Source organism: Vigna unguiculata, chromosome 7, assembly GCF_037176805.1.
Source record: "Vigna unguiculata cultivar grain cowpea cultivar isolate G323 ecotype 2 chromosome 7, ASM3717680v1, whole genome shotgun sequence".
Lineage (NCBI taxonomy): Eukaryota > Viridiplantae > Streptophyta > Magnoliopsida > Fabales > Fabaceae > Vigna > Vigna unguiculata.
The window spans coordinates 12,454,332-12,526,420 of NC_140798.1; the positions used below are offsets into that span (position 1 = coordinate 12,454,332).

Genomic DNA, 72,089 nt, shown 5'->3' on the forward strand with positions numbered 1-72,089 from the left:
GGAAAGGGATGATTAGTGAGTGGGGTTTGTTTTTGAACTTTCAAATACCGAAATGCTGACACAGGATCCTCACCCTCTGCGCGGGCAAGAGGGGGGCGTCGAGAAGCGTGTGAGGGTAGACTCCACCTTCACTCACACGTGCCAACACATTGGATACCACTCCCTCCCTCCCTCTTCCCCTCTTACTACACTGCAAATGCAACTATTACATGTAATAAGTAACTGTTTCTGATGAATCAAAACATTTATTATTCATAAATTATATATAAACTTTACAATATTATATTTATAATTTTTTCAAATTCTCTTTTCCAAGAAATTAACAAACTCAATTATGTTTCTTGCATCTATGAAATTCAAATCTTAAATAATCTTACTTTCTCCGGCGTTACTTTTGTGTTGAGTATTTTAATAATACATTCTGTAACATTTATGGATTTAAATGAAAATAATACATTTTGTGAAGATGTTATATTTATTAAACCTAATAGATATTATGAGTAATAATAATGTAATTAATGTATTACAATAAATAATTTTGTAATTAATAGATTAATAAAAACACTAATTAATACACAGTCAACTTTTTATTTTAAATATTTTACTATATTTATAGAATTTGTTGTCTACTTCACTTTCAACTTCAACTGTTCATATAATTTTTAATGAACTGCACATTGTTCTATTTCAATTTTTTTTTATTTAAAGAGGTACTTTCTTTAAATTTAAATATAAAAAATAGTTAATATTACACTATAGTTAAGAATTCAATAAATATAATTCAATTTGCTAATTGTAATTAAAAAATATTTTTTTCTAAAGTATCACTAGTTAAAACGGAATATAATAACTAAAAATTAAATTAAATAAAAAATACTTTTAAAATAATATTAATAAAAAATAAATAATTAAGTAGATGTGTTTGTATTCAAGCGTAGTATAAATTAATTATACATGGATTTATAAAGAAAGTCGTGTTTTTAGTAAACATCTTTTTTAAACATAACAAATATTTATATATTGTTTTATAAAACATTGAGTCCCTGACATACTTAATTTCATTAAAATGATATGTATATATAATCTTTGATACTTATTATTTGAGGTTGTGTTTTTAAGAACGAGGATTCTAGATTAAGAGCTTAACTTATTAACATAATCACCTATGTCATTGAATTTACGTATAACATGTAGGTAATAGCCATAAAAAAATATATGATGATATTTTTGTAATTAAATAGTAAATATTTATGTTTGACTTATAAGCATCAAATGTAAAAAATGATTTTTATGTCTGACCTATTAGCGTGAGACATAAAAACTTTTTTTTATGATGCTTATAGGCCAGATGTAAATAAGTTTAAAAAAAAAACCTATAAATCAATTTCTCTTCACTTTCTCCCTTGTATGAAGTTCCCTCTCCACGATGCTATTGCTTTGTACAAGTTAGAGCTTCTATTGGCTGCAGCTATTTTTTCAATTTTGTCCTAGTTTTAGAACCGAGGCATATTAAGGTGAGGCAAGGGGCAGCTTTTTGGCCTCGGGTCCCAACCGGAGCAGAAACTCCACATTTTTCCTTGGTTTTGCAGAGACCCAAAGCCATATGGTCAAGAATTAAACATTTAATTTTGAAATACAATCGACTTTTGGCTTCGATTCATGAATAATCGAAGCCATATGTACTAACTTTTTGGCCTCGGTTGTGGTGTGACAAGGCCATATGTGAGTTTCTACTTCAGAAGCTGTAGCAAGGCCATATGCACTATTTTTTAAAAATAAATTTTCTATTTTTGTTGATTCCCACATTTTTTTAACCTGCATATTTTTAGCAAACTAGACCAGAACAAAAAATAGACAATACATTTTATGAAACTCAACATCATCCACAATCCAAATACATCTAAAAGTCTTTTGTAAAAATTAAATAATCTAATTAATACTATTGTATATTTGAATTATAAATTTGACACATGTTATCCTACTAAACTTTATGGACTTCACGAGAATTGGTGTAATACTCTTGAGTGTCTGCAAAATAAGACATTAACTTCAATTAGTATATAGAAAGACAGATGCAAAATATTTGTTTCAATTAAAATATATATTATCATTTCCCAAATAGTTGTAAGAGCACGCACAATTTCTTCAAAAGCAAAATTCGGAGAGAATACATAACAAATGGTAGCTGCATAGGATGAAGGAGCAGCACGAGGGACGAACTAGTGGTTGCCATGGAACCCAAATAAACATGGTGGCGTGGAAGAAGGCTCGACGGTGGCGGCATGGACATAGGCATAATAGCAGACAAAGAAGCGTGTTGTTGTGGAAGACAAAAAATAGTGCATTCGCGATTTTTTAATCCGAATTAGTTATATGGTCTCGGTTCAATTTTTAACCGAGGCAAAAAATGGCTTTTGTCACCGGTTCATCAGGCACCTGAAGCCAAATGCCACTCTCCTAGTGGCATTTTTAAAATATCAACGAACTTTTTATGCTTCGGGTCAGCAAAATTGAAACCCATAAGGCTTTATGATAGCAGGTATTTTATAATAGAAGCAAAAAATCATATTCTCCTTCGAGTATTTGGCGAACCGAGGCAAAAAAAGTTGGCAAGAATTGCGAAAATGCTACCGCACTATTATATGCTTTGGTTTCAAGATAATTGAAGCATATAACGCGAGGCAAAATCACAAAACAACACTAGTTAAATAAAATCTAGAAAATGAATAATAAGAAAAAGACAAAAATTTTACATATGTTAAATGCAGCAGACATAAATTTACATTTGTTATTAAGCCAATAAACATAAATTTATGTCTCCCATACATTTATTTATATATTTGCATTGAGATAAATGGTCATATTTTTCATAATACAGTTTGTAGTGGTTATGAATGAAAAATCAACAACATTGCTCTTTATTTGAAGTCAAACATATCAATTAAGAAGAAGAAATGCAGATCTAAAAAAAAGACAAAATTTTTACATATGTTATAAATGTAATAGACGTAAATTTACGTCCGTGTTTAAGCCACAAACGTAAATTTTGGTCTCTCGGACATTTCTATATTTGCAACGAGATAAATGGTCATATTTTTCATAATATAGTTATGAATTCTTGGATAAGTCTTGTTTGTAGTGGTTATGAGTGAAAATTAACAACATTACTCTCTATTTCAAGTCAAACATATTAGTTAAGAAGAAGAAGTGCATATCTAAGAAGAAGAAAAAAGACAAAATCTTTTCATATGTTATAAATGCAAGATACGTAAATTTACGTCTATTATTAAGCCAATAAATGTAATTTTACATCTCCCACACATTTCTATATTTTCAATGAGATAAGTGGTCATATTTTTCATAATACAATTATGGGTCATTGGATAAATCTTGTTTGTAGTGGTTATGAGTGAAAAATCAACAACATTGCTCTTTATTTGAAGTCAAACATATCAGTTATGAAGTAATGTCTCCTTTCTATTAATGTGATAGTACATAATCTCTCATGCTTGAACCCAATAACTAAACTAATTACAACTTATTAATATGAAATCTCTAAACATTTTCTTTAACTTCTCTATAGATTTTATTTTCATCTATTTCTCAATCAAAGAGTATCCATGAGTTATGACAAATTTTAACTAATTCAAATTTTAATCAAAGTAATTGTTTTTCATCTCTTAAACCTTCGGTTTCTTTTTTATTTCAGTGTTATTAATGTATGTGAGGTAGCCAAATATTTGAATATCAAGTAAACTACAATTAGAACTTCTCTAATGTTTCTAAATTTTTGGAGCATCTTAGTATACAAGAATTGAGACAAAGAAATTTATTTGAATCAAATATAATTCATAGGTGAGTTGGAAGTTTGAATTTCGATATTGATTTGTTGAAGTAATGATGAATATTAAGTTGTTGTTCATTTAAAATATGATATTGGTTAAATTAATATAACTCAAGTTTATGGTATATGTAGTTTACAAATTTTATATTAGATCTACTAAGATTATCCTTTCAAAAGTTTGAAGAGAATTGATCGCTTATTATGCTTTGAACCCGATATTGGATCCTTGATGCTTGACGTGAGTTGAAATTATTAGAACATGTTAGTTATGCAATAATTAGTTGTAAATGTACATTTTAAACTTGTTGGAACATTGACAAATGTTTGATTTAATTTTGGAATTACATAATTGGTTATTAAATTTGTTTTCACTCGACAAAAATCAACCCAAGAGTTAGAATTAGTTTTAGACTTGATTTGCCCATTGAACATGAAATTGTGCAATGAATTTTGATAATTATCCAATGATTATAAATTAACTTAGTAAAACTCAAATCAAAATTTAAGATCAATGTCAACTACAAGTGCACTTGAATTAGATACATTTGTCAAGCAAATTTAAAACAAATTTAAAATCACTCAAAAAATTTAAGCCTAAAAAATTACAACAATTTCTCAATTCAATTAGTGCAAATGAGGTATAACCAAATAGTATCTTTGATTGAATTGTATGAATGGTAAATAATTTAAAAGTATATAATATGGATATGTATAGAGATCTTCTAATTTAATTGTATTGATGATAGTATGATAAATTTGATTTCACATTCTTAAGTTAATATAATGACTCAATATGTCTATTGTATGTATTAAGTGCATCTACATATATTTAACAAAAATATTATAGCTTTATTAAGTATATAATAATATATATTAAGATCTGATGTAGTTAAAAATTAGATGAGAGTTTATTACACATATGTAATGTATGTTGTATATTGAATGTCTTAAACCACTAATGAAAAATGAGTCAATTACGTTATATGATTTACATTTAACTATAAATAATTATATGTGAAAAAAAGTATGGTAACAATTTTGTAAATAAGACCAACATTTTTATGTTTTACCCTTTGTGGTTAGACGTAAAAAGTATCGTTTACGTCGACAACCCTAGATGTTGTAAAGGCTCCATTGGTGACCAAAATAACTCCTTTTTTATCTTTTACGGGCGGTTTCTCATAGGGAAATGTTCTGCTTGATTCCATTTGTGTTATGCATTGAGGTTAGTTGTCTAAACATCTACTTTGCTCACATTGAAATTATGATTATTTTTGGAAAACTCAATATTGTCTTCCTTTGTTGCTGATAGGTTTTTCACGGTTGTTGTGGATGTTTCATGGTGGTTGCTTCAATCAATGGGGGAAGATAGCTTTGATAAGGGGAGACACGACTCCCCCAACGATTTTTTTTTTTACTTTATTTACTATATATTTAAAAAATAATATTTATATATTATTACTTTATTTTTATTAATCTCAATGATTTTTATTTTATTTTATTTTCTATATATTTTAAAAAAAATATTTATATATTATTACCTTATTTATATTAATTTAGTTTGAAAAAAAAATTTAAATTTAAAAATCACATTTTTTCTCTCTATTATAATTTCTTATACTTTTTTATTTGGTTTCTCTCTTTTTCGTGCCTTCGTCTCTTTCTCTCGTCTTATTTCCATCTCAATTTTCACTATCAATTCCTTATTATTTTCAAAACCAAATTGCACTACGGTAAAATTGAGGAGTTAAAGAACATTTTGAACCGAACAATTTCTTCTTTTGAGTAAGTTCATTTTTTCCCTTTTTTTTCGAAGCAATATGTTTCCCTCTTGTATGTGGCTTTTCTACGCTCTGGGATATAGTTAATGTTATGCGTCTAGTTTGTTCTACAAAAGGACTTATTCAGAACTTGAGAGAAAATGGTTGGGATAATTATTAAAAAAATGTGACTTCTTTTTGTGAAAAACATGACATTAAGGTGCCTAATTTTGGGGCTTCTTATGTAGTAAGCAAGGACGCTCTCATCACCAAAAAGATCATATTACAGTAGAGCATTATTTCAGAGTTGAAATATTCTTTGTTACCATTGATAAGCAATTACAAGAGTTAAATTGTAGATTTAATGATCAAGCAGTAGAGTTATTAATTCTAAGCTCTGCTTTGGATCCTAAGGATGCTTATAAAGCTTTTAATATTGATAAGATTTGCACTCATGTGGACAAATATTATCCCATGGATTTCAATGAGCAAGAGAAGATTAATTTGACTTTTCAACTTCAACATTTCATTATTGATGCTCGTCAAGATTCAAATTTGAAGAATTTATCAACAATGCAAGAGTTATGTACATGTTTGGCAACAACAAAAAAGTCTGAAGTTTACTACTTGATTGATAGATTACTTCGTCTTATCATGACTCTTCTAGTTTCTACATCTACAACTAAAAGATCTTTTTCTGTAATAAAAATAATTAAGAACAAGTTGAGAAATAAGATGGAGGCTGAATTTTTGGCAAGCACTATGATAATCTATATTGAAAGGGATATTGCAACTAGCTTAGTTCTGATTCAATTATTAAAGATTTTAAGTCATTGAATGAGTGTAGAGGAGCACTCTGACTAAAGATAACTTTTGTTCCTTTTTAATATATTATAATTGATGATAAACTTTATGTTAATCTTTCATATATATTATTGTCATATTATTTGGGTTCTATTGTCATGAGTGCTTGTTTTGAATATAAAAAATGATGTAAAGAAATGATTTTTTTATTAAAAAAATAATTTATATATAACAAATATAATTTGGCCACCCTAAAATTTTTGTTTAAGTTCCGTTACTGACTTCAATTGTATTGAAATTTTTGTGGGTCAAATGCATCATTGAGATATGTGATCTATATCTATAAGCCACTTATCATAATAAGTTGATCGGTCGCATTTTTGTAATAAAAGTAACAGTTATTATGACTGGTAATAAGGATCTATCATAATAAGTGAAAAGGGAAAATTTCCAATAAGATTCTTTCTCATTTTGCATTAGTTTCCTTTGTGTTTCATGTGTGCCAAAAAAATTGCAATTAATATTTTTCTATATTTCATGTTATGTTTTTAAGCCAAAATAAATTATTTTATTTAAAAAAACACAAAATTTATATTAGTTATTATAAAGTCTAACATAAATTTACATTAAAAATTTTGTCCGACATAAATTATCCACATAAACTTCAAATTATTAGCAAACATAAAAAAAAAAAATTAAAAATATCAAACATAAAAAAGCTTCTTCTATTATAGTGTACTATTTGTCTCAACAGAAAAATTCATACCTCAAATACTTAAAAATGTATATGATGTTTATCTTTAAATAGGTATTTTAATATAAATTTTCAAAATGCATAAATTAATATTTCTTATTATAAACTTACTTGATATTTACATGTACGTGTTAATTTATAATTAAAGATAATATATTAGTTATTAGATTGTGATTTTTATTCATGTCATATACTAGGATACTTTACCATTTCTGTTGTATTTGGAGCTCGTTGTAATTATACTTTATAGATAAGTACATAGGGTTTTATAGATAAGTACATACGGTTGTTGATCTAGAGCTTATCTATTTGAATACATAATATCAAATACAGTTTTTTAATATATTTTTCCCCTTCTCACCGCTATATGATTTTATTGTGTAAATCCGCTCTTCTTAACTAATATTACAATATATTAATATATTATGTTACTTATGTTATAGTTGGATAATGGGTTAAATACTAATATATACATTAAATTTTTTAATAATTAATACTAATGTACTGATATATTTAATATATATGTTACATTTATTAGTTTAATAAATATTAATGTTGCTATATGATAAATTTAATTGTATATTTATTATTTATTATTTATCGGGAGAAACATAAAAACGTTATATATATATATATATATATATATATATATAAAATTAAATAATGTTATACACGTTATGCTTCATTCATATTATCTCAACTGCAGGAAAATTAAATTATTTATATAAAAAGAAGTGGAAATAATTTAAACGCGACATATTGTTAATAGATTTTGCCTCATTATTAGCATAAATTATAATATGTTTGTTAATAGTTTTAATTTTCATGAACTTAGCTTGTATAGAAATTTTTATTCTGTCAATAATTAGAAAAAAAATTATTATTTTTTGTTAAAATAATCATTACACGAATTAGCTATTATTATCTTTTTTTGTCAAAAGAAAATGAATTTTTTATAAATTTAACAAAGTTTCTATAAATAGGATTAAAGTAGAATAATTTTTTATTTTTAATGAAAATAAAGTAATAAAAATAGTATTTTTTTATTTTATTTAGTAGTTTGTCAAATTTTGTTAAAAAATACTTTATTAATATATATATATATATATATATATATATTTTTTTTTTTTTTTTGTGAAACCATATGTTCAATGGCATGATGATCCCATATTTGTGAATGGAAGGACAAATTCCTAAAAAAACATATTGCAATTTTAAGTATCGTTATCAGGGTATTTAAGTTTCTTAAACAAAGTTATATCAAACACTGCCATGGAAAATCTTCTAGCCATGGTAAATCTTTTGCACATTACATCCTTATATTTGAAGAATAATACAAATCCAACACACCAGAAATCACTCACAATTGATTAACATTTCTCTGGGGTTTGAAAAAAATCTGACCAACACATTTTCAAAGAATGGTTTAGCGTAATCCAAAATAAATAACTTAGCAGAGATTTTAATTATGACTAATATAAAAATAATTATTTTTAATATTGGAAATTTTACATCAATTAAAAATAAAAAACAGATTTATAATATATAAATAATTTTAAATTTTATCTTATAAATCGATTTTATAAAATTAAATTAAATTTAAAATTCATTTCTTAACATTATATTAAACTGAATTAAAATCTATCCTATGTTACCGTTTTTCTTGTAAGTGCCGTATACAAATGAACACATACAGCTTGCAATTTAACCTTACAAATGTTTTCCACGTAGATATGTTGCATAGGAAAATATTCCGTGTCACTATATATGCTCTTATATGTTGTTAAATTACAATAAGATCAATTTTAATGTGTTTCCAAATCCATATTGATGCTACTGTGAGAATCGGACATCATGTGTTGTTTTAAGCATGAAGCATGCAGCATGCTCCCTTTTATTAATAAATAAACGAGTGATGGAAGGTGGCTACAATACAAAACCTAAGTGGCCAAAAGAATCTTATAATTTTGAATGCATGCAGCTTCCTAAACACAACAACACATCATTGTCATGTGTGGCCAAAATCTTATGTTTTGTTTTGTTTTGTTTTGCGATGATTTATGAGTTCACGCGCTCATGTGTTTTGGGTTCTGGGGACAGACATGTTTGTTTTTCTTCACAAGGATTTGTGTAGCAGAGGTTAATTGTTAAACATTTCATTTCAGGTATATAAATGAAGTTTTCATTTTTTTTTTCTTAGTTTAAAATTCATATATAGAATTAGCATCGTTAGTGATTAAAAAAAATTTAGTTGATATAATTTTCATTCACTATATATGTATAACTGCAGTTTATAACTGTCTCAATAACTAATAAAAATATTAAAAAACCATGCCTTTGCAAATTTTCTGTCATTCTTATTGGCTAGTTCACTGTCACTGTTGCTCCCCCCTTCGCACCTTCATGTGTTTGTTTAATGTTTGTGTTTTCTGCACCTGTTTTTTTCCAGAGAAGAAAAATGATCAGAGGCATGAGTTTCATGATTTGTGTTTTTATGCTTAAGTAGTCACTGCTTTTTGGAATTTGTGTTTTGTTATCATTGCATGGATTTTTCTGTGTATTATTGTGTTCATCATTGATATTTTTTTCTTTTTTTCAGTTATCCATTTTTTTTTTTAAATTGACGTGTTACTATGTGAGCATCACCGTGGAAACGCGTGTTGTCAATAAAACGATGGATTTTTCAGTTGTTGAAAGAGTGTGTAAGCTTGAGAGAATTTAAGTAAAGAAAAAAACCGAAGGTAAACTAATTGAAAACGATATTTGTTTATTAAAAGGTTTATGATTCTAAAACAAATTTTAAAGTCCGGATTTTCTATTGTTTTTACATTGTCTTTTTACATTACTAAATTATAATATTTTTAATATGTTTTAAAATATCAAAATTAATATAAGTTCTGGCAATATTGGAGACATGATAAAAAATTAATACAGAATTCAATTTCGACTTTTATTTTTTATGAGAGTTAGCTTATTTCGTTTTAAGTTCGTGTTTGTAAATATAAAATTATTATTTTTTGCGAAATTTAATTATATTTAATTTTAATTTTTTTAAATGAAATATTGTTATTGTATCTAATTACAAAAATATTAAATAAAAAATTACGCAAAATCAACAATAACTAAATAATAATAATAATATTAATTGAAAAAATCAACAAAAAATAATTACTTGAGAAATCGAAGAAAAAATATTATTAACATTTATTAAAAAATAGTTTTATCAACAATTATTGATAAATCATTTTAAAAAATAAGGTTAAAAATTTGTATTAATGTCAATAGAAAATAACTTTTATTAATATTAAAAAAGACTTACATCTTAATTGATATTATTCAAAAGATAATCGGATTGATTTATCTTACGGTGGTCTGTCTCACATTTAACTTGTAAATATATATATATATATATATATATATATATATATATATATATATATATATATATATATATATATATATATATATATAAAACTTAAGATGGCAATGTGGATTGATTTATCTTACGGTGGTCGGTCTCACATTTAACTTGTAGAAAATGAGTTAGGTAGGCAAATCTATATAAAAAATGTAGGTTAATTTCTCTAACCTGTCCAATATAACTTTTGGTTCATGGGTTTGTAGGCGGGTCCGCGACATGCACAAGAAATTATTTGTTTTTTTATTTTTTTTAAATATTAGGGTGCATGATTTTAATAACTTTATTTTTATTTAATTAAATTAGTATAAACAATAAATCTTATAAGTCAATTTCTTAATAGATAATATTCCTAATTTTATAGTTTCTAATTTTTAAGTACAGGTCTATTGAAAATAGAAATTACTTTGAACTATATTGAAACAAGGAAAGAAATGCGAATGTGGAAGTTATTTCTGGATGAACTAAATAAGAATGAGCGAGCTACTTTTGAATGGACCAGAGAAGAAACACAAATGAGCAAGTTGCTTAGAAGAAACACATATGACAAGTTGTGCTGATGCTACTGGATTTTAGGGATTTAAGTCAATGTGGACCAAATCCAAATTAACTCGTCATTGACCAGCGTGAACCGTTGGTTATGTGAGGTTGACCTAAGTGAACTAACGAGCTCAAATACTCACTTGCCCAAATTGTTTTTCATAGACCTTTGGGTTGACCGACATAGTCTCACTCTGCCTTACCATCCCAAAAAAACAATAAAAAATTTAGGTTAAACAAAAAAATGGTATTGGGTATAAAAAAATACCAATTACCTTAATAAATAAAGAAGGATGATGATAAATAAACACCACATTTTATCTCAACGCCTATTCAACACCTATAAAAGAACATTTTTATTTTAAAATATTAAGTATTTGAAGATGAATTAAGTAAGAAAATTAAAATATTAATATTTTCTTTACTATTAAATAGGTGTAGAAAGATTGAAAGGTGTGTGTATAGTTTTCCTAAAGAAAAACTCTAACTAATAAAAGATATTAAATAACACTCATTTGTATAGGGGCGATAATAAGACGAGGTGATGCAAGATTCTATTATTTTTGTCTCCAATATTCCATGAATATGAAATGTGTATTCCCACGAGATAACGAGTGTATTTATATTCATCTAACTATATATTAAACACTATTTTTACAAAAAAAAAAACAAATGGAATATGACATTATAAAAATTTAATGTCAAATAATACATGATTTTTTCTTTCGGTCCAAATAAAAATAAGAAATTATAGTTGAATAAATTTTATGGTTAAATATGTTTTTAGTCTTTAAATTTAGACGCGAAATTGAAATTCATCCATGTTCTAAATTTTGATACATTTTAGTTCACAAACTTAAAAATTAAATAGATATAGTTCTTTCTATCCAAAGATGTCAATTTTTTGATGTGTTAAACAATGTTTTAGGATTACATTTGTTGAAACGTGTAAAATGATGTAAACAATTCAAACGTTAGTCTGAAATGTCGTTTAACAAGTTAAAAAAAATTATGCAGTTGGATTAGAAAAAATATATCTATTCATTTTTAAAGTTTGAGGACTAAATTATATCATAGTTTGAGACCGAAATAAATTATAATTTTGTATCAAAGTTTAAAGGCTAAAATCATATTTAACTCTAAATTTTAAAAATAGAGTATTAAATAAATTAAGAATGTTTTAATAATAGAAAAGATGGAATTAATATGGGACAAGGAAGAAATAAACATACTCATTCCATACTCATTCGCGTCTTCATTCTTGTACCTAATTATAAAAGTCACATATTACTCATATTTTGTACCCATGTTTGATCAATTTGGATATTTTTCATCAGTATTAACATAAATTCAAACAATGGACAAATGTACAAATTTATTTATCATCTATAGTCACTATTTAAAACAAATATTGATGATAATGATTATAATATTAACAATAGAATTGAAAAAAAAACTCTATTAACCCAAAAGCTAATATTGAGTCAATGATGCTTGCAATCTTATTGTTCTTATCGGATTTGACCTAGTAGTCTTTAATATGGACTGACATGATTATTAATGTGTAATCGAGCTTATACAAGAAGTATGGGAAGAGGTCTATATCATGAAAAATACTTTAGAAGTAAGAGTAGCGCACAACATTATAACACACGAGTATTCAAAAAAGTAAACATACTATGGAAGAAGCTTAGAAAAAAACTCAATAAAATTGAGTATGAGTATTCGACCATGGACTTACTTGAAAAACACTCCAAATACCTTATAAGTGTCCGACCATGGACGTACTTGGAAAACATCCCAAGTACCTTACAATCTACTTTGAAAATAACCTGGGTACTTTATGAATGTCCAACCATGGATGTACTTGGAAACCATCCCAAGTACCTTTCAATATACTAAGAAAATAACTTGAGTACTTTATGAATGTCTAACCATGGACTTACTTGGAAAACACTCCAAGTACATTACGAGGTTCGACCATGGACCTACTTGAAAAACACTTCAAATACCTTATGAGTGTTCGATCATGGACTTACTTGAAAAACACTCCAAGTACCTTACGAGTGCCCAACCATGTACTTACTTGGAAAACACTCCAAGTACCTTACGAGTTTCCAACCATGGACTTACTTGGAAAACACTCCAACTACCTTACGAGTGTTTGATCATGGATTTACTTGAAAAATTTCAAGTACCTTACGATGTATGATTACATGACATACTTGGAAACATCCAAGTTCTTTACGAGTGTCTAATTATGTGACCTACATGGAAACATTTGGGTACCTTTATGAAGTGTAAAATTATGTGACTTACATGGAAATATCCAAGTACCTTATGAATGTCCGATTATGTGACTTACTCGAACAACTTTGAGTACAACTTAAGAACTTCAAAACGTTAAAAGCAACACATAAGCTCAGATGAAAATTTATCTAAGAACTACTTTTAAAGTGTTTACATTAGTGCAAAAAGAGCTTATAATGTCACCAATTCCACATTGCATGACCCAATTTTTCGATACTTTACATCTATATCTGAGATACTCATTAGGGATGTCAAAACGGGCCAACTCGGCCCGTTTCAGCCCGACCCGTTTTTGACCCGTTAAAATCGGGTCGGGCCGGGTCAGCCCGACATTATTAAACGGGTTGAGAATCTGAACCCGTCCCGCCAATAGACGGGATGACGGGTTGGCGGGCCGGCCCGCCCCTTTCCCCCTCTCTTCCTTTATCCCTACGTCGGGTTGAAGAAATATGGTGCGTTTGTGAATCTGAAACAAAGAACATATGCAATGTAAAGAAGATACAACATAATCAGTGGAAGAAAGAAAGACACATTCCAAAAACGCAACCAAAAATCATATTCACACTCATTCCTATTACAATCAGAAACCCCAATTCCTAATTCACAAAATCAAAAACCCTAATTCACAAATCAGGTACAAAATGAAAAATCCCAATTGCAATTTCTATAATCAGAAACCCAAAAATCAGAAATCCCAATTAAAACTCCTAAATCAGAAACCCTATCTCCTAATTCTCAATTAACAAAAAATTAGAAACCCTAACTTTCTCCTAACATATCGGCAACCATTAGCTCCCATTGTTGTCTTCTCCTTCACCTCAAACACCCACAACCAGACCCATTTAAAGAGAAGGAAGAAGGTTGAACAATAATGGAGAAGAGATCATCGAAGCTCCTAGCCAACAACACGTCCTGGAAAAGATGCAGCAATGCCAACTTTGATGCTAACGACGGTGTGAGGGAGGTGCAGCCATGGGTGGAGGTGGTGTTGTCGTCACCTCACGAATAGAAGAAGATGGAGATGGGTGTGGTATGTTTCGTCTCTGATGCTAACGGCGAGGAAGTTGCAGCCGTGAGTGGAAGTATTGCTGTCGTAGCCTCACACGGGGAAGAAGACGGAGGTGGCTAGGGTAGGTTAGGTTTTCTCTTTTGCATCGAGGCTGAGTGAGAGGAATGAAGGAATGAGTCTAGCAGTGGCAGAGCAGAGAAGAGAATGAAAAAAAATTAAACACACCACACCACCACCCACTTGTTGCTGCTGCACTGCATGTGATTATTAACTTATACGGCCCGCGGACTGGCCCGTTTTGGCCCGCGGGCTGGCCCGACGGGCCAACGGGCTTGACGGGCCGGGTTGTTATGGGTTGGCGGGTTGAATTTTTTTGGCCCGGCCCATGTATTTTAGGTTAGGCTAGCGAGTCGGCCGGTCGGGCCCGACCCATTTTGACATCCCTAATACTCATACTACTTAGAAACTTATGAAAATTGTTATGGTGTACTTTTGGTTTGTATATTGATTTTTTATGGTTTTAGTGGAGGAAAATATTGACTTATGAAAATTGTTATGGTGTACTTTTGGTTTGTATATTGATTTTTTATGGTTTTAGTGGAGGAAAATATTGACGATTTTTTTAAATGCCACAAATTAACACTTGTTAAGGGACAACAAATGTTAATTTGACATCTCCCGCTATGATGTCGGACCTTCACATGTTAAAAGTCCAAAATAACAAATGTTGAAGACCTTTTTTGTGTTAGTGTTAACCATGACACAAACGTCCATATTGAAACATAAATAAGGACTATTTCAGATGACCATACATCCACAAGTTGCGCATTTGGTAATTAATCATCGTAAGCATCAAAGAATCTTTTATAAGTGAATCTTCCCTCTTTTCCTTTTTGAAACTCGAAGTTTTTTTATTGAGAAATGATAGCCCGGCTCTCGAGAGTCTCATACTCCACATTAGAGACATCTCGACCAAATATGGTAAAAATACTTACCAACAACATCTCAATTGAAATCAAATTTATGATATCTCAATTGATAGTAAACTGAAAAGGAAATGTGAAAAAAAAAATTAAATAGATTTAAATTAATTTTTCAGGTAAAACTTTAATGTTTTTAATTTTAATATTAAATAATCAAATTACACCAATAAATTTCTACAAATTTTAATTTTAATTTATTTTATAACCAACATATTTACGATGAAAACATTTCAAATTATGCATATGGATAATTATTATCTTCTCAAAATGCTTCTTTCTAAGACACTATAAATAAATTTTAAAGAACATGAAATAATTCTTAATTTTTTTTTATCAAAATAATAATATATTATATTCATAAGTAAGCTTGTGGGATGCTACAACCATTTTTATATAATATACTTTGATGCTACCCGTATGACTTACACAATATATAGCATAATTAGGCATATGTACATTTGATCAGATTGCATATTCATCTAGCCCTATTTTGTACTCCCTCTTTCTTTGCCACTATTACCATATTTTGTAACAAAAGTATAGTAATATGAGAATAACAAAAATAAATAGTTTAACAATAAGTGAAGTATGTGAAATGCACTTTAAAGACAGTTTGAAAGACTGAACTAAACGGCGCAATAAATTTAGTTAGCATTTTTAATGAAGGATTTCGTGTGTTCTTTAAAGTTGTGAAGCCTGTTCATAACCACAAAAGTGAAAGCCATAGACTAAAACTTTAAATGCTTAGGGACCTAGAATTGCTCTGTTATAGTAACTATACAAACCAAAAATTTAAATCTCAAAACCTCACGCCTTAAATAATTGTTGTGGACGGCTCTTTCAAGTCTCTAATGGCCATGTATGTTTCTAAAATCATGATAATTGCTAACCCTAGTTACCTCCTTCAAGTAACCATTGCCAACACCAATTTTTCTCAAGACTTGGACAAAGATTTCAACTACCACCAAAATCTTTTCTATTATATACCAACCACTCATGGCCACAGTTGTTACCACCCAACAACATTGTCTCTAAAAATTTCTTTTAAATCAATTGCCCTATTAATAATTCTCACCCAACACCCAACTAATTAACCTTTTTTTAATCAACCGTATAAAATCAGAACGAGTTGAACTTAAAAAAACACTAAACAATATTTTTTTATCAGATTATTGGTACGGGAAATATATGCCATGTTTTTCTTATGTAAGAGACATCAAGCTATGCAAGCAAAAAATTTTATGATAAAATGTTCTGTTTCTTTGTTTGTTTGTTTTTTTTTTTCTAAATCATACTTATTCTTATTGTTCAAAAAATAATTTAATCAAAACTAAATAGAATCCATAATCGTTCTTTGTTCAAACAAGCTCAATAATGATTTCATTTCCATAACCTTTCTTGATTGTTTCTTTTATCAACAAGTTATTATTTGCATGTTAAAGATGTGAAATGTCATATCATGATTTCCTTTTTGAAGCTCCTGAACCTTCCTCTAGTCACTGTTATTCTAACTAGGCTCCCCAAAATTTTACAAGTCAGCAAAACAAAAATAAACGTTTTGATCTATGCTTTTTAAACCCCTTTAAATCATAATTAATCTCCTTAATAGTATACTTCCATTTTCTAATATAAATATAAAGATAAATGCTACATGCATGAATAATGTTTGTGATGGTTGAATTTTCCTATATATATCATATTTATCTTTAAGTCTTGGATTTAATTAAACTCCAATATATATATATATATATATATATATATATATATATATATATATAATTATAATTTAGTTGTATCACTATACAATTATAAGTGCAAATGACTCGATAATAGATTAGAGTATAATCTAATAGCATCTTAGAATTAAAAGTGACCTTTTAATTGCTCTTGTTAATATACCCTATGCAAACTTGGAAAAAAAAAACCTAAGTGGAGTACATTGGAGTGGTATTACGTAATAACAACAAAATAAAACATAATAATAGGACAAGTTATTACCCGCATCATGTTGCTTAATCAAAAAAACTCACCAGACAATGCATCTCCACGTACAAGGTATTCACATAAGGACAAATTGAAGGCTATATTTATAAAATAAACAATATAAAAAGAACAACTTTTACGTTAGATCCTGCGCATACAGAGGTAAAGTTTGCATGTTTAATCAAGGTTTAGACGACAATAACATAATGTTATGGTCTTCCATGCAAAAGAAGTCGCCATGATCAAACTAGTACAAGGCAAAGTAAAACAATTTTCTTAGTAGGGTCACAAACAAAAAATTCAATTGAGAAACCAAACTATTTTTTTTTCAATTTTTTTATAAAAGATATTAATGTATAAATTATTTGGAAGAAATTTTCTTGTTCAACTTTGCAAAAATTAGGTTTTTAATTTATACATAAATTAGTTCAAATTATAAACTTATGTTTTTTTAATCTTACTTTCTTCTTCTATTATAGAAACCTCACAGGCAGGGCATCTTTGGTGTGTTATTGATTTTTCAAAACAAAAAAAAAATGTTTTGAGAATCAGAAATCAACTGCAGGCTCGTTATTTTTAATTTGTTTTTGTCTTATCCAATTTAAGAGTGAAAGGATGCTTGTTAGGTACGATTATAGGTATCAGCTTGTCTCATATACCTACTTTTGTTTTTTATACTCTATACATGGCTAAATATTTAACTCATACTAATTTTTACTCTTTCACAATTGCTAACAGATTACTTCATTTCCAATCAATATATTTTTTTTATCTAAATCAATTTTATTTACTTTGTTTAAACCTCATATATAATATAAAAATTATGCAAACTAGTATGTTCTAAGTTTAAATGTTGGAAGAGAAAGAAAGTAGGTAGAAGGTAGGGAGCATAGGCATGGTGATGGATATTTAAATTGAAGACATGAAAGTCAAAAAGGTGAACTAAAAAGAGTTGGGCACATTCTTTTACATTTATATTCATTATTTGATTTCTCTCTTTCAAGAGAAAGTGAGAAAGAGAGGCAGAAAGAGGAAAATGATTTAGCCATTCGGGTATAATATATATGCACATTATGATAGGAGTATATAGCGCGGCTTTTTCTCCAATGCAAGTTTTTGACTTATTAAAGGGGTTGGAATCATTGCACGAGGATTAATAGTTAGAAGGAGAAGTTAAAACGTGGTGGTTAAGAAATTATATATGGGGCCAAAACTAGGGTTTTTTGTGGATTGACTTGTGAAAACCATAAGTTACAACGTTGTGTTGTGTTGTGTAGTGTAGTGTGGTGTGAGATGGCTCCGAGGGGCATCTTTGGTTTCAGTGTCCTCTCACATGGATCCAATGGAAAAGACACGACAACTATAAAGTTAATTTTGTCCCCAACATCTTCAGACCAAAGTTCCCCCAAAGCATTCTGAGGAATCACAATGATTCTTCACCTTCTACGTCTTTCTCTTCTTTAATCAAATGGCTCTTCCTATGGAAGCGTGTGAAAGCAAAGAGCCCTTGCTCCTCCCCCACCAACCATCAAATCATAAATCATATGTTGTCTATAGTCGCATGTGCACACTCGTTACAATGCAAACATTTAATCGAAACAAATTTATTTTTAAGGATATGAGAGCCTCTCAAAACTATGTGAAACTTGACATGGATCGTTTAAAGGAAAATAATATATTGATTATTAAATTTTTATAATTTTTTACGGTCTGAAGTGACCATTTTTTCAGTGGTCTAGGAATATAAAGAAATAAAAAAATAAAAAATTACTTAAAAAATGTTACTTGAATTGTAAGAGAAAATTGTCAAACGTTATAGTTATTAGTCAAAATCGAACTCGTGACCTTAGCTCTAATACCAATTGTTAGAATTGAGCGCTTACCTCTGGACCAAAAGCTATAACTATTAGACTATTAGTCAGAACGCAACTCTTTTTACTTAAGAGTGTAATCGTCTAAGCGACACGATTCAATTGTGACCAAATCTATTTGACCTCTGTCACGAGACAATTGATGTCACCTGCAACAACAATATCTCCCTCAACAATTGTTGTACTAGGAATCCTACTTATAAATTGTGACTTGACCCACTTAGTCTTTACCACAGAACAATTATACAAACCACAACAATTATGACAACTTAATTTTTTATATCATGCTTAATTAAAAAAATAATACGAGAGATTAAGAAGGTAAAAGAAATTGTGTAATTTAGAATGAGTAACTAATCAATGGGTGGTTTTGCTAGTAGTTGGCTGAAATGAAATAGTGTAACTCACAAGCAAATTTAGACAGAAAGATAAATGAAGGACAAGCGTGATTGGCTACTGAACATAAGGGATTAAGCTGCATGCATGCATGATAGATGGAATATTTTTTTTCATAGAAATGGTTTCAAAAGGAAAAATAAACAACAAAAAGCTTAAAGCGATTTGCCTATAATTAATTTGATGTAGGTCCGAATAATTATGCTTTTGAATGTGGTAACAAACTTTTTGACTTAAGGTAAATACACTTGGCTATTGCCCATGGCGACACCGAAACACCCTATTTATAAACAAACTGGGAAGTATATTTTTAAAATAAATAAATAAGTAATTTAAATAATACTTGTAAGATTGAGAAAAAATAGGGTTTTTTTTCTTTTTTAAAGAAGAGGAACGAGATATTTTTTAAAAAAACTAAAACGTATTTTACATATTTTAAAAGAATAAAAGAAACATATTTTATACTACTTTAAATATGTATATATGGCTTGAATCTATGTCAAAAATTAGGCACAGTATTACGAAAATCACAAAAGCTTAGTTAACCATCTTAATCACTTCTGGTAAACACATTGTCATCCTCCCCTTTGTTTTAAGATGATGAAAACCCTACTTCATATTATATATAGTTCAATTTTACGTAACCAACTTGGTTATGACTTTTTTTTTTTTTCAAGAATGTAATCATTAGTGTAAGATTTCTAACCTATTTTGCTCGTGCTAAGGAACAAATGGATTTTATATAATAAAAATTATTACCATATAAATATTTTTCCTTTGACATGATTTATTTATTTTATATTAAAATTATATTTGCAGAATTTGAATTTTGTATCATTCGGTTAAAGAATATAAATCATTATCACTTATGTAAATTCATTTTAGTGGCCAAATAAAATGCTTTGTCATGGTGTTTTGTCTACGGAAAAGTCAAAGTTGCACAACGTAAATGCGAGTAGATAATTGAAACGATCTTCCACTAAGCTGCACTTGCTTATTCTTCCTTCTATGGAAGTGCGTTAGGTTAAGTACTTCTTTCATCAGCAACTTTACCCATTATTAATTGTGATTAATTAAGCGGGATATAATTTTACCTATTTTGTGGGTAACTGTGGCTCATAACATGGGTAAGTACTTCGACAGAATGTGTCACGACTTGACGTAATAAATACGTTTTCAAAATATAATGAACATATATATATATATATATATATATATATATATATATATATATATATATATATATATATATAAAAGTTTTCCAAATATAAATATGAAGACAAATAAACTTACAGAGTCGCTTTTTTTCTGTTATGAAATCCCATTCAAATGTTATGCTATTTATTTCATTAAAAAATAATGAATTGTAAGAGATTTCAAGATTTCTTGATAATAGGGGGTTTAAGTTTGATCGTGGTTGATAAGATCAATAGAGTAACCATTAATTTATTTAACTAACTTATTAGTTTGATCAATACTGTTTGATAAATATATTAAGGTAGATTTATTTTATATGTTTTAGCTCATAAGTTATGAACTATTTAGGTTAATTTTTAAGTCTTAATTTATTTAATTTTTATTATTATTTCTTATATTTTAATATTTTTTATTATACTTATTTTTTTTTATCTATTATTACTTATTTCAATCATATAAAAACAATCCATTAGTGTATAACTTATATTATTTATTAAAACTCCAACTCTATGATTTCATTAAATGTTGAAAGCAACAAAACATAAAAACATGTAAGTTTTTTTTTTTTCAAACAATAAATCATGAAGACACAAGTGTTTTTGTATGTCAAATGATATAACATTGAATAATCTTGTTTTAACGTTTGATAAACATATTGTGATGCTTAGACGATACACATATAGCCTTAAATTAATATCTTTTTTCTTTTAATATCCTTGTGTTTATTTTGTGTTGCAAGGAATATATGTTTCTTATACCAAGAGGTTTTGAGTTACATCTCTTCAATAATTTCTTAGAACTCGCACTAAAGTTGTTTTGCTTCAACAACTCCTAGGTGCATACTTTGTCAACCTTTAAAACTCTATCTCTTTAGTTCAACTATATGTTTTTAACAAGTTTGAGTAAATACATGCTATCCAAGGAAAGGTAAGAACATCTACTTATTGAGACGCTGCTTAAAGAAGAGAAAAACATTTAATGCATGCATAAAACATATTTAATGCATTGCAAGTTCATCAAAGGCAAGGAAGATGATCGAGTGTGAAACTTGCTTAACAACTAGAAAAAAGATTGGTTTTTTCCTCTTATACGCCCATATAAAGCCTCTTTTTAAGAGGAAGAGTAGAAGAGTTCAATTTGTAATAAAAGTGATAAAAACACGATCAAAATCTTTCTAAATCCTGAAATAGCTTTTTAAAAACATTGTTATGCTTGCTTTAAAGAATTAGTGTTTATCCTTATAAACATGAAAAGATATAACCATTCTCTAACGAGAAAATATCATGATCTTTTGATTATATTTCACACAATATATGTCTTAGTCGAGAATAACTTGTTCTTAAAAAATACTTATGTTAGTTAGAGTGGCTTATTGTCAAACAATACATGTGTTAATTAAGAATGACTTGTTAAATAATACTTTAATGAATTAGTCAATCTAAAAAAAATGATATAAAAGTATTTCAAATTAAAAAAATAAAAATGTAATTTTCTAAACAATAAATAAAAATTAATTTTGATTAACACTTATTAATTAGATAACGTAATTTTTTTTTTAAAAATTAACAATTTATCCAAATAAAAGAAAACCATATACAACTTTTAAAAGATCATAAAAATTCTAATTTTTTAATAATAATTAAATTATTTAAAATACCTAAAATCATGATTTAATAATAATATATTTTTTTTAGAAATACTAATTTTATTTATATATATTAAAATGTTTACAATGATATTATTTTATGTTCTTTTATATTTATCAATTAATTTACAAAAGACTAATAATAAAATAAGCTATCTTGTAAACGAAACTTATAAACAAAAAGTTAATTTATCAACCAAAAAGTTAACTTATTAGTTAGTTTTACCAAAAGTATTATTTTAAGCATATATGTTTCTTATAAAAAAAATTTGATTATATAATATTTTTCAAAATATAATACTTGATTATCTTTAACTAACAAAATCAGTTTAATATGTTTACTTATGGTTTGAGAAGTCTATAAATACATGCCACCATAGGAAGTGTGATAATCATATAATTACTTTACTCTCATATATTCACTTATCCTCTCTTACTATTTGAGAGTGGAATAATCTTTGCAAGTAGACATTCTCCTCTTGGTGATTTAAAAGCTCGGTTACATGTCAGTAATCAAGTTAACCCACCTTAGAGACTACTCGACCAAATTTAGTAACAACATTTGGGGTCCACAATGGGGCTCAGGTAAAAATTTATCTTGCGTCCACATTTTATATGATCCTTACGTGATGTGATGACTTATTGAGATGGGCTGTGGAGATAGTTCATCACGATTAAAATCATTTTGCTCGTGCTACGATCATCATTTATTGTAAACATTTTTTAATTTCTTTGAGGAATACTGATACGATTTGTCCAGAAAAGAGTACGATCATTTATGAATTTGGTTCCTCTCGTAACATAAACAAATAAAATCATAGAAGAACGCGAAAATAAGACAAGGATGGAGAGGCCACAATCTAGCAAATTGATGAGTCAATGAAGATTCACCACAAAGATCTCAATCTTTGATAATAATCAGTGTTCTATAATAAGAACCAAGAGAATCATCTCTCAATGAATTCAAAATTCATATAATGACTATTACAAGTGCTTACATCTATTTCTGGTGCAAGTATATATAGACCACAAGTGTTTAAGCAACCCTAGAAACCCAAAAGAAAGTCCAAAGATATTAGGCCACAAAACTAACTTGAAAGCGCAGTCTGCAAATGTGAACACTCGCCCAACGACACAAAAAAAAAAACTTCGCCCAATGAACCATGTCGCTTAATGTAAGACCCAGAAAAATTAAGTAAATAAATAAATATTTATTTAATAAATGTGGGGGAATGAATCTATAAAGTAATTAATGCGAAGAATTATGACAAAGGAGTAATGGTAGCTTAAGTGGTTAGACATGCTTGGTGTGTTTGAGGGGGAACTTGGGCTTAAGTCTTGTGTATGTCATTAATGTGATGTTTTAATTATTTAATTTGTTGTGGGCACATATATGAACACATGGCATGGTGTTATAAATATATGTGTGCATAATATGTCAAGAAACATCTAGAGGCTGATGGTTGTGCATTATGTTTGATAATTGGGTGGATGTGAATTTGAACCTAGACTAGCGTGAAATATTATGATTCTTCTTTTTGGCTAGGTGTGATGTTTAGAGCTTTTCTTCACACATTTGTGATTCTTATTATTATAATATATATTTATATTATTATTATTATTTATATTATTTATACTATTATTTTTATTACTATTTTTATTTTTATTTATTATTATTATTATTATTTTATGATTATTATTATTGTCATTATTTTTATTATTATTACTATTATTATTATTATTATAATTATTCTTATTCTTATTCTTATTATTATTATTATTAATTTTATTTTATTTTACTATTATTATTATTTATTATTTATTATTATTATTTATTATTATAATAATAATAATAATAATAATAATTATTATTATTATTATTTCTATTATTATTGTTATTATTTTAATTATTATTCTTATTCTTATTCTTATTTTATTTTACTATTATTATTATTATTACTATTATTATTATTTTATTATTATTATTATTATTATTATTTTATTTTACTATTATTTTTATTATTATTATTATTATTTATTTTATTTGTTATTTTATTATCGTTATTATTTTTTATTTGTATTGCTTTATTTTATTATTTTTATTTTGTCTTATATTATTATCGTTTTATTATTATTGTTTCATTTTATTATGGAAGTATATTTACTTGTCAAGGATGCATGTTTTGCGTGAATTGAGTATCTTGTGTAAATAGGTTCATTGGAACCTATTCCAGAGTGCCAAATACCAGTAAATTACCAGTTACTGGTGTGGCGTATGGCGGAACATTGTAAATCGTCAAGAGATAGGCCACAAAGTGAACTCTAGAGTAAAACCCGAGAGTTGGCGCTTGGCGACGGAAGTGGTCCCGCCAGGCGGTGTGTTGTAGAACTAGGCTTGAACCAAAATCTAGTGGGTTGGTGCCTGGCGACGCCAAGTGTTCTGCTAGGTGGTCCAGAACGTTAGTTAACCTAGCGAAATGGATGTTATGCTAAGTGGCTTTGGAGGCAATGATGGATTATGCGAGGGATTCTACACAACTTTGGATAGAGGTCTTGATGCGATGCTTTGTTGGGGGGCCTAGTTATGAGTGTAACTTGTATTGGGGTAACACGTGGCCACTCGAGGTTGTAGCCTGGTGGTTTTGGAAGTCCAGTGGAGTGTGCGAGATCGTGGCTCGTACGAATGGGTTTCGGAAGATTGCCCTCCTCGGTAGTCTTAGAACGAATACGGACTGTCGTTCGTATTGGGGAACTCCACTTGGTGTTACGAATTGTGGCCATGACAAATTTATTCCCGCGTGTGGACTATTAGGTGGTGGCCTGTAGTCGGAGGGGCGAGTAGACACTCGTGGTAACAAAGATCGATCAATGTAATCATCAAATAGTGTAGAATCAAGAGGCGTTTAGAGGAAGATTTGGAGGTCGAGGATTAAGGGTTGTGGCTTGTGAGTCTTAGGAAAAGCAACACTCTTACCGGGTTTTGTGAACGGGTAAGGGTTGTGCTCTTGTCGGGTTTTGATGAGCAGACAAGGGTGGTTGCTTGTAAGTCCTAAGAAAAGTGATGCTCTTATTGGGTTTTGGTGAATAGGTAAGGATTGTTGCTTGTTCTTCCCAGAAGGCATTGAGACGTAGGAAAGGAAACTAGTTGGTTATCAGAGAATAATATACTTTGTGATGAGACTTGGGAGTATTAAAAGTGTTGAAATATTGAATGGTTATTTATTATTTTTTGTGGTGCACTTTAATTCAGTTGAGCTCACCCTATCTGCTTGTGTTTGTCGATGATCGTGTAATGCGTTACATGGGAGCAGATGATGTTGCAGGTGTTGCTAGTGAGGCATAGTTTCGGAGAGGGGCTAGCTTGGAGAAAAAGCCTTTATGATGTTTTCTTTATGGATTTTAAACATTTTGTAAACATTTATCTTACCAGACTTGGAATTCTCAATCGACAATTATAGTTTGTGGATTTTGGTTTGTTGCGGTATAATAAATGTTTTAAATTTTCCCGCGATTTGGGAAAATGAATTATCATAAATGCGATTTTATACTTATTTCCTATTTTAATTATTTAAATTAGTAATATTCGGCCAGGATGTTACACTTAGCGAGTTTACAAAAATAAAAGAAAAATTACAAACACTTTTTAAGTGCCAAATTGTTATTCAAGTGTGCTCTAAGCCATGATCTTCATGTCCTTTGAATTTCAAGCTTCATGGAGCATCATGAGCTTCGAATAGATGTGTTCTTCCAAGCTTTTGGTCCTTGACCTTGTCATAGGCCCTTTGAATTGCAATACTTCCTCCTCAAGTTCTTCTTGTATTGGATCAAGAGATAGTCCTTTATCAATCGCTATTTCTTGAAGATAATTTGTCCTAAGATTTGTACCACTTGAAGAATTCTTCTCCTTAGGTTTGGTAGTGTTAGAAGTAGCTCCCTCCTTCTTAAATTTCTCCTTATCGTCCATAAGGTGGATGATTTCTCTAGGACATCCTTTTCTTGAGTTGTTGTTCCTTTAGACCTGATCAATCTCTTATCATCCCCCTTCTTGGAGAGAATTCAACCACAAATTCTAGAAGATCCTACATACAAACATAGAAGTAAGTTAAAGAACACAAATCTAAAATAATCCAAAATAGAAATTCAAGGTAAAATGAGATTTGGATCTGTGAAGAGACAAATCTCTTATTATCAAAGGGTTGGAGGTCTCCAGGATCAAATACCCACTTGTAAAAGACATCAAACAATTTTAAAGCAAGGATGTTATGCTCAAAGAAACAACAAAAGAATATTGTACAAACAAACAACGAAACTATAGGTATGACTTTTACTACCCATAGATTTGTTAGGGATGGACAAACAAGCTAAGTCATGTGAATACATTTCCAAATTTGTGTCCTTCTTCTCGATCATCCTTTCTTTTTCTCATTCTTGATGCCATTGCTCCTTGATGAGCAAGTCTTCCCTAAACAACAAAACAAAAAGAGATGGGTTAGTATATTTTTATCTTGCTCTTTATTCTTCCTTTTATCTCTTTTCTTCTAGGGCTTCCTTCTCTTGTTTTCTCTTTAGCTTTTGCTCTTGTATTTCTTTTTTTAACACCTTCAATTTTTTCAATATCCTATTTTCTATCGCCATGTCCATTCCTCCTTCCCTTTCAAGTACAAAATGTAGTTCTTGAGGTCTTCATTAGCTATGAGACTTGCATTTCAATTAGGACATTGATAATTTTCACGACTATAGCCTTCACATTTGGAGCATCTTATAGCACTTGTCCTATCGCTGACAATGATTTTCTGCTAGGATTGTGCTCCCTCCTAAGATTAGCAATCTTGCAATTCAACTTTACAATTTTGAACACCAAGGCATTCAAATCCTTCACCAAGGCCAAACTCATATGAGGTGTCTCTTGTAGCCCATGCTCTTTTCTCCTTTGCGAGGTCTCCAAGATGTAATGTTTCCCTTATATTTTGTAAGTTTGCAACATTGTGTGTCACTATCGTAGCACTTTCAAGTTCTCTAACCAATGGAGCTTTGTGAGGTGTAAGATAGGTTAACCCATATGGAAAATCACTTCTATAAGAAAGCCTTTGCCAGAACATGTTGAATTAGCTTGGTGGTTTAGCTTTGATTTGGCATTGGTAAGGTTATGGGTTCAAACCTTGGTGAACTCATGATAAAGGATTGATCCCTACCAAGGATGATGGCCCATGGCACATGCTTAGAAGAAAGGGAGTTCCTTGATCCCTTCCTTTGCTTTTATTTTCTTTAGTTTAAAATTTCTTTAAGTTGGCTTGGTTGACTATTTTTGAGTTGACTTGTTGACCTTGACTTTGGGTTGACTTGTTGACTCAAAAGATTAGCTTAACCTTAAACCAACATGCTAATAAATTCCTTAATTTGCTTTTGTAGGAATAAGAAAGGAGGAGGACCACATAGGAGACACTTGGCGTCCTAAGGAAGAGAGAGAAGGAATAAGAGTTTCTAGAAGCATCTAGAAAGGGGAGGCCCACATGCCTTGGACACCAAGTCTTCTAGAATGTTCTAGAACCTTCCTTTGGGAGCCTTGGCCATGAAGACTTGCCACCTAGATGGCTTGGACGAAAATTCACCCATGTGCACCCTAGGATGACCTACTTTCTAGAACATGCTAGGTTTCTTTTGTAATCCTTTAACTTAGTTGTTTTGCTAAGGGGCCCCTAGACTTGTCTATTTAAGGGGACCTCTAACACTTGTACAAGGGTTGAACATTTTGGAGAAATTATACACTTTGTGTTTCAACCTTTTGTGAGAGCATTCCTCCTTAGGGAGTGGAGTTCTTTCAAGCCTTATCTTGCCTTGGCAAGTGGCGGCATACACCACTCATCTTCAAGGTTGCCATGGCTTCTTCTAGCCTAGCCTTGTAGTGGCGTGAATCCTCCATTCCTCCCATTTTCCTTGCTTTTCATTTTATGTTTCTTTACTCTTCTTGGTTTATATTGTTTCTATTATATGTTTTTCCTTTTGATTTCTTACTCCCCATCAATCCATTCTCCTCCTCTCTAGAACCTTGGAAAGGAACCTTCACATCTAGATAGCTTTCTATCTTAATGTCCAGTGGGGATTTCCTTGGTTTTCTTAATCAACTCACACCATATTCAATAATCTTAAAAAGGAACAAGATAATCAACTTCACATCAAATTTTCTTTCTTTTTGCTAAAAAGTAGTATGGCCTAAATATGAAAGGGTATAGACAACCCTAGCAGAAAGGGTGCAGCCAAGGGGCTGGAAAAATAACTAAATAATGGGCCTTGAATAGCAATTAAAATACCATTAAGGCTATTTTCGTTTTTGCACTTAACACCACTATTAAGGCACCTATAAAAGGTCAAAATTTTGTGAAAAGAGGGTTTCTGCAGTTCTGGTTTTGTATCTTTTGGGTGGGGAGCGAATTGGAGAGGATTGAGAGATTTCCTAGGGCAAATTGTGGAAGCACTAAGGGATTTTCGTGTTGGGCAAGAAGAAAAGCTGTAACCTTATACTTTTGCAAGGGGAAATTCCAGGTTAGGGGAGTTGGACCAAATTTTTGTAATTGTTGTTTTATGTGCATGATTAGATGTGTGTTTGTCATGAGAAATTCGTGCTAATGTATGGTCTGAATTTGGGGTTGGGTGTTTTGATATTGATGATCAAAATTTTTCCAAATTGCATGACTAAGAAGGGTTTTTGCACTATACATGCTACTTTTGGTTCAAATGTAGATTTTGGGAGCTACTTAAGGTTTAAATTGGTGTTCACATGTTGGTGTATTGCGTTCAATTCTTTGGCTTGGATTAGAGTATGGTTTGGACCTTGTTGCAGTGGTTACGTGCGTAACTTTGTGTAGAACTCTGCAATTCTCACTCAGGCGAGCTCTCGCCTAGGCGAGATTAACAGAGAAGTGGGACTGATACTGCTCGCTCATCTCGCTCGGGCGGAGAGTGACAGTTTTGGGCAACTGGCGGTCTCGCTTAGGCGAAAGTCCCTCGCCCAAGCGAGAACTCAAAAGTTTGGGTGCTTGTTTGCATGTTCCGCTCAGGCGCGAAACCTTAGTTTATTTGGGCGAACGTTTGTCTCGCTCGGGCAAGAATTCCTCGCCTAAGCGAGAAATCGAGGTTTGATTGGTGGTTTGTGTAACTCGCCGCCTAGGCGAGGTAAATAGTTCTGGGCGAGTGAGGGTCTCGCCCAAGCGAGAAGAAGCTCGCTTAGGCGAGACTTCGTAGGTTGCAGAGGTTCTGGAGGCTCGCCTAAGCTAGTGGGTCTAGCTTAAGCGATATAGGCTGGACTGGTTGAGCAAAGGCTTTTAGCATAAGTAAGCGAGGGTGTTGTTGTGCGTTCAAGGCATGTATTATGGTTGTATTAAACATATGAGATGGAAATTGTATGGCGTGGTCTATAAGGCTTCTAAGATATCTCAATGGTGGGCTTGCTGGTGTTCCTTGGGTTGTGGCCCGGAACGTATCCTTGGGTTGTGGCCGAGGATGGGGGTTAAGCACGTGGCATTCTATGGGTTGTGGCCCGGAATGACTTCCCTTGAGTTGTGGCTCGGGATAGCGGATGAACACGAGGAACCTTTGAGTTGTGGCTCGGGTTGGTGAGTGTTGTCGGTGTGAGTGTGCTGGTTGTGGCCAGTACGGATGGGTCCAGATGGATTGCCCTCCTTAGTGATTCATTGACGAGTTTGGTAGTTCTGGAACGTTACAAACTATGTTCGTATTTGGGAACTCCACCTGGCGTTACGATGTGTGATCCGTAGCATGGTCCCCGCACATGTTCTATCGGTTGTGACCGATAGGTGTGACAGCAAGACGCCTTAAGATACTTAATAAAAGATGTAGAGCACTGCTAGCATGGTTGTGGCCATGTGGAAGAGCTGGAACAAGTCTCCTTGATGTACATTGATATACATGGTTGTGGCCATGTGGAGGGAAGGTAACGAGTCTTCCGCGAGGTGCATCGATATGCATGGTTGTGGCCATGTGATAGAAAATGGGAAAGTTCTTTGGGAAATGAAATGATATCATATATGGTTGTGGCCATGCGGGATAAGAGAAGAGTTTGTGTTATTGGTGTATTTATTTGTTTATACATTTATATGTGTGTTTGGTGTAATTTTATGTTTTATCTTTTAGCTCACCCTATCTGCTTGTGTTTGGCGATGATCGTGTACGCAGTACACGTAAGCAGATGATGTTGCAGGTGGAGCTGGTGAGGCTTAGTCGCTGAGTGGGGGAAATATTTTGTAAACTCTGATGAGAGACTTTTTAATTATGTACAGTTTTTATGGTTTATGAACTTTGGTTATATTTGGAATTAATAAAAAGATTTAATTTCCCATGTTTTTAGGAAATGATGTATTATTAAATGCAGTGCAATTAATTACTTTTTTGTATTTTATTAATATTCGTAATATCCTGACAGAGTGTTACATTTGGTATTAGAGCAATGGTTTTCAAAAGATTTTTGGGGTCTATGGGGAGTGAGCTTACCGTGTGTGCTTGTGAGATCATTTTGATCATTGTGTGTTAATTAACTTTTGGTATAAAGTCTTAACCAAAGTTGTTTGGTGTGAACAGTTATATGTGGCGTGCTCAGGCTATGGCAAATAGGCGGAGGAGGAATAATGTTGGGGCTGATGAGATCGCGTAGGCGATACATCAGATGGTCGATGCGATGCAGCTCATTGTAGTGCAACCTAGAGCCGTGGTAACACCCACACGCCTGGTGTCGATGGAGGACTTTATGAGACATAAGCCCTCAAAATTTGCGGGCAAATCCTCTTTGGGTGAAGCCGATGCTTGGCTCAGAGAGTGTGAGAAAATCTGCCGAGTGATCGATTGCACAGATGCTCAGAAGCTCTTATTCGTCTCATTCTTATTGATAGCTGGCGTAGAATACTGGTGGGCAGACATGCAACAGCTCATGCAGACCCGGGGTGAGGAGGTTACATGGACTTCCTTCAGGGCGGCATTTCTAGAGAAGTATTTTCTAAACAGTGCCAGGCACGAAAGAAAGGCAAAATTCCTCACATTCCAACAGGGGAACCTGACTGTGCAGGCATACACAGACAAATTTGAGTATTTGGCCAGGTTCTACTTGCCCACTGTCACCGAGGAGTGGAGATGCCGAAAAGATGAGGGCGGGCTGAAACACAAGTTGCGCCGTTTCATTGTACCTCTCAGGATCAGGGAGTTTCTAGTCTTGGTGGAGCAGGCCAAGGCCGTTGAGTAGCTGGAGATGGGGCCCAGCAGAGGGGCTCGACCTTAGAAGAATACCTCTGATTCACGACAGCAGAAAAAACCGTATGACAGGCCACAGAGTTCGGTCAAGAAACTACAGTGCTACAACTATGGTGGAGAGCATCTTAGGAGGGATTGTCCAAAACCCTCAGGCAGCTCTGGTGGTGGTAGTAGCACTGGTAAGTGCTACGTTTGTGACCAGACGGGCCATTTCGCACGTCACTACCCGAATAAGAAATCAGGTGGAGGTGCACCAGCGAAGAAATCAGTTGGGGATCGACCTAGAGCCCTAGGTCATGTGTTCGCCTTGACGACTACCGAGGCAGCCCAGTCAGGTAACTTAGTACAAACTACTTGTTTGTTGTTTGATCATGAGGTTGTTGTGTTGTATGACTCAGGAGCTACCTATTCATTCGTATCCAATGAATGTGTGAGGAGGCTCGGTCTAGTGATGCGAGAGCTGGCGTGCGAGTTAATAGTTGCGACACCAGCGTCGGGAGAGGTATCCACCACGTTTGTTTGTGTGGGATGCCCTATGGAGGTGGCAGGCCGTAGGTTCAAGGTGAATCTCATATGCTTACCAATGGAAGGGTTGGATGTGATTCTGGGTATGGATTGGTTGTCCAGCAACCATGTGGTAATCGATTGCGGACAACGCAAGGTGGTATTCCCAGATGCAGAAGGACTGGAATTGATATCATCCAACCAAGCAGAGAAGGAGATTGAAGCGGGAGCTACATGTTTTATGATAGTAGCTCAAACGGAGAAGAAGAGTACTGTAGAGAAGATTAATATGATTCCAGTGGTAGATGAATACGCAGATGTCTTCCCTGATGAAATCCCATAATTGCCACCAAGCAGGGATGTGGATTTCACCATTGATCTCATCCTTGGGGCTGGTCCAGTATCTATGGCACCATATCAGATGACACCAACTGAGTTGGCAGAGTTGAAGAAGCAGATTGAGGATCTGCTTGAGAAGAAGTTTATTCGGCTGAGTGCATCACCATGGGGAGCACCGGTATTACTTGTGAAAAAGAAGGATGGCAGCTCCAGGTTGTGTGTTGACTACCAACAGCTGAATAAGTTAACAATGAAGAATAATTACTCGCTGCCAAGGATTGATGACTTGCTGGATCAATTGAGGGGAGCAGCTGTGTTCTCTAAGATTGACTTGAGGTATGGATATCATCAGATCTTAGTCAAACCAGAGGATGTGCAGAAGACAACATTCAGGTCTCGTTACGGCCACTATGAGTATGTGGTGATGTCGTTTGGGGTGACGAATGCGCCTGCTATATTCATGGACTACATGAATAGGATATTTCGGCCGTATCTGGATCAGTTTGTCGTTGTATTCATTGACAACATACTGATATACTCTAAGAGTAGAGAAGAACACGCGGATCATCTGCGAGTGGTATTGGAGGTACTCAGAGAGCATAAACTTTATGGGAAGTTATCGAAGTGTGAGTTTTGGCTTGATGAGGTTCAGTTCTTGGGCCATGTAATCTCAGCCCAAGGAATCGCAGTGGACCCAGCAAAGATTGAAATAGTGGTGAAGTGAGAAAGGCCACAGACTGTGACTGAGGTGAGGAGTTTCTTGGGCCTGGCACAGGCGCTTTGTGGAAGGGTTCTCCAAGATGGTGAGTCCATTGACTCAACTCACCAGGAAGGACCAACCTTTCTCTTGGACAGACGAGTGTAAATTCTGTTTTAAGGATATGAAGAGGAGATTGACCACTGCACCTATATTAGGTATCCCAGACACAACCAAGACGTTTGAGGTGTACTGTGATGGTTCATATAAGGGCTTTGGGTGTGTGTTGATGTAGGAGAAACGACCTGTTGCTTATGCATCTCGCCAGCTGAAGGTACACGAGAAGAACTACCCTACACATGACTTAGAACTGGCTGCGGTAGGTTTTGCTCTCAAGACGTGGAGGCACTACTTGTATGGTTCACAGTTTCAAGTGTTCAGTGATCATAAAAGTTTGAAGTACTTATTTGATTAGAAAGAGCTGAATATGAGACAGAGGCGTTGGATGAAGTACTTGAAAGACTATGATTTTGAGCTTCTATACCATCCAGGTAAAGCCAATGTAGTTACTGACGCCTTGAGTCGGAAGAGAGTTCATATGTCTGCTATGATGATGAAGGAGTTGGAGCTTATAGAGAAACTGCGAGATATGAACTTGAATCTATACACAGGTGCTAATCATATACGGTGCAGCATGTTGCAGATCACTAATGAGTTCTTAGATGAGGTCAGGGAGGAACAAGGTAAAGATCAAGAACTGCAGCAGATAGTGAGTGAGTTGGGCACCGAGAAGAGAAAAGACTTCAAGATGGGCAGAGATGGTATCCTGAGATTTATAGAGAGTGTGTGTACCTCGCAGTCGGGTCTTAAGGAAGATGCTCTTGGATGAAGGGCATAAGAGTCGTCTTAGCATACATCCAGGTATGACTAAGATGTATAAGGACTTGAAAGCGACCTTCTGGTGGACGGGTATGAAGATTGATGTGGCTGACTATGTCGCTTCTTGTTTAGTATGCCAGAAGGCGAAGATTGAGCACCAGAGGCCAGGTGGCACGTTGGAGCCTATTGATATTCCCTAGTGGAAATGGGACAGCATTTCCATGGATTTTGTCACGCACTTGCCACGGTCTGTGAGAGGACATGACTCAATCTGGGTTATTGTAGATAGACTTACGAAGTGTGCGTACTTCTTGTCGATTAATCAGAAGATGTCTATGGACAAGTTGGCAGATCTATATGTCCGAGAACTGGTCAGACTACATCGAGTGCCTGCGAGTATTGTGTCGGACAGAGACCTGAGGTTCACATCGAGATTTTGGCAGTCACTGCAGAATGCCTTGGGTACCCAGCTGAGAATGAGCTCAGCATATCACCCTCAAACGGATGGGCAGTCTGAGAGAACCATACAGTTGCTCGAAGACTTGCTGAGGACTTGTGTGTTAGATCACCTGGGTACGTGGAGTGACATGTTGCCTTTGGTGGAGTTCACATACAATAATAACTACCATTCCAGCATCGGGATGGCACCATACGAGGCATTGTATGGTAGGAGATGTAGGACTCCATTGTGTTGGCAGCAGGATGGGGAGTCAGTGGTTCTTGGGCCAGAGTTCTTGCAGTAAACCACTAAGAAAGTGAATGTGATACAGGACCGTATACGTGCAACTCAAAGTCGACAAAAGTCTTATGCAGATAAGAGGAGGAGGCCACTTGAGTTTGAGGCGGGTGATCATGTATTCCTCCGGGTTACCCTGACATCAGGTATTGGGAGAGCTCTCAGGTCGAGGAAGCTGACTCTTAGATTCATCGGGCCATACCAAATTACGAGGAGGATCAGACAAGCAGCTTATGAGATTGCCTTGCCACCTCATCTGGCAAATCTACACAACGTCTTCCATGTATCACAGTTGAGGAAGTACGTTGCAGACCCTACTCATGTACTGGAACAGGACAATGTTCAGGTGCGCGAAGATCTGACTATGGGGGTTGGACCGGTGAGAATTTTGGATTCTCAAGTCAAACAGCTTAGAGGGAAGGAGATTCGGACTGTGAAGGTCCTCTGGGACGAGGCAACCCATGAGATGACTTGGGAGATGGAAGACCTCATGAGGAAGTCATATTCTCACCTGTTTGCTGATAAGTTCTCTTTTTCGAGGACGAAAAATTTCAAGGTGGGGGGAATGTAAGATCCACATAATTTAATTAATTAAATAAATAAATAATTAATAAATGCAGCTAGGTGGTGTAATTATGACAATGATTTTTTATGGTATGGCGTGTAAAAAGTACTAGTTCAAGTGGTTGAGAGTACTTTGATTGTGTGAAAGGACTTGGGTTCGAGTCCTATGTATGCAGTTTGTGTGTTATTTAATTATTATTGTTTTAATAATATGTTGGAGCATGTTTGTATGACATACTACTTGAATTGTGAGTTAGCATGAAACATGAATTAGCTTGGTGGTTTAGCTTTGATTTGGCATTGGTGGTTTAGCTTTGATTTAGCAATTAAAATACCATTAAGACTATTTTCGTTTTTGCACTTAACACCACTATTAAGGCACCTATAAAAGGTGAGAATTTTGTGAAAAGAGGGTTTCTGCAGTTCTGGTTTTGTATCTTTTGGGTGAGGAGCGAATTGGAGAGGATTGAGAGATTTCCTAGGGCAAATTGTGGAAGCACTAAGGGATTTTCGTGTTGGGCAAGAAGAAAAGCTGTAACCTTATACTTTTGCAAGGGGAAATTCCAGGTTAGGGGAGCTGGACCGAATTTTTGTAATTGCTGTTTTATGTGCATGATTAGATGTGTGTTTGCCATGAGAAATTCGTGCTAATGTATGGTCCGAATTTGGGGTTGGGTGTTTTGATATTGATGATCGAAATTTTTCCAAATTGCATGACTAAGAGGGGTTTTTGCACTATACATGCTACTTTTGGTTCAAATGTAGATTTTGGGAGCTACTTAAGGTTTAAATTGGTGTACTTAAATTGGTGTTCACATGTTGGCGTATTGCGTTCAATTCTTTGGCTTGGATTAGAGTATGGTTTGGACCTTGTTGCAGTGGTTACGTGCGTAACTCTATGTAGAACTCTGCAATTCTCGCTCAGGCGAGCTCTCGCCTAGACGAGATTAACAGAGAAGTGGGACTGATACTGCTCGCTCATCTCGCTCGGGCGGAGAGTGACAGTTTTGGGCAACTGGCGATCTCGCTTAGGAGAAAGTCCCTCGCCGAAGCGAGAACTCAAAAGTTTGGGTGCTTGTTTGCATGTTCCGCTCAGGCGCGAAACCTTAGTTTCTTTGGGCGAACGCTTGTCTCGTCGGGCGAGAATTCCTCGCCTAAGCGAGAAATCGAGGTTTGATTGGTGGTTTGTGTAACTCGCCGCCTAGACGAGGTAAATAGTTCTGGGCGAGTGAGGGTCTCGCCCAAGCGAGAAGGAGCTCGCTTAGGCGAGACTTCGTAGGTTGCAGAGGTTTTGGAGGCTCTCCCAAGCTAGTGGGTCTAGCTTAAGTGAGATAGGCTGGACTGGTATAACAAAGGCTTTTAGCATAAGTGAGCGAGGGTATTGTTGTGCGTTCAAGGCATGTATTATGGTTGTATTAAACATATGAGTTGGAAATTGTAAGGCGTGGTCTATAAGGCTTCTAAGATATCTCAATGGTGGGCTTGCTGGTGTTCCTTGGGTTGTGGCCCGGAACGTATCCTTGGGTTGTGGCCGAGGATGGGGGTTAAACACGTGGAATTCTATGGGTTGTGGCCCGGAATGACTTCCCTTGAGTTGTGGCTCGGGATAGCGGATGCACGAGGAACCTTTGAGTTGTGGGTCGGGTTGGCGAGTGTTGTCGGTGTGAGTGTGCTGGTTGTGGCCAGTACAGATGGGTCCAGATGGATTGCCCTCCTCAGTGATTCATTGACGAGTTTGGTAGTCCTGGGACGTTATGAACTATGTTCGTATTTGGGAACTCCACTTGGCGTTACGGTGTGTGATCCGTAGCATGGTCCCCGCATGTGTTCTATCGGTTGTGGCCGATAGGTGTGACAACAAGACGCGTTAAGATACTTAATAAAAGATGTAGAACACTGCTAGCATGGTTGTGGCCATGGGGAAGAGCTGGAACAAGTCTCCTTGATGTACATTGATATACATGGTTGTGGCCATGTGGAGGGAAGGTAACGAGTCTTCCGTGAGGTGCATCGATATGCATGGTTGTGGCCATGTGATAGAAAAGGGGAAAGTTCTTTGGGAAATGAAATGATATCATATATGGTTGTGGCCATGCAGGATAAGAGAAGAGTTTGTTATATTGGTGTATTTATTTGTTTATACATTTATATGTGTGTTTTGTGTACTTTTATGTTTTATCTTTTAACTCACCCTATCTACTTGTGTTTGGCGATGATCGTGTATGCGGTACACGTGAGCAGATGATGTTGCAGGTGGAGTTGGTGAGGCTTAGCCGCTGAGTGGCGAAAAGCCTGGGAGTTTTATATTATTCGGCTTTGAAATATTTTGTAAACTCTGATGAAAGGCTTTTTAATTATGTACAGTTTTTATGGTTTATGAACTTTGGTTATATTTGGAATTAATAAAAAGATTTAATTTCTCGTGTTTTTGAGAAATGATGTATTATTAAATGCAGTGCAATTAATTACTTTTCTGTATTTTATTAATATTCGTAATATCCTGACGGAGTGTTACACATTGAACCTAGGTCGACTTGACCTTTAGTCTGGGCTGACTTGACATGATGCTTGACCGGATGATGTGACCCCACCAAGCCCAATTGCACCTTCAAGCCGAAGCCCAAGCCGAAGCCCATTAAAAGGCCCAATTACAAGATCAATGTTGAAAAAAATTCTAAAGGGCCTCCCATTAGATGATCACAAATTCAATGGGCTTCTCACATTCTTTACATGGGCCAAAGAGATCACAAAGACTTGAAGAAGTGCATGTAAATCTAGTAGTGTAGATTTAAATTGGCCCATTGTTTGGGCTTTGCTTTCCAATAATACATAAGACATGAAAGGAACATAAGATGGGGCTCAAATTGGGCTCGGCCCATTTCTCTTCATACATGGCCGAGAATAGCAAGGCAAGGAGGCTCTTTTTGCTTCATGGTTTGAGTAAGGTTGGTCATCACATCTAAAGGCTAAGAATCCTTCTTGTTCTTCAAGCCAAGATCCAAGGGGCGTGACCTTGCCTCCTTCTCCAAGCTTGATCTAAGGGCTAAGATCAAGGCCCACTCCATCCAATGGCTTTCCTTTCTCATGTGTAAATGGCTTCATATAAAAGCCAAAATTTCACTCATTTATAGACACTTTTGAAATTTTATGCAATAGATGCTACTTGAGTTGAGAGCACTCCTCCCTCTATTGCCTTTGAGAGTCACTCTTTTTTAGAGATTTCCTCTCTTTACCTCTAGCCACCTTCCTTAGGCTAGCATACATTAGGAAATCCTATCACCTCCTTCACTTTCCATAGCTTGCAAGTGCCTTCAAAACTTGCATCCATTCCTTCATCCAACTTCCGCTGCCATGGAGTTCTTCACGCACCGTTGGAGCTCCACCATCGGAGCTAGTTCGACTTGACATTCGGTCCGGGATACCTCAGCACAACCTTTAGTCGGGGTCAGATTGGCTTAACCTTACCCCGAGTTGACTTGACTTGAAGTTCGTCCTAGGTTGACTTCCTTATGCCTTAGTCCCAGGCTGACTCAGTTCAACCTTTGACCCAAGTTTTCTTGGCTCGACCTTTCTCCTGGACTGACTCATCTCGACCTTTTATCTTAGCCGGTGCGACTCAACCTTTCCTCAGGCCATCTTGGCTCGACTTTAGTCGGGCTGAAATGACTCGACCTTCGACTTGATTTAACTAAGCTCGACATTCGACCTGGGCCGACTTGACTCAACCTTCAGTTTATGCAAAAATTGGCTTGACCTTCGGTTGATTTCGAATTGGTTCGACCATTAGTTCGACATAGACTCACATGACTCAATCTTCAGCCTGAGTGACTCGGGTTAACTTTCGGCTCGAGTCCATTTAACTCGACCATTGGGTGAGGACTAGTTGACTCAACCTTTGGCTTTGATTGAAGATCGAGTTAAGTCAGTTCAGATCCATAGCCTAGCCAAGTCAACTTGAGGTATATGTCAAGATAATTCGGCCTGAGGTGAAGGTCGATATGAGTCAAATTTTTGGAATTTTTTTCATCCTAAGCAATAAGGAATTCCACGATTTGTGGAATTTAAATTTTCTTCTTGTTTGAGTGAATTTCAAAGTATATTATTTTAGTTATTTGAAATACCATCTTAAAATTCATAAATTTCAATTTTCTTTTAATTTTCTCATTTAAACAAGCCACTTTACTTAAAAGAATTTTAAATTCTCCAAATAAAAGAATTACTTTCTTAAATTTTCTCATCCAAGCACAACATAAGTGTTTACACTCAAATCACTTGTGTTTAACTCAAATTCCCTTTAGCGCTTAAAAAGAATTGTAGTAGCTTAAGCAAAGAATGACAATCAGTGTGAAAAACGTTGCGGGCTCTAGAAAAAATTTCAAGGAATTTGAAAAGACACAAAACAATAAAGTTAGAAAGAAATAGGACTACAAAAAAAAAGTTAATTGAAACAACACAACAACTCGAAGAAAAAGATTGAATGCAATGCATAGATCAAACAACCTCAAAGAGAAAGTATAGAAAAAAAATAATTGTGTTGAACTTTTCAATTTTTATTTTCTTTTGCTTTTGGAACCTTACTTTTACTTTTTCTTTTCTTTTAATATATATTTGTTTCTTTTTTACTTGGATCCACTACTCTTTATTTTCTTTTCAATTTAGTAATTCAAACACATAGACAAAAAACAAACTTCTCTCGCTGAGTGACATGTTTTTCACTAGGTGAGAGCGCCATTTGTCAGAAACCCAGAATTTGCAAATAGATTGCCCTTGAAACCTCAAAACTCATGCAAATCAATGTAATTACACTTATAAATAGTTAATTGGAACTATAATTAAAAAAAATAGATAATTCCCACAAATCAAATGCAAAAATACTCAATTTAAAACGAAAAATAAGAACACAAAGAACACAAACATTCAAAAATTTTAAGTTTTCTTTATATGACTGAAAAATAAGATTTAAGAAGAAATTCAAACCATAACCTTGCTCTAAAAACTAGATGATACGATCCTATCCTGGAAAGAGTACATTCATTTCTGAATTTGATTCCTCCCATAACATAAACAAAAAAATAAAAAAATAATGTAGAATGAAGATAGAGATGGAGACACCACAATCTAGCAAATGATGTGTAAATGCCGATTCATACAAAGATTTCAATCTTTGATAAAAACCAAAGTCCTAAGACAAGAATCAGGAGAATCCTTTCTTTAATGAATTCAAAATCATAATGACTATCAAAAGTGTTTAGATATGTTTTTGGTGTAAGTATATATAGACCACAAGCGTTTAAGCAACCCTAGAAACCCAAAAGAAAGTCTAAAGACATTGGGCCGCAAAAATAACTTGAAAACACAGTCTACAAACTCCAACAGTTGCCCAACGAATGAGAGTGCTCGCCTAATGAACCAAGTCACTCAACTAGCCTACGAAAATAAAAGAAAAATTACAAACTCTTTTTAAGTGACTAATTTTTCTTCAAGTATGAACCAAGCCATGATCTTCATGGCTTTTGAATTCTAAGATTCATGGAGCATCATGAGCCTTAAATAGATATGTTCTTCTAAGCTTATGGTCCTTGACATTGTCATAGGTCCTTTGAGTAACAATTTCTCCTCCTCAAGTTCTTCTTGTATTGGATCAAGGGATAGTCCTCTATCAAGTACTGTCTTGACACTTTATCTCTTCTCTACATTAATTTTTTATTATATAAGATTTAAAAAAAAATTTGTGGATAATAGTGTCAAAATAGTCTTTTCCCTTTGCTCTGATAACACATGCTTCAATAAGTGTTGTAAGCTTCAATGGTGATCAAACTAAGAAGAAACGAGCTTAGGAGCAATCTAGTCTAGAGGCTGAAGGTGAAATAGTTTTACAACTACTCAGTGCCATCATCTAGCATCTCGTGGAGAAGTAAATTTTTAATAATGGTGATTGATTATTTTACTAAATGGATAAAGGTAAAACATTTATGAACTAAGACTGCATAACAAGTGCAAAAGTTCTTTTGAAAGAATGTTGTATACAAGCATGGTTTACCTACTCTATTGTCACCGATAATGGTTGACATTTCATTAACAAAGGTTTCAAATAATTTTTGGAGTAATTCAATATAAAACATCAAGGCTCTTCAGTAGAGCATTCATAGATCAACAATCAAACTAGATGACGTTACAAGCTTAAGCTTGGAGAAGCAAGAAGAGAAAAACTTGAAGATAACCCCTAATCCATTAAAGCTCCTCGTAATACCACTTCATCAAAGGCTTTGCAACTTTCAACATCAATCAAAGATGACGTGTAATGCCTTTGAATGGAAATAGCAATATTACATGAAGAGGAATCGAAAGAGATCGATCTATATCCTTAGTTAGAAAGTAAAAAGACTCAACCTGAGTACCAAAAGTTCGCACTCAAAATTCAAATCAAGAAGCATGATAATGTTGTCCACTTAACTAGATGGTTCCTTAAAAGAGAAATATGAAAAATCCTAAAATTCTATTGGCAATCATGCACTATAACTTCATCTCGATAAATGCCACTAACAATTGCTTAATGTAGGATAAGTTCAAAGCACGAAAAGGTGCAGGTTCGACACACATCAATGACGACTTCAATGAGATGGAGATTATGCAAGAAGTATGAGATGAGACCTGTGGCATAGGAAATACCTTAAAAGATGTACTATGGAGCTGAATTTTATACGAAAAGTTTGGGAGCAGGCTTGTGACATAAAAAAATACCTCAAAAATAAGATATGCGGTGAAGCTTAATTTTATATGGGAAGTATAGGAGGATGCTCGTGGCATGTGGAAATACCTCAAAAGCAAGATGTACAATCAAGCTAAATCTTATATGAGAACGTATGAGACAAGGCCCATGGCATGAAAAATTCCTTAAAAGTAGGAAGCACAACTAAGTTGAATCTTATACATGAAGTACGGGAAATGGCCCATGGAATTGAAAAATACCTAAAAAACAAGAGTTGTGGTGCTATAACACACGAGTATTCCAAAAAGCAAACCTTGTTTGGAGGAACCTCAAAGAAAATAGGTAAGTTTGAGTACGAGTGTTCAACCATAGACTTACTTGGAAAAACTCCAAGTGCCTTACGAATGTCTAATCATGAAATTACTTAGAAACCACCATAAGTTCCTTACGAGTGTCTGAACATGAACTTACTTGGAAAACACTCCAAGTACCTTGCTAGAGTTTGACCATAGACTTACTCGAAAAATCTCCTTCTAGTTCTTTACGAGTGTCGGATTATGTGTCCTACTTGGAAAAATCCACATACCTTCTAAGTGTTTGAGTATGTGACTTACTAGGAAAACTCTGAGTACAACTTAAGAATATAAAAAGCGTTATAAACAATGCATAAGCTCGAATGAAAAGTTATATAAGAATTATTTCAAAAGCGTTAAGAGAAACACATAAGCTTGGATGGAAAGCCTTCTGAGAATTATTTCAAAGCATACATGTTAGTGAAAAACCAACACGACAAGTGCACCGGTCGCACACAGCATGTAATAAGTATTTTATCGTTCTCTCCCAAGGGAGTTGTGCAACGCATGACAACTCTCGCAATTCACTACTCAATTAGACACAAAGTTCACACAAACACAATGGAAACTCTTTTTTTTTTGTATTTTTATCAATCAGTTGGTATGCAACAAGAAATTAACATAGTGTATTTACAATTTGTCAATATTAGACTTCAACCATTTCATTCTCACGCATTCTAAATTATCCCAATTCTATATCCATGTTAAAATCAATTCACAAGAATACTCAAATCCTATTCTAGAGCCTTTGAGCCTATGATCACTCATCAAGTTTCAATTCCTTGAATCCTCAACAAGTTAAAGCATGCATTAGTTTCAAGAATCTAAGATTACTAATGAACCAAGTTCTATTCCTAGATACAAGCATCCATTAGGTATTTAATTTCAAATCTAGATTCTAAAGATGTTTCCCAACACCTTAAGAATCACAAATCAAGCATGGGAACAATCCACATCAAGCATTAAGCATGGAAATCAAATACTAACATTAATTGGAAAAGCATATAAATTAACAACATAATTTTACACAAGAATTCAATGTTTTACATCTAATCTCAACAAATAGAAATTTCTCTCCATGGTGGAGAACCTAGGGTTTTACAAAATTGAAAAATAGGGAAGAAATTGGAACCACAAAGTAGAAACAATCCCTCTCCTAAGGTTCTTGAATACTGCTCCATGCTCCAATTGCGCCTCCCATTCGCATCTCCGCCTCCAATTTTGTAGCCCATCATCCTCTCTAACCTAAAAGGGGTAAAACCTCCATGGATGAAGAAGGAAACCCAAGAAGGAGAAGGGAGAGTTTCCTAACACCCCTAATAGCCTCCAAAAGCCTCTCACAAGCACCCAAGGTGTTTCTCTTCGTGTAAAATGAGGAATCCCAAAATACCCTCGTAGAAACATGATTAAATAACCATATTCACGTATTGGGTTTGATATTCTCGCCTAGCGACTCAAATACTGCAGTTCTGGTCTGTCATTTTCGCCCAGCGAGCCCAGCGAGTGACCTTGACGCCCAATGGTCATTTTTTTGGCCTTCCAAGGGTGGTCCAAGGTAGTATATACATATAGGTGAGTACTTTCGACATGGGTATTTATGTAAAAGTCAATCTTTCATGTCCAATCATGCTTCCTTGAGTTTTAACTTGTTTTCTTTCACCAGAATTACTTCCTATTATTTTATTTCACACACTCATAATAGATATTAGAAGTAAAAAAAGTATAAACCAACCAAAATACGAAACAATGCAAAAACAACATAGAATAGAGGATTAAACAAGATAAAAGTTATGTAGAAGTTGATTTTATTCACGAAACTTAACATCAATAAAAGGTAGAAAACAACATTATCAATATCATAAAGATGTGTACTCTTTTTCCTTAGTTCAATTTTTTCCTATAAATTGGGTTTTTTGTCGAGTAAGGTTTTGATGAGACACATTCTTCTAAGCTCGGATGCACCTGACATTTGTAAGCTACAACTAACGGAGAATGATAAAACTTGTTCATCCATCAATATGGTCCACCTACACCTTATTTCTATCTTCTAAGCTATAAGGCTTATGTATATAGCCCCAAGATATTATGAAATATCTCCAAGATATTTACAATTAATATTTTTTTTATAATAACTTATTATCATATTCTATTCTGTTGCATCCTCAAGATATTACAAATATCCCTAAGATATTTACGATTAATATCTTATGATATAATAACTTTTTATCATATTATGTTATATCTCTAAGATATTATAATAATAGTAATAATTTATTATCTAATATTATCAAGAAATTATGATATAATAATTGATTATTTATCTTCAATATATGATACTTGATTATCTTCAAGTAACAAAATTAGTTTAATATATCTTTTAATATATTTGTTTACTGATGACTTGAGAAGCTTATAAATACATGCCACCATAGGAAGTACGATAATCATGTAATTACTCACTCTCATATATTCACTTATCGTTTCTTACTAACTTGAGCGTCAAACAGTCTTTGTAGGTTGACCTTTCCCTCTTGGCGATTCCAAAGCTCAATTACATGTTAGCAATCAAGTCAACCCATCTCGAAGACTACTCGACCAAATCCGATAAGAACAACTGATATTAAGGAATAGACTATTTAAGTCTCATACACTATGTTAAGGGATAGGGGTACATAATGTAATTTTTGGTAATTAAATTATTAATTATTTAATTTAAAAGATTTAATTATTTGTCAATGGTTTATATATAGAACTGTGTGTTCATGTTACTGACATATGATGAAAATGAGTATTACTAATTATGTTTTGTCATTTGTTATAGGCTAGATCATGTTTCATTAGTTTATCCTATGAAAAAGTTATGTGTTTTTATGTGAGTAAACTAAAATTTGGATTTCAGAATTGTAAGTAAAAGAAGAAAAAATGTGATTGGTGTACTATGGTAATATACACGTGAGGTAGATTTTGATAACCCCCACTTGGAGTGTGAATTTCTATGTATTCCTAAGGATATTAGTTGAATTGGATGGTCACTATTTTTGAAAACCTGTATGTTTTAATTGGAATAGGCATCTACACCAACTAACATGGCTTAGGGATACTTTGGAATGATGTGAGAAAGTACAGGACGAATTGATTTTATTATAGTTGATAGACTATATATTTTGTTCAAGATAGACGAAACAACTACTAGGCGATTCATTTCACACGTGGCAACAAATTGATTTTCATGTTAATCTAAGAGTGATGATAGAAGATATCTTGTTGTGTGGAACTAAGAAAAACTAGGTAGTGGAGAGGTTAGAATGAATATATGTATGTAGTATGATGATCCTTGTGAATAAATGTGTATGTGACCTGTTATGAATGAGAATCATTGATTTTGTGTGTGCATGGTAACACTGTAGCTCTTTATGATTGAAAGATTTAGTAGCTATGTGTGAGCGAGAATGGTAACTTTATGTGAGCTAGAACGTGACAGGGGGAGTGAGTTGACTGAAAGCTCTATGTGAGCAAGATGTGGTTGGCTTTGTGTGAGCATGAATGAAATCCATATTTCAGTACTTAATGTGTTTACTATCCAAATGTTGAATTTCATTATGGTTTACTCTTTTTTATGTTAGCTGGCTTTTATGCTTGAATGTGTTTGTGTTGACTACAGTAATCATGTATGTTACACGGAAGCAAATGCTAGATTAGGGTGAGATGCATGATAGTGAAGGCATAACGAGAAGTGTTAAGAGTTTGGTCCAAAGGTTTTACTGTCATAGTTTTGTCTTACGATTTTTGGAATAAAGTTTCAAGTTATAAAAACAATAGTTCTAGTTCTGTTTTATTCGAGAATCAAATAAAGTGTCGATGAAATTTTTAATATCTATAAAAGAGAATTGCACGTGTTAGACTACAAATAGAGAATTTGAACTTATTATATGATATATTAATAGACGTGATAATAATATTATAAACAATTATTTTTAACTTGAATTTTTTAAAAGAAGATAATTACATACATAAAATAAGTTATATAGTATGTTAAAAGGAGATATTACGTTAAAAGTATTACTTTTTGTAACAAATTTACCACCAATAGTACAACCTCACCAACAATGAAATTAGTATACTTATCCTAATCTTGATGTGAATCCAGGGGTGGATTCATTTTATGGATCTATCTAGGTTGGAATGATAATAAGTAAGAAATTTGAGAAATTATTTAAAACCAGAAAATGGAAATAGATAAGAAGATGGAGCGGAAATTGATAGATGTCACACTTCCAAGAATGGAAGATAAGCCTAAGAGTTTAAACACATAAAGGGATAAAGGACCTTTGATATAACTCAAAGATTCTTGAATCACTCAAGAACTTAGGAGAATAACTCTCACTAAGATAGAAGAGATAAAACTCTAATATTTTCTGAATAAAACTCAACTTGATTTCATTGATGAAAATGGTTCAGCTTATATAGAAGCTTTAACCACTAGAATTACAAAAGACACATAATTGAAATTACATCCCACTTAAAACTATTAATGATCCTACTACTTAATTGTTGATTGTAACTGAAATTATGGCAACCCAAAAGTCACCCAAAATAATTCAGTCAGGCATCCTCTTGGTCTTCCAAAGGCTGATGACTAAGTTGCAATTGAGCCATTATTACACCTTGAAATAAAACTAAACCAGAGTCCGTTAATTGATTAAACCAAAAAATAATTTGGTAAGCCAATTTTACAATGAATTGGGCCATATTTAAATAAACTAATAACTTTAAAAAATAAAAATAAAAATATACGCAACAAAGTGGTGCATTAGTCCTTCTCCATTTGAGCTATGATGCGATTCATATCAAACCCTCCTTCTTCGAGAAGATTCGTCCCAAATCTTAAGACTTTATTTTTCAACTAGTTTCGATATAAGTTTATTATGATCTTGTGAAGGACTTTATTTTTCCAAAACATGAAACTAATTCTCTTCCTCCAGAATCAAATTCAACTTGAATATATTCATATTTGTTCCTTTCCAATGGTTGCAATATGTGGAACACCTCTCTTGCCAACACTATCCCACCTTGATATGTAACAATAAATAATTCCATGTGTTGTGTTTGACGAATTTGCTCCTCATCAGCAAACCAAATGCATAATAAAGCACTATTACCAAGCTTCCTTTTCAAACATGGAAGTTAGTGTGTTTCATTTACATGCTTGTCCTTTTGTTCCTGTAAAATGACATCACAAACTGTAGAAGAAAAAACATTGACAAATAAATTTTCCATCATCTTTTTCTCTATTTCCTTTTCTTTTTCTTCATTTTCCCTTCCTTTTGCAGTTTCTATTGCTTCTTTTTCTCTTTTTTCTTTTTCTATTTTCTCCTTTAGACTATGTTGATCCTTACTGACTTGTCTTGGTGTCATAAATTTCAACTTCATTTTATGTCCCTCATGCCACAAATAAAGGGAACGTTCATCAAGATTGAGTATTTTGAAACGAAGCCATGCCCATCCGAAAAGAAGATGACAAGAGTCCATGGGGGCAATATCACATAATACTTCTTTCACACATTGCCCTGTACTGAATTTGATCCATGCTTGATTCGGATGAAAGCTTGTTGGTAACTAGAGTTTCTCCAACAATCTTTGGCTCACAACATTGTTGTCGCTTCCGTAATCAAATGCAACTAAACATGGGTGGCCTTCGATTAATTACCTTGTATAATAAACTTCCATTGTTATTCCAAATCTAGTAAGCCAGGCTCTGAATACCAAATGGTATGAATCAAGATGGGTGGATTCATTTTATGGATCTATCTAGGTTGAAATGCTAATAAGCACAAAATTTGAGAAATTATTTAAAACCAGAAAATGGAAATAGATAAGAAGATGGAGCAGAAATTGATAGACGTCACACTTCCAAGAATGGAAGATAAGCCCAAGAGTTTAAACACACAAAGGGATAAAGGACCTTTGATATAACTCATGGATTCTTGAATCACTCAAGAACTTAGGAGAATTAGTTTCACTAAGATAGAAGAGATAAAACTCTAATATTTTCTGAATAAAACTCAACTTGATTTCATTGATAAAAATGGTTCAGCTTATATGAAGCTTTAACCACTGGAACTACAAAAGACACAAATTAAAATTACATTCCACTTAAAATTATTAATGACCCTACTACTTAATTGCTGATTGTAACTGAAAGTATGGCAACCCAAAGGTCACCCAAAATAATTCAGCTAGGCATCATCTTGGTTTCCCAAAGGTTGACTAAGTTGCAATTGGGCCATTATTACAACTTGAAATAAAACTAAACCAGAGTCCATTAATTGATTAAACCAAAAAATAATTTGGTAAGCCAATTTTACAATGAATTGGGTCATATTTAAAAAAAACTAATAAGTTTAAAAAATAAAAATAAAAATAATTACAGCAAAGTGGTGCATTAGTCCTTCTCCATTTGAGCTATGATGTAATTCATATCAAATTTGGTTTGATTTGCATTCCTGATCTATCCTCAAGCCCAATTGGGTTGATTCATACTACCCAATTTGCCATACAAAGCTAATAAAACACACCACCTTAACATAAATTTCAACACCTACCTAAGACACACCGGTCTTTTACTTACGGTGTGTTTATTTCGGTTGATTTGAGAATGAATGAAGTGGAAAGAAAAAGAAGAAGATAGAAATATGAACTTTTAGTAGTCTAGATAAAATGAACAATAAAAAATTAATTGAATAAAAAAATACTTGGGTTGTATCAACCTTTTACAAACAAAAGAAACCTAGAAATACAAACATAGAGGTTGTTTAACTTATGTAAGACAGAAAATGAGAAAGTATGTTGTCTCTATATTTTACAAATAAAAGATTCATTCAGTTTCAATCTGGGCACCTCTGCACCACCTACTATCCCACTTTAGTTGTGGAAGATGTCTTACAAAAAATGACTTTCAGCTTGTGATTTTTACAAACATTATAAGAGTTATCACTTGTTTAGTTCATTTGATGTGACTTACAAGGTTTATTTTTTTCTCTGTTTTTATCTATATTTGTACCTATATATATTAATCACAAATAAAAACCTCCCCCTTCAACATATAGTTTTTATGCACAAATTAAATTTAAACACCATTCAAAATATGATCATTTTGCTTGAAAAATTTTGTTTGTTATCCGGATCCAAATATTTAATTAAGATAAACAAATATAAATAATGCAATGGAATAAGTTGTGTACCATAACTTTATCTTTCACCATTGCGGTTGTAAAATGCAATTGAATCCAATATCGTAAAGAATGAGTAAAACATCGATGGTTTTTGTATAATTTTATATGATTAGCAGTTTACATTTACAAATTATGTATATGTTTTTTTAATTATCGTTTTTCGAAAAAAAAAATGAGCCGTTTAACAAATATAAAATTATTTTAAGAAAAAAAATAATAGAAGAAAATATTTAAATTTGTAATCAATATAAAATATAAAATATGCTTAGATTTATTTCATTTATTTTTACACTCTTCTAATATTCTACCCAAGATAAATTTGTCCACCTCATTTCTCTCCTATTTTCATTTCATTTTTTTTTATTCCACCCTCTTGTTCTTACTTAAAATCCAACCATAGCATTACACTCTTACCATTAATGAGCTCCTAATACTTTTAATACCTATATTTCATATAGAGTTGAAAAAAATGTTTAGGGAAATGACTTTAACAACATGTTCTTAAATGATATATATTACATTGGTGAAACAAAACATACATTTTTATTTAGTATGACACTGTCAAAAATTCTTACTTAAGTAAAGGAAGTTACCCACCATTCTCTCCCTATAAGTTTTAATTAATAACTTAATTTTAACTCCTCTAATCTATTTACAACCACTTCATTTCCGGCATAAAATCTTTATTACAAGATTTTTTTATTTATCTTGAGTGGTTCATTTTGACATTCTAAAGTTTATTATAATATTATCTTCTTTCTACTTGAAGTCATTTATTTTGATCAGACTAAAACTTTTAATCTTTCAATATCTTGAACATGAGTAACAATAACTTAAGTAGAATCCATCGATCACTTATAATTCCATACACCACACAAGTTTAGAATAGAGAGGTTGATAGCTTATTTTTTCCTAAAGACATTTAACACGAATACAAAATATTTTATCTATCGATTTAATTTTTTATCTTCTATTTTGGCACCATCCATTAAAAAGTAAGCTTTCTAATAATATTTTTTAAATTATATTTTTTTATTGAGAACATATATTTTACTAACTTGTATTTTGTAATGTTAAAATAATATTGTATTAAATTATCCTATTCAAAAATATTTAAACATTATAGAAATAGATTAATAATTCATAATTTTATATAAATTTAAATTTTAAGTAATTTTTGTCATCCCATTTTTGTAATTTTAAATATAGTATGTCTCTAAATTAGGGTATATTAAAAAAAAAAGTAAATTTATAATAATTTTTATAGTCCAATCAAACTATCTTAAAATTATAATTATTTGAGATCCAATCTAAGTTTAATTGTAGTTGTACACAAAAGTATTTTTAATACCTCCTTAATATATATTTTACTTTATAATAATTACTTAAAATATATATCTATACTCGTATATAAGTACAAGAAACTGAACTCATTTACAAACAAATCTTAAATAAAATTAACTATGCATATGCATGTATACAAAGGGAAGTATTTAAAGTGCAATAACACCCAATACTTAATAATCATCCAAAAAGTCATGCCAAAGCCCACTTTACAACCATGTGAATAAAGTATGACTTAACTACCACCTTTCATAAATCTCATTTGTATGTGTAACTTCAATCTTCATTGTGATAGACATAATCTCATAGAAAAAAAAATATAGAAAGAAAGTTAATGATAAAAATATTATATATCTTCTACTTTTATTTATATTTATAGAGATATCATATATTTGATTTTTTTTATTATTATCAAATATTATGTTTCATTAGATTTTATTTTTCTCTCTCTATGATGAGACATTGTACTCTATATAATGATCAATGTTCTAATAAATCAGTAAGCAAACTTTCTTTAAGTTGTTTTCACCAAACACTTCTTGTACATATTTTTCCTTCCCATGGCTTATACATATCTAACAAGTAATTATATGATTTCATATCCAACAAAGATATTTTAAGTTATACATAAATTCTTCCCACTCATAAATTTTCATGCAACACACTTTGAGTTTTAACCTCCATATGCTTGATGTGATAGACAAATTATATAACTATAGAGTTGTACATTCTTGTTTATTGAAAAGTTATTTCCCAATTTTTTGTTGCCCATAATGGTTTATTGGTTTTCAATGTTGTTCTTATCGAATTTGGTAAGATGTCTTTGAGGTGGACTGACCTATTTGCTTAAATGTGATCGAGTTTTGATTCATCACGAGGAGGGGAGTTGATGACATATTTATAATTAGGAGGATACAAGAAGAATGAGTCTCCTTTGAGCATAACATGCCCAAGTTAAAGTTCATCTAGACTAAAGAGGATATGAAGATCTAGCCTAGAACTTTTTGATTGTAAATATAAGACTATGGTCTAATTTTGGGCTTTGTATTCTAGGCCTGGTAGTATAGAGTTTTCTTTGGGCCATGTAATTGGACCAAGATGTGCTTATGGGCCTAAAAGTGTTTTGGACCAAGAAGAGATGGGTCGTACTTTAGACCGAGGAATGAGACGCATAAAGATTAAGTTTTTACCTACTTTGCATAAAGCTTAGAGATCAAGCTTATCGTTAGGCATCACACGACAAGGAGAATGTGATTGGCTTAGGTGGCAAGTCACACTTCTAGCATGCAATTTTTTTGGCTCCAAATACATCCTTCTAGACCACTTTTCTCTCCTATTTTTGGAGACACCCTGCTCCGCTTTTCTCTTATAAATAGAACAATCTAGGTCTTGTAAATTCATTCATGAATACAATAGACTTATGTTGTTGAGATGACTCCAGACTACTCTCCTTTTCTTAATCAACCTAGGTTAGAGTTCCCCTCAGTGGCTTCCTATAACCTACTTCCTTGATTGTTTGCCTAACCTCACTTGAGAACCTCACGAAATCACCATCACCAAACCTCTTTTCCTCTCCATTACTCCTTACTTTCATGCCTATAACCTCCATGGATTACTTCTTCTCATGTGCATGGCATATTTGCTAGAAGATGGACTCAATAGAAATCCACCTCCAAAGACTTCGACGCTTAAGTAAGCAAGTGGTTTCTTGGGTGAGTATATGATGAATGATTATCTTGTTTCTTTTTAAGATTATTGAATATAGTGTGAGTTGATTAAGAAAGCTAAGTGAAATCCTCACTGGACATTAAGATAGCATGCTATCTAGATGTGAAGGTTCCTTTCACAAAGCTCAAAAGAAGAAGATGATGGATTGATTCAAAACAAAAAGGAAATGGAAGACACATAAACCATAGAAAACTAAGAACAATTAAAGGAAGAAGAAAACATAAAATCAAAAGGAAAGGAATGGTAAAAATATGAGAAGCACACCACTACAAGGCTAGGCTAGAAGCCATGACAACCTTGAAGATGAATGGATGTGTGCCACCACTTGTTATGCAAGATAAGGCTTAAAAGTATTCACTCCCTTGGGAGGAAACTCTCACAAATGGTTGAGACACAAGAGTGTTTTTACTTAAAAATGTTCAACCCTTGTACAAGTGGTAGAGCACCCCTTAAATAGAAGAGTTTAGGGGCCTCTAAGCAAATAAAGGATACCTAAGGATGTCTATACAAAAACCTAACCCTAGCTTCTAGAAACTAGGTCAAATAAGGTTACAAAATGGAAGACAAAAGAATTAACTATGGTGTGTGCAAAGCTAATTTCGTTCTAGTACTAAAGGAGACCAATAATGTGTCTCATATGTCTCTAAAAGTGGCCGAAGTGTGCTTAAAACAAAAGAGATCAAAGGTACATAAGTACACTTGCTTTATGCCTTTTACTTTATGCTTTATACCTTTGTTTTACTCTCTCTCCTCCACATCATATATGCTCCCCAATCACTACGCACCACCTAGCATTGTTTTCTTACTTCTAATTAATCTACAAAGCAAATAAACATAGATTAACATGTTGGCTTAAGTCAAGTCAATTCTAGTCAACAAGTCAAAGGTCAACAAGTCAACTAAGGTTGATTCAACTAAGTTAACTTAGGGAATTAAAAACAACAAACACAAATGAAAGGATGAAGGATTAGTGAACTTCCTTTCTAAACACGTTTAGTTTTCTTAAGAATGTGCCTCCATCCTTAGTTGGGGTCAATCCTTCATTAATATATGAACAAAATTCATTATGAGATCCCTATATTTCCTATAATGGATGTATTTAGTCTTTTTTTTTGTTTAAAAATAACATGTTAATGGATCGTGTTATTGTTAATAGATTTTGTTTATATCATAAATAATATCATATATTTTATAAACATTATCCTTCCCTTATTTTAGGGTTATTAATATATTGTATAGATCTTGCACTTGGATCCTATGCTTAGTGGGTTGTTTTAGGTCTGCCAATAATAATAATAATATTATAAATATAGGTCGGGTAGGTACATTAGTCCTCTAAGCTCAAAAGTTAATTACTTTTGTAGGTGGACCAAGTTATTAAATGAATGAGTTTATATGTTGTTTTTAGATTTTGGTCAAGTTGTACTTAGTTTTATATGTTGCTTTTAGCTTTTGGACAAGTTGTATGCTACTTTTAGATTATGGTCGAGATGTATGCTACTTTTAGCTCATGGTCGAGTTGTATTCAAGTTCACTTTTTTCCAGGCACTTATGTCACACTTTTGGACGCTTAATTTATAATTGGATTTTCTCAAGTTGGTCACTTTTTCAAACTCATATAGTCACGTTTTGGACGCTTGAGTTATATTCACATTTTCCTAAGTTTGTCACGAGTGGATGCTCATGCTCGGATTTACCAAGTAGTCACACTTTTGGACGCTTTGGCTTAGAGCAGTCACATTATCAGAAATTTAGGCTCGAATTTACTGAGTAGTCACATTACTAGAAACCTAGGCTTGATTTTACCGAGTAGTCACATTATCATACACTCAGGCTCAAATTTACCGAGTAGTACAATATCAAACACTTGGGCTCAGATTTATCGAGTATTCACATCATTTAGTGCTTAGGCTCATATTTACCGAGTTTTGGTGAGTTTCCCCCATACTAGGCCTGCTTTTTTAAATACTCGTGTGTTATAACGTCGTGTTACTCTTGCTTTTGGGGTATTTTTCATTACACGGGTATTTTCCCATACTTCTTATATAAGATCCAGCTCAATCGTGCATCTTGCTTTTGCAGTATTTTTCATGACATGGGCTTCTTATTGAATTTAGTCGAGTAGCCTTCGAGGTGGGCTAACATGGTTAATGACATGTAACCAAGCTTTGAATCGCCACAAGGGAGAGGTTCACCTGCTAAGACTCTTTGATGCTCAAGTTAGTAAGAGGTGATAAGTGCATATATGAGAGTAAAGTCATTATTAAATTGCCATACTTCTTATGATAACATATATTTATAGGCTTCCTAGGCCATAAGTATATATATATATATATATATATATATATATATATATATATATATATATATATATATATATATATATATATATATATATATAACAGATCCTATTACTTGAAGATAATCAAGTCTTATATCTTGAAGATATTATTTAATCAATTATTATATCATAATATCTTGGAGATACTGGATAATAAATTGTTATATAATATCTTAGAGTTGTAACATAATATGATAATAAGTTATTATATAAAAAGATATTAATAGTAAATATCTTGTAGATATTTCATAATATCTTGAGGGTATGTACATAAGCCCCCTAGCTTAGAAGCCTAAAATAAGGTGTAGATGGACCATGTTGACAAATGAATGAGTTTTATCATTCTTCGTTAATTGTAGCTTATGAATGTCTCGTGCACCCGATCTTAGAAGAATATGTCTTGTTAAAATCTTGCTCGGTAAAAAATCTAATTTAGGGAAAAAAAATCCAAACTAAGGAAAAAGAGTACACATATCTTTACATTATGCTTTTGAAGTAGTTCTCAGATGGATTTTCATCCGAAATTATTTGTTGTTTTTAACGCTTTTGAAATACTTTTTAGATTGTTTTTCATCCAAAGTTATGTGTTGCTCTTAATGTTTTCTAAAATTCCAAAGTTGTACTAGTATTTACCGAGGTAGTAAAATTTTCAAATGTTGATGCTCATATTTACTGAGTAATAGCGCATTTGGATGCTCATCATTAGATTTACTGAGTAGTCACATATTTGGACGCTCATAAGGTAATTGGATGTTTCCAAGTAATTCACATGATCAGACACTTCATAAGGTACTTAGAGTTTTTTTTCAAGTAAGTTCATGATTGGACACTCGTAAGGTATTTGAAGTGTTTTTGAAGTAAGTCCATAGTCAGACACTCGTACGGTATTTAAAGTGTTTTCCATGTAAGTTCATGGTCGGAAACTAGTAAAGTACTTGGGATGTTTACCAAGTAGATTGTAAAGTATTTAGGACTTTTTCCATGTAAGTTGTAAGGTACTCAAGATGTAGTTGCAAAACTATTTTACCTCTGGCCTTTGGACTAGAGTGCTCTTGGGCTTGCTTCTTCTTAGTGTGACCATCATTGGAACTTGCAGCACTTATTGAGACATGAATTTTCAAAGCAATGGAAAAAATTTGTTTTGACCCTATTATGCACAAATTTTCAATAAAATGTTATATAATAAAATACTAATGTAGAGAAGAGATGGGGTGTCAAGTACTCCACAAAGACATTGCAAAATTTTGACCATAAATGCTCATTGTAGCATACGTGATACGATTGTCAACAATGATGGACTATTTCCATTGTCCATCTCAATAAATCATCATATTGTTTAAGGATCGTATAAAATGTAGAAGCAAGATAAAGTTTTGTTTGAGCCTCACGGCAGGCGCCAAATGTTCTTACTGGATTTGACTGAGATGTCTCTAAAGTGAGCTGACATAATTGTTGAAGTGTGGTCAAGCTTTGATTCACCACGAGGGAGAAGTCTACCTACAAAGACTTCAACGTTCAGATAAGTAATGATTTTTTGAGTGAATATATAAATAAAAGTGATTATGAGATCCCCATATTTCTTGTGATAGGATGTATTTATAGATTTTCTAGAATTACCAATAACATATTAATGGGTTCTGTTATTGTTAACAAATTATCTTTAATATCACAAATAATAACATATTTCTTATAAACATTATATGCCCTTATTATAGAGATGTTAATATAACATATTAATCTCACATTCATATATATGCTTATTGGGCCTAACGATAATAATAATAATATTGTAAATATAGGTTGAGTAGGTACAAAAGATAAAATAGTTTTGATATTCACCAAATTGTAACATTCATCCCATATTATTGTAGATTTTATACAAGTAAAATAGATTATTTTAGACTAGTGTGAGTGCAAAATAATCACACTAGTTTGGTTATTACAAAGTGACCTTACATATATCCCAATGTGCAAAGTAACTCAGGTAGAAGTCAATTCAAACTTAAACAAAAACTCAACACTATTTTGGTATTTTGACAGCTTTCATAGGTAGTTTTACTGTTCCATTGCTTTCTTTAGTTTTTGTTTTTTTAGTATTCATATAACACGTCCATTGGTTAAAGTTGCATTTGGAAGAAAAAAACATCAAGACATGAACTAGGAAGCTAATTCCGTTAAAAGTCGGTAATCTCATTAGTTGACTAGGTTAGAATTAGGATTACTATCAAGACGTGATTGTGTTCATAATTTGGTTTCTATATTCAGAAAATGAAAAATTCAAAGTTGAGCAATTATGTGTTTTATAGTGTTCATAGCTTAGTTAAATAGATTTTTACTTCGCGAGTGATTTTGTGAATTTCGTAATGTAAATCAGCGTGAGTTGGATATTTTGATTAGTTTTAGCATTTAGAATATGTTCATATCATTTACATCGTAAAAATCAAATCATTAGTTTTATTTAAGAATATGTTCATATCATTTATATTGTAAAAATCGACTAACAGTTTGTTAATTCTTCACATCTGTGTATCCGTTTAAGTAGTTTTAAGATTCATAACAGCTTCAATATCATTTGTCGATGCATTTGTATCAAATTTTCATTCATTACACATGCATTTAGGATATTAAAACCGTGATTAGCATAGTATTCTGCACTAGTTCAGTTTTATGTTTTAGGAAGAAATTGTATACATCATTTGCACTATATATAAAGTAAATTTAGGTAGTTTAGACTAATGTTCATGTGTTTTCCAAAACAAATCAGATCACACTCACTAACAGATTACTCATTTGCTTTGTCATATCTTTTAGATTGATACCTAGATTGTCTCTACACTACATTTGTAAGAAAACTGATTTTTAACATAAATCTTATACGACTAAAAGTTTATCAAGTAGGTTCAAGATCCAAACCAACGCGTGAGTTTGGTTAACATAGAACTACCATGATAAACTAAACGAGAAATGTTAATGACTTTGTTAAATAATAAAAAAACAAATACTATATGAAATGTTTTTCCTTTAAAATTTGTAGTATATTAGAACTATCTTTTATGAAACTATTTTATTAACATGTTATTACATAAAAATAATAAATTAGAAGCACGATTCAACCCACCTTTTAATTTTAATAGCAAGCATCTTGTATTCATATATATACACTTAAATATAAATCTTTATTCTAAATTGGGTTCCAAAAGTCGAACTCCGTAAGACGACTTAACTAAGTCCAAAACCGGATCCTACTTCCTGCACCCTATTATTTTCTCCTGCACCCTCTTAACTTGTTAATATACACATTCTACCAAGCTTTCAGTTGGACTAGAAGCAGTCCAGTTATGGGATACGTCAAAAAGACACTTTTTTTTTTCCATTTGGACACCCAATTTCGATTCGCATTTTGTAGAAAATAATGACGAGCCCAAAAAATTAAAAAAAACGAGTCGTATCTATTAGAACATAATGGCAAATCCAAAAAAAAAAAAAAGTAACATAATCTTCAATGCCTTCAATTAAAAAAAAAATCAAGAACAAACATATTTCAATATCCTTCTTAGAATAAGTTACTCTATAAATTAGAGTAAAATGATGCACAAGAATCACAGATTATAGAAACAGAAGAAACAAAAAATATTTACCGTAGTTGAGAGCTCGAGTCGAGAGAAGACGCAATACAGCTTGCAACTTGGAAGAAGCTCTTCAAAGAAGAGAAGATCCAATTGCAGAAATAACGCAGAGAAGGATAAAGAAAGTCTGAAGAAATGGAAAAGGAAGCTTTGGAAAGGTAACTTTAAAATAGCTTTTTTTTTTATATATAATTTGAAGTACTTGCTATGTGTGCAATTTAAAGTATTTGCAATGCGTATAAGATAGACTCTGATAAAGTCGAAAAAATCTTGCATTTTTGTATGATTTTTTTCTTAACGCTTTTAATTAGGATATATCACTATTTAATTTAATTTTATAATTTATAATTTATTTATTATATTAAATTTAAAATTGCGTAATTTAATCTCCTACTTAAATGGAACAACATATTTATTGTTAGAAATAAATCAGGTCAAATTAACTAGAAAATTAAAGTTTAAATAAAGAATCGAAACACCTACTCTTTTACACATTTTTTAAAATAAATAAAATGACATCTAAAAAGGCAAAAAATTTAGTATTTGTAGAATGACACCTAAAAGAGTGAAGAATTTCATATTTATCCATAATAATCTTTGTCTTTTCTCTAAAAACTCCTCAACATACAAGAAAGAGAAAACTATAAACTGTGATATTCCTGGAATGACTTTCTATTGGATAACAATGAAAATGAAATTCTTAGTACTGCTAGTTTATTTTTTATGAACCAAAATTAAAAAATGTAGTTTTAATAAAAATTCACAAATATGAAACTTAAACATGATGATATTTTAAATGTTTTTCTTATTTTTTTATTATAATATATATATTATCATGTCTGTGACCTATATTAATTTAATTTTGCCACATCTTCATATTTTTGTCCATATCATGTCCGTGTTTGGACATCATAGATCGTGCATCCTCTACTCACATTGAGCAAGCAACAGTAAACCCCTGCACCTCTGCTGTTTTTGTGTTGCTGGACGACCTTTGTTAGGATAAGGTAAAGCGTGTTGATTGAGAGGAATCGCAACTCCTTCGTTAGAAGTGCTTCTCTTCACTTCCTTCGTTGCATCTCCTTCATTTGACCACCTTTTATCAAGGTAAATGCGGTGGAGAAGGAGCATTCCAGATTGCTCAACCGAAGCCATTAAGAAAACCAACTCCAGATTACTCATTCCATAAGATCATACCAGATCCTACAAACAATCTTGGTGGTTCCGGAACAGAAAAATAAAAGGTTCCAAAATAAGTTTACACTTTCCGGATTCGCAAAAACTACTTTTGCATCCGAAAACATATTCTCAATTCCTCATTCCGGGAATAAAATTCTTTAATGCGGATCACCTAATCCGATAATTAATTATAGATTTCCCTTTCCAGAACACCCCTATTCTATCCGGAAGTCATTTCCTGGATACGGAGACTTCAGGCATGTATGATCTGTAAGCAATACTACATCTCGGATTCTTCATTCTCAAAAAATTAACAAAATCCTAAATAAACCTCCGACCACCATTGCCTAAGTCATAACACAACAAAACGAAAAAAAAAATAAAAACAGCATACCTGTGGTATGAATGGTCAAGCACCTTGTAGCTCCCTCTCTGAACGGTTAAGCTTCGAAACCTTCAAAGCTCAAGTAGTGGAAAGATGGTGATAAAGATGGAAGGGGAAACGATACAGAAGCATAATGCAGGAGGGGAGACGATGTGAGGATGAACAAAGAAAGGGAAGAACAAAATAAGAAAAAAGTTCGATTCATATTATTAACTAAAAGCGTAAAATGGGTATTTCAAAAAGTCCGGGGTACAGGAAGTAGGAACCCCCAAAACCTCCACATCCCAAATGGCCCATCCAAGAAAAAGAAATGTTATACCCAAGAAATGAAGAGACAACACCTCAAATTCTTTTCTTCTCTTTTTTTCTTTTTTGTGAAATTAATGTTTCATTGGGTAGCGAAGGAATAACCAAGAAATAAGTGTAATTAGTCTGGAGATAAGTTGGTTAACAAATATAAAAGTAAGATGTGTTGCCTCTCTGATATTAGTGAAGATTGACATGTAATCATGTATTCAGTTCACTAATAATTGATTATCAGTGTTATTATATGTGAAATTCCATAATCAATTATCTATACTCAATAATTGATCATCAATACTATTTCCACTTTATTCTACTTTCATCCACACTTTTTCTTATGTATTTATTTTCTTTCTGATCACAGAGGACAAAGCATCTCCCTTCAGGATAAAAGAATTATAATTACGAGGATGATGACTCTTGAACACTCAAGAGAGGTAGTGAAAGGAAAAGGCCAGCAGGTGAGAAAATCCATTATCCAAATATTTTATAAATGTCATATGTGGTTGCAGGAAGATTAGGAAAAGACTTAAGAGATTGAGGTGGTTACCAACAACCAGTCTTGTCATAAATTAAAACCAGCATTCAAAACAAACCAGTTTTACACACTCTCATTTACAAATTATCAGCAATGTAAGCATATGATTATATACTAATTTGAAAACCCTGATTCCAGGTAATTGTCATATGTTAATTCAGTTCTTCCACTTTTTCATTTAGAAATTACCAAATACCATGTTACTATGTCACTGACCAAGAAACAGTTTCTAGTGGCAGATAAATGATTTAAACAGACTAGACACTCCACTATTCATTTTGCAAGCAACACCATTAAATGATTTTCCAGTAACATACTGTTTGTAATAACATTTAAAATAACAACATGACACAAGTCGAATCTATTCGAGCTACGTAAGCAAAATTCACCCAGCAGACTGGTACACTTATTTACACAGCATCAAGAAACACAAAGTTGAGAAAGATAACCCACCATAAAAATACAAAACAAGAATTAGCATAATTGGATTCAAAAAGATCATAGCACCGTGCTAAATGGAAATCTAATAAAATGTCAACAACACCAAATATAGTATTGTGCATTAAATTTAATTTTCATTGTAAGCTCTAGTCACGTACAATGAGATTTCAGTTTCTTACTTTCAAGTGTCATTCTCCACCAGATTGCAAATGTACACTGATTAACAAATTTAATTTCAATGGAAAAACTATTTTCAAAACCTACCCTCCTCCATCCCAGAAGAGTCCCAGCATAGAATATTACATTATTACGAGTATCTATATCAGTGTTGTGGTTTATATAAGGAATCCAGGCTCCTACACCTCTCAAAAGGCACATCACATCACAAGGAGGAAAAACTATTAAACCATGATCCCGAAAGTGGAAATAGACTAAGGCACAAGCCAGTTCTATTCCCGAGCACAAATAACCCAGTTCTTAAACCACACTACCAATATGTATAATAATCAGTGTTTAACAAACCACTAACCACCTAAACTAATTCCATTCATCAAGATAAACGGATCATTGAAAGGATTCTATTCCTTAATTTTCTAGATGAAAGAAAATTACCGTTAGCTCTTTGCGTCTAGTAGTCCCGTCTCCAAAATCCTAGAATTGGCCTCAAAATAATGCTTATAGGGATGATTCTCGGGAGCAAGCGTGCCAAACTTCTCAAACTGCTTCTCAGCTTCATCATCCTTTTTCAGCATAGTATACACAATACCCTGACCCAAGTAAGGTCTAAAATCCTTGGGTTCTTCTTTCTCAAGCTCCTCGTACACCTTCAACGCATCATATAAATCCCCATCGATAACCTTTATCTGTGCAATCAACAACTTAAAGTCTCTCACATCGGAATCCCTTTCTTGTTCCGCGCAAACCTTCACGACCTCTTCGATTTTCTTCAGAAGCTCCACGGTTGGCGCACTCGTCTCCGAAATTAGCATTAACAGGCATCGATACGTCTCCAAGTGGAATGGATCCCTCTGAAGCAATTCCTCAAACCCCTTCGAGGCGAGTTCGGGCTCACCGTTGAGGAGTTGCAGGTGCGCCTTCACGAACGGATACTCCAGCTCCTCCGGTTCTAGTTCAATTAGACGGTCCAGGACGAGGAGCGCTTCGTCGATTTCGCTGGCTCTGATTTTTGTCCGTAGGAAGGACTCAAGCTCAACGACGTCGTCGCTCGATTGCTCTTGGGCCGCGCTCTCGTCGGGGAGAGTTTCCGACGGTGCCGTGTCGTCGAGAAGAATATCCGACGCGGCAGTGTCGTCGGGGAGAGTTTCCGACACGGCAGTGTCCTCGGGGAGAATTTCCGACGCGGCAGTGTCGTCGGGGAGAGTTTCCGACGCTGCCGTATAGTGGGGAAGAATTTTCAACGGGGCAGTATCGTCCGGATGAATTTCCGAGGCAGAGGAGGGTGGCGAAGGGGCATGTGGAAGCGCCGATGCAACGGGGGTAGGGTGGAGGCGCATGAAGGAGAATGCGGTGGCGGCTATGGCAATGCAGGTGGGTTTGACGAGAGGAGAGAGAAGAGGTTTTAGGGTTTTCAGAAGTTGAGTTAAGGGGGTTTGGGGTTTCTGAAATGCGTTTTGTTTGGGTGAGGCTGAAGATGAAGCTCTGATGGGTGTTGAAAATGAAGAAGCATGCAAGAACTTAAGACTCCGTTGTGGTGAGTGAGAGAGTGAGATGTGATAGTGGTGAATTCCAGGGAGAGACTCCATGGCTAAGGTTCAACAACGCCACCAATCTTAAACCCCGTTATAGGATCAGGGCAAGAACATAAACTAAGAAATACTTTTTATCTTCGTCTTTCTTTTTCTTCAGTAGTATAAAAAAGGTTAAAATACTTTCTTTATAGACGTTTTCATTCAAATATCTTAATTAAATTCATAGATAGTTTTTAGTCTCACTTACGATCATATCTTTTTAAAGTGCATGACAACTAGGTTTAAATATATAGAGAGTGATTTGATACATGTCATTTTAGTAACTTGACATGTGGTATAATATTGAAGTAACATATGATATGAATAATTTAAAAAAAAAATTCAAAAATTTAAAATATTTAAAGAAAAATAAAATAAAAATTCAAAAAAATGAGGAACTGACACATGACACATCTTTAACATCGTTACCACCATACTAACAGAATGGATCTAATTGTTACATATTTTAAAAAATATAAATCTAATAGACTAAAAAAAATCTATAGATCTAATTAAGATTTTTAAACAAAAACATGGACCAAGGGAATATTTTAGTCTAAAAAAACACTACTTTGATATAGAAAATGTATGTAAATATTGGTACTTTAATTCATCTCCTTGTTATTTAATTTCGTGACCCTATTATGGTGATTTAGATTTGATTATGTTAAATTTATGTTGTTATTTATTATTTTAGCTTAGATTTTATTTTTAGTTGTTATTATTTTATTTAATGATAGTTATTTTTCGGAAAATCGTTAATGGGCCAATGCGAAATAAAAGAAGAAATAGTGATTTGTTATTTTTTCTTGAATTTTTATTATAGTAAATATTTGTTTAAGGCCACACTTATTTAAATTCGCATCTCTTATATATCTATATTTAAAAAGAAAACAAATTTCTGATCAATAATTTTATAACTTTATTTTTACAAAAATCACATAAAGTCATTTGACTTTATATTTGGTTACATTTTGTTATGGGTTAAATATGTTTTTAGCCTCTTACCAAAAACATATTTAACCCTTCTGTGATATATATATGTATATATATATATATATGTATATAAATATATATATATATATATATATATATATATATGTATATAGATATATATATTGAAAAACAAATATATGAATAAAATAAAATAATAAGTTTCTCCTATAGCATATCTTTTATGATTATGATATATCTTATATCTCTCATATTTTTATAATCCTTACAAATGCTTAACACTTGTAATATTCTATATTGTAATTATATGACACCTAATATTCTATATTGTAATATGACTTTTAAATCTTCATAAGTCTGCATCCCAATTAAGCCCATGCTTTAAACTCTCAAGATCAAAATGTGGATTTTAGCAAATATTTACTGTACTACTAACTACACCTTCATAATAATTGAAAAATATTAAAACATCATTTACCATTGTACTATATCCCGTCATTGTCACTTATATTATATCACCATTGCTACATAGACAAAGGAAGAAGAAGAGAGAGAAAGTTACAAAAGAACAAGAGAAAAAATATAGGAAATAAAAGAAAACATATTCATGAGAGTTGTTTCTAGAATGCTCCAAAACATTTGTTCCAAAACACATTTCATACAACAATAATGCTCCAAAACATTTGTTCCAAAAGATATTATATGTGATCCAGAAATCCTATTTCTAAAAAACTTGTTTCAAAATACATTTCATCTATTTTGTAGATTAGATTTTGTACCGTAGGACCTGATCACCCTCCATAACCGAATGACCCAAGGAAAAGTGGCTAAAGGCCACCGGCTAATCGATCCTACGATTGGGATCGAAGTCGTAGGTAGTTGATGTAGCAGTTTATCCGAAGTCCTAATAAGAGTTCAACAACCAAACGACCCAAGGAAAAGCGGTCGAAGGATGCTCGCAACGGTCGGGTGACCTTATACCACATTTGTTTTTGTCAACAGCTAACTGGAAATCACATTCAGACCCTTCTTCATGTGGCTCTTGGCAATACCAACCATGACTTGCCATTCTCATCCGGCTGTTAGGGCGCAAAGCCACAACCGATTAGGTTGCGCACGCACGGTTGCGCCAATTGGGCAGTGGAACAAGAGAATTAGACATCTATAGTTAAAGTAAAACAGATCAGTAATCAAGTTTAAAATGCAATTGGGCCTCAATTAAGAAAACCTTAATCACGAGCCCATATAAAAAACTATAAATAGGATCCCAAGGTAAGTTGGTAAGAACTTTTACTTCGCATTTATTACAACATTAATTATTAATCCCGAACAGACTTGAACTTACTTAAGCATCAGAGCCTAATTGATAGGTACCCTAATTTTCTGGATAACCAAGCAGAAGAAACAAAAGAACCGAGCATGACGAGAAAAAGAAAAAACACAAGTCAGTGTTCAGATAAACGCTCAGTCCCTATACCCGAAACATATTTCAAAAATCTCATTCTAAAATAATTATTCCAAAATTTTGAAATGTTTGTTCTAACTACTTTTCGAAACATATGATCTAAAGATTACTTTCAAACGGATAAAATGGTCATTTCAGAAGTTGGGTTACGCGAAGAAATTGTGGAAATGCAGAAGTAAAAATCATAGGAATTTTTCTTCTTAGGTCCACTAGTAATATTGCATCAAAATGATTTTTTCTTTGAAAAATATAAACCTAACTCATCCTTCATTACTTCTTTTTGTTACAGAACCCATGCTTCATTACTTAATGACATTCTTATTTCCCTTTTCTCTTGCTATTTAATTTTATAATACTTCTTATATTTAATTTTTGTTGAGTTTGTATAATTAAATTAAACTGCCTTTAGAACATATCTTTATATTAATTTATGTTGTCTTAAATCGATTAATTTAGTGGGAAAAAAATTGGACAATAGTTAAGCCAATATGTAGTTAAAATAACTTAATCTACTATGTTTCAAAAAAAAGAAATAATACTCATTTTTGTAGTTAACATTAACTTATGTTCTGAACGCAAATATGATAACATCGTCACAATCAACCATCACATTCTCGAGGTATTGTCCGCTTTGGAAGAGTTTTTTCACAATTTTGTCCTTAAAAGGCATATCGGAGGGTGAAGCGAGGTAGGAGTATTTAAATTACAGATGACCTCGACTCCTAAGCGATATGAGACTATTGGGTGTACTGAAACAAGTCCTTTAGTCGAGGACAAGGGAAGTTGTCACACCCACAGACGACACAAATATTCCAACCACAAGTCTGACAACATCGTTAGGATTAACCATCACATTCCCTCAAATATTTTATTTTTTTACATTATATATATATATATATATATTAAATATTATAATTTAAATTTTTTAAAAATTTTATATATCTTTTTAAATTAAGTAATAATATATTGAAAATTAAATTATGTATTGTTTTATAAAGTACAATATTTAATGTTAATATATAATAAAGCATTAAATGAAATATATAAAAAAACCAAAATTATTAAGATATTTTTTATTTTCTATTCCATTGTCTTTTGAGTTTCTCATATGCTGTACTCATCTCTCACACTTATTTATTTATTTTTTTACTAAAAAAAAGTTAGACAAAAATTCATCTTTCTAGGAATGTCAAAACCGGCCCACCCATCTCATTTTAACTCGACCCGCTTTTAGCCTGTCAAATTCGGATCAGGTCGGGTTAGCCCGACATTAGAAAATGGGTAGCAAAAGTGAACTCGTCCCATCACAGGGTGGGTCATACGGGTTGGCGGGCTGATCCGCCATTTCTTCATCCTTTTCATTGTGTTCTTCATCATCATCTGCCTTCGTTTCCTCCATCACTAGTGCAAGAGATCTGTCGTCTCCATCTCTACATTGCGAACCCTTCTCCATAAACAACTCCAACCTAACAAATCATCACATCCAGATTTGCAACAAACCACCAATATGCAAAAAAGAAAAACACAATATGCAAAAAATTCATTCTACAAAAACCCCAACCCTCAAAATCACCACTACCAGATCGAGAAAGTCCAATAAAAAATATATCGAAAGCTCCAATCAAAAATAAAAAAACCCCAATAAAAAATCCAAAATCATAGATAAAAAAATCCCAATCGAAAATCCCCAATCATAGATAAAAAAACCCAATCAAACTAAACCCTAACACGAGAAACTCCAATCGTGGAGAGAACGAGGAGAAACGAAATCAAGATCAAACCCCGATCAAAAACCCCTAATCAAACTCAAACCATAAATCGAGAAACAAAATCAAATGAAACACCAATCGAAAACCCCCAATCAAACTCAAACCAAACTTTTATCGTATAGAGAAGAAGAGAAACGAAATCAGGTCAACCCCCAATCGAACTCAAACCCTAATTCGCAAAACTCCACTCGCGGAGATAACGAAGAGTAAGCAGAAGAAAAAGATGGACGTGGACTCTGGGCTTCATTGAACAAGGGTTGTGGTAGTTGAGGAAAAGAAGATGAGATGCTTGAGAAAGGAAGAAGACAACGAAGAATGTTTCTGTTTGACGCCTCAGAGCATAGCATAGAGAAAGAAAAAAATGAATGAGAGTGTTAAACCAACCACGCAACACATAATAATGGTAATGGGTTGCGGGTTGACCCGCTGTAACCTGCCCTGCAACCCGTTGAGTCGCTAGCACAAACGGGCTAGGTTGCAACGGGTTCGCGGGTTGGAAACCTTATCCTGACTCTTATGGTGTCGGGTTGGTAGGCCAAGCCCCCTTTGACAATCCTAATCATTTTTGTCCTTATTTTTATCTCATGACATTTTTATATATTCATTTTTTATTAATATAGAAGAAGAAGTAATGTATTATGTGATTTTTCATAGCTAATTTTTAATTATAACTTGATTATCATAGTTTTTAATAGTAATTATGATGACAAACGCCACAACCTTGACCAAATGTAGACAAGAAGAGTGGTCATCAACTGTTGAGAGGGCCCAAGCTCTTATCTTTTGGGCCAACATTGTTTAAATATTAGATTAGAATTTAACTTTTGGGCTTTGTATTTTGGGCCTAGTAGAATAGGGTTTTCTTTGGGCCATGTATTGGGCCTTAAAGGAAATTGGGTTTTAGAAGTAATTTTGGACCAAAAAGGGGAATTGGGCTAAATGGGTGGAGAGTAGTACATCTACTCTAGAGAAGCCTAGAAGCTTATCAAATTTGCTCTCTAAGGATGAGAGTTAGCTTCTCATGGCAAGACAAGTGTGACTTGCTTAGGTGGCATGTCAACCTCCCACATGCTCCTTTTTGGCTCCAAAATTCAACTTTCTAGTCTCCTTTTTTGCTCCATTTTTTGGAGACTCCTTGGTCTCATTTTAGCATATAAATAGAATGCTTAGGACATGTATTTTTCAGCTTGAAATTGAGTAATGAAGTGCTGCCCAAATTTTTGCACAAATCTCTTTTGAGCTCACCTTAGAGTAAACTCTTCTTTAGTTTACTCTAGTCTTCTTCCTTAGGAGTTGGTCTCACCTCTCTTAAGAATCCTTTCACCTACACCAAACCAAACAACTTAAGATCCTTTCATTCATGCTTCCGCATCCAACACCATCAATGGGGCCTCCATTCTTCATGCAAGCTTCAATGGAGACAAGAAGAAGCCATCATGTGGTATCATGAGCCTTGGTTGGTCTCGGTTTTAGTGAGTTAAGTGCTTCTTCTCCATTTTTCTTTCAGTTTCATGTTGTTCATCTCTTCTTCTACTTGTCTTGCTGTTTTTGTTCGTTTTATTTTGAGTATTCATGTCTTTTCACTTTAGTTCATCTTCATTTGCTTCATCTTGAACCATCCTTGTGTGCTTTAGGTGTTCTATTTGGTTTCGACTATTTACTTTTCATTTTAATTGAGTAATTGTTGTTTTTTTTCAGTTTATTCTCTTGTTTTTTTAGTTTATTTTGATTTTAAGATCCATATATTTTGTCTAGAGACATGTTTAGTCCATATATCTCATTAATTCCTTGTTTAGCATTTAATTTGCTTTGAATTTGTTGGTGATGTGCTGTTGAATTCTGTTTCAAATTTGAGTGTAGTTTTTAATCCTTAAAAATGAGCACTCTCTTCCCTCTTGGAGCCTTGGAAATGAACCTTCACATCTAGATAACCTTAGTTATCTTAATGTCCAGTGGGAATTTTCCTTGTGCTTGCTTAACATCACCATAAACCACACTAAATTTCCTTTCAAATAATTGTGCTCGGGTGCTTTTTCATTTATGTTTTTGAGTTCATATTGCTATTTAGATCTTAGCAATGGCTTAGAGTCAATTTTCGTTGTGTTTCATTGTGTTTCATGATCTTCTTTTGATTCCTTTAAGTTTTCTTCTCCTTTGTGCTTTTTGTTTCCATTAAAATGCAAATGATCAAGCATAGTGTGGTGGTGATTCAGATTTGTGGTGGAAACTAGCTGCTGTAAGAGCTATAAAAAGAAAGAAAAAGAGCACAAAAAGAATACAAGCAAGTGCCAAAAAGAATCAAAAGAAAAGATCAAATGAAAATGGCAAAAGAAGTACACTAGAATCACTACCATCACTTGAGTTTGAGAGCATTATTTTGTTGCATTTTACTGTTGTTCCTGTTTCTGTCTGACTGCACATTCTCTGTATTTGATTTATCATAAAAAATTGGCTGGTGCAAAAACAAATATGATTTTTTTCCTCTTTTAGCTAAGACCTAGACGAAACAGAGAAAAAAATATCATTGAAAAATATTGAGAAATGAAAAAAATAATAAATAGCTAAAGTAGAGGCTTGAATTCACGTTTTTGGACTGGCAGTGAGTGAAAAAATCAAATTTCAGTGCATTTTTCTAGCTTATTTTGGATGTTTTTCATCCATTCTAGTGCCATTCATTAGGTAATTCATTTGAGTGCTTATCTTGTTTCTTTACCTTATTTCTAGTTTGTGATTTCTTTGGTAATCCTTTGAGTTTGTCATGGCATTATTCACTTTTGGTTTAACAATTATAATTTTTTGCTTTTTTTGCTTTATTTCTTGACCTCTTTTGGTTTGGTTTATATACTTGGTGCATACTTCTTTTTAGAGGTGATCTAACTTTCCTAAGGTAGCATCCTAGGAGGTGGAGTACCTAGTCCCGAAAGAGAATCCTCTTTGGTGAGATCAAGAGGAGGTGCAAGAGTGAAACACTTGTGAGGACCAAGCCAAGAAGACAAAGCCAAGAAGGCCTTTTACATTTTGTGCACTTTGATTGTATTCAAATTGAGTTGTAAAATTATAATGCTCTCATTCTTGTGTTCATGGCCTAGTTAGGTGTCTTGGGGTAGTCTTAGTGAAACACTTTTAGTGCTGAAGTTTGAAGGTTCCAAGTGCCTTCTACTTCTACCAAAACTTAGGCCGCATATAACTTCTAATATTTCTTGTTTTTAATTTTCTTGTTTGATAGTTTAGTGTGTGTCAACTTAGTCTTTGAATTAATTTCATTTAAGAAGTTTTGTACAAAAGTTTCAAGTTCCCTTGGCTAGGAAAGACTTGATAATGTAAGCAATCCAAGTGATTCGCCTCTCTTTCCTGGAGGAGAACTAAAAGCTTTTGTTATTTACTTCTTCTTTGAAATTTTCTTTAAAAGACCAAAGTCTTCTAAAATCTAAAAAAAATGTCTCAACCTCCTTCTCAATGTATGGTGCTTCAAATGAAGAAGAAATAAGTTTGAAACAAATTGCCTTTGATTTGAGAGCATTACTACGTTGGAAGGAAGATGAAACAATTGCAAGGGAAAGGGAAAAACAAGAAAGAGATATGTTTCATCAACTTTTAGATGAAGAGAGGGGGGGAATAAGAAATATGGAAAGGTTGCATGAGAGGATGAGTAATAGGAGTCAACACATGTACTCCCATACTCCAACACTAGTCACACACTATGAAGAAGAAGATAGTACACTATTTGACAACTTCTATCAACCTCCTCCTCCTCCTATAAGAAGAGAAATAAGAGAGCCTAGGGAACCAAGAGCCATTAGAATAAACCTCCCTCACTTTTATGGGAAAGATGATGTTGAAGCTTATCTTGATTGGGAAATGAAGGTTGAACAACTCTTTGCTTGCCATCAAATAAATGAGGAGAGGAAAGTACCCTTAGCTACCCTTAGCTTCTAAGACAATGCTGTGTATTGGTGGACTGCCCTTGAAAGAGATAGGAGAATCAATCAAAGTCCCAAGGTCAAATATTGGAATGACCTTGAAAGAGCCCTTAGGATAAGACATATTCCCTCCTACTATCATAGAGAGCTAATGGATAAGTTCCAAAGACTCCATCAAAATAAAATGAAAGTGGAAGAACATAGACAAAAGATGGAGCTATATATGATGAGGGCTGGGATTAAGGAGTCTGAGGATACCACCATTACAAGGTTTCTTAGTGGCTTAAGTCTTGAGATAAGAGATAGAGTAGAATTGTTGCCCTACCAAGACTTAAATGACTTGGTTCAACTTTGCATAAAGGTAGAGCAACAAATTCTAAGGAAAAATTTTCGAAATGACTACTCTAACTCTTATACCACTTTGACCTTTTCCATGGCTTCCCACCCTTAGTCCCATAAGTTATAAAATCTCTTCCTATTACCACATTAATCCCATTGTATAGTTCACCTTACTTTCCAAATTCATTCCTCAAGGCACTTTCACACAACACTCCAACCTACCCCTT

The 72,089-nt window shown here is 33.0% G+C and overlaps 3 protein-coding genes across 3 annotated transcripts in view; 1 reads left to right on the forward strand and 2 right to left on the reverse strand.

Moving 5' to 3' along the window:
• The window catches only part of LOC114191757 (uncharacterized), a 5,551-nt gene extending 5,397 nt beyond the window's left edge, over nucleotides 1-154 (reverse strand). The window contains exon 1 of the mRNA XM_028081132.2: nucleotides 1-154. This exon is cut by the window's left edge and continues 339 nt beyond it. The gene's annotated coding sequence lies outside the window, so the exon portion shown is untranslated.
• Nucleotides 155-31,203: 31,049 nt separating this feature from the next.
• LOC114191170 (uncharacterized) lies at nucleotides 31,204-32,616 on the forward strand. Its single transcript, XM_028080353.2, has 3 exons — nucleotides 31,204-31,757; nucleotides 31,842-32,104; nucleotides 32,168-32,616. Exons 1-3 carry the CDS (start codon nucleotides 31,204-31,206, stop codon nucleotides 32,614-32,616), a joined length of 1,266 nt encoding a protein of 421 aa, XP_027936154.2.
• A 26,846-nt stretch (nucleotides 32,617-59,462) lies between these two features.
• LOC114189514 (uncharacterized) lies at nucleotides 59,463-63,522 on the reverse strand. Its single transcript, XM_028078098.2, has 2 exons — nucleotides 62,280-63,522; nucleotides 59,463-60,454 (listed from the first exon to the last, which is right to left on the reverse strand). The coding sequence occupies exon 1, from the start codon at nucleotides 63,428-63,430 to the stop codon at nucleotides 62,282-62,284; it is 1,149 nt and encodes a 382-aa protein (XP_027933899.2). The 5' UTR covers nucleotides 63,431-63,522; the 3' UTR covers nucleotides 59,463-60,454; nucleotides 62,280-62,281.
• Nucleotides 63,523-72,089: the final 8,567 nt, after the last annotated feature.

Excerpts from the sequence above, each read along its gene's own strand:
- LOC114191170 (XM_028080353.2), top strand. The coding sequence starts at position 31,204 with ATGCAGCTCATTGTAGTGCAACCTAGAGCCGTGGTAACACCCACACGC. Across the intron at positions 31,758-31,841 it reads GAGCAGGCCAAGGCCGTTGA|GCCACAGAGTTCGGTCAAGA; the intron begins GTAGCTGGAGAT and ends ACCGTATGACAG. Across the intron at positions 32,105-32,167 it reads TACCGAGGCAGCCCAGTCAG|GAGCTACCTATTCATTCGTA; the intron begins GTAACTTAGTAC and ends TGTATGACTCAG.
- LOC114189514 (XM_028078098.2), bottom strand. The coding sequence starts at position 63,430 with ATGGAGTCTCTCCCTGGAATTCACCACTATCACATCTCACTCTCTCAC.